The sequence below is a fragment of the Humulus lupulus genome, chromosome 1, assembly GCF_963169125.1.
Source record: "Humulus lupulus chromosome 1, drHumLupu1.1, whole genome shotgun sequence".
NCBI classification, from domain to species: domain Eukaryota; kingdom Viridiplantae; phylum Streptophyta; class Magnoliopsida; order Rosales; family Cannabaceae; genus Humulus; species Humulus lupulus.
This window is the reverse complement of record NC_084793.1, coordinates 180,165,432-180,237,520: the sequence shown is the minus strand read 5'-3', so window position 1 is coordinate 180,237,520 and position 72,089 is coordinate 180,165,432. Positions and strand designations below refer to the sequence as shown.

Here is a 72,089-nt window from a genome sequence, read left to right as displayed (position 1 = left end):
CAATATGATGTTAAATGCATGCATGTGGGTCCACATTTTAATTACAGGGGTGTGATGGTAATTTGGCCCGTTGAGGGTATAATTGTATATTTGTATGAATGTTGGTGATATATGTTGAGACCACATTATAATGTAGGTTTGTTCGAGCCATTCGGCATGAGATGATCTTGGAATATTGATTAGCAGTCTAGTCACAACAGGTTTAAGATCGTGGCTCGGGTTGAGTCTCGGGGTGATTTTAATGATTAAAGCGTTACCGGGTATTAAAGGGTAACGAGATGTGAATTATTGGTGTTTGAGATTATCGAGAATAGCGGGAATTGGAGAGCGTTAATTATGATTAACGAGATAGGTGAAAAATACCAGATATGCCCTTGGGAGCCAAATTGACCTAGGGGTAAAATGGTCATTTCACCCCTAGGATAGATATAAGTCATTTTTGGCTAAGGAAGAGGTAGAAAAAACAGAGCACGTTTAAGAGTTTTCCCATACCATCTTCCCTTCAGTTTTCTTTGTGATTTTTGAATCAATCTTGAGGATTCAAGCTTGGGAAGCAAGCCTTGGAAGTTTGGGAGTGTGTTCCTCCATTGAAGGGCTTCATAAGCTGAGCTTTGGGTAAGTTTCTAACCATAGAATTCCCTGGTTTCCTCTGTTTTAGCTTTGTTTTGCAATTGTGATTTCTAGGTTGAGACTTTGGTATTGTTGGGAGTTTTGGCTAGGGTTCCTATGGTTGGGATGTTTGGGGTATGTTAGGATGGTTTTTGGGTTCATTTGGCATCAAAAATGGGTTTTGGAAGCTTTGGAATCAGGTGGGAATCAAAGGAGATGAAGAAGGGCGTTTCAGGGGATTTCAGTGCTGGAGGTAGCGCTATAGCGCCCACCTTAGGGCGCTACAGCGCTACTCAGGAGGCAAATGGGCATGTTGGGGGTTCTGAGTATAGCGCTGAGGCACTAGGGGTTCAGCGCTGTAGCGCTACTCTGTTCCTTCAAAGTCCCATTTTGAGTGTTTTTAAGGGTTTTTGACTTGGGGTTTCAATCCTTAAGGCCCAGGATCGAATCTACTCACTATGTGGGCATGTTTCAAGGTCCCGAGAGTGGTGCTTAGGTTAAGACCCTATCATTGTGGATTCTCTTTAATTGAGGTTATAATTGGTTGTGATTAGGTGACTGCTAAGGTATCAAAGGTCAATCGTTCTCAGGAGTCGTTCTTATTATCATTTCTCGCTCGAACCAGAGGTAAGAGAACTGCACCATATGTGACATGCATGATGATTCTTGAGGCATGTTGACTGTATAAATGTGGACATGGATTGAGTGTTGAATACTTAGCAAATATTGCTCACTTTTGCATGGTACTGGCTAATTAGTCAGATTTGGCAAAGGTGCTAGTATCAACTGTGAAGATGTGACTTATTAGTCAGGTTCGACAGTGGTACTGGGCACTGGTCACATAGTGCTGACTCATTAGTCAGGACGGCCTTAGCGTGTTTAACGCAAGCCAATAAAGTTTAGTTCTAATCGACTTTCTGCATTGGATGACTCAAAAAGCATTAATGCCAGACCAACCTCAAGTTCGATGCATATTATAAGCGCTTGCGTGGCTTACCCATCAGTCACTCATCTGTTAAGTTAGAGACTTACCCATCTGTCTCTCATCTGTTTAAGGCTAATGGCTTACCTAGCAGCCACTCTTTTGCTTAAATTAGTGACTTGCTTGTCAGTCACTCAGTATGGTTTTCCAGAACCTCAAGTGATATTCACTCATCTGTTTAAGAGTTGTATACTCTGTGTGATTATAATGATAATCATTTGATAATGTTTATATACAATACTGTGTTTTCTTGCTGGGCTTTGGCTCATGGGTGCTATGTGGTGCAGGTAAAGGGAAAGAAAAACTCACCCAGTCTTGAGTGGAGAGCTTAGGTGGTGATGTGTACATATGCGACCGCTTGACCACCACGGCCAAGGAGTTCTTAGAGGAACCAGGGGGTTTATCCTATTTTTGCCGCTTAGGTCAGCGGGTTTGTAATTTTAAAACAGTAATGACCTTTTTGAGTTGTAAATGACTTGTAAATGTTCTTGTGGGCCCATGAACAATTTTATGCATATAATAAAACATATCCTTCCTTTTTGTTGGTTTTCACCTTAACCTGTTAATGACACTTAGAACACGTTTTTAACCAAAGGACTCGGGTAGCGAGTCGAATTTCTAGTTCACCGATCACCGTAACGGTTCTGGGGTAACCAGGGCGTTACAGCTGGTTACTCTCTCTCTCACTCTTAAGACAAACATAAGGAAACCCTTAGAAGAAGTGTAAATTGACCTTATTTTCTTTCCTCAGTTTAGTCTTCTCACTTAAGAAACACTCAAAGGGAAAACAGAGGGAAAATTCTTGAGGAATTGGAGCTGTAGATTGCTGGTAACTCAGAGGAATTCAGGGGTAATTTTGAGGCTTAGCTCAGTGAACAATCCAGGACTAAATCAAGACTAAGGTAAGGGTAATCCATGTGTTTTTCTGAAGTTTAACCTTGTATATCAACTGGTTATTAAGGTGCTGTCCAATTATTGATTAGGGTGGAATTGAGCTGGGAAACCTTGGGAATCAGCTGGACTTTGGATAGAGGGAAGGTTCTGTTATTAATGTAAGCTTTACTCCATAAATTAGAGGTTTGAATTTGAGTTCTTGACTGGTTAGTTTTGGGTGTTTATGTCCTTGGGTTTCAGAGATTTAAAAGAAGATTCTAGAGTGTGTTGGGCTGGATTTCTGTTGAAATGTGTAGCATAAATTGTGTAATAAGTTGTGGAAATGTTGGGTGTTGAAGTAGGGAGCTTAGGGGTGGTTTTGGCTGAGGTTTTGAGCCTTAAAATGATGGGTTTTCTGGGCATGAAGGGAAGGGTCGCGGCTCTGTTCTAAAGCGTTGCGGCCCTAGGTTGAAAATGAGCCAAGGAGGCTCAGCCAGGAGTGAGCGCCGCGGCGCCCATGCAAGGGCCGCGGCGCGTGTCTTTGCTAGGGTGACCTTAGTTCTGTTTTGAGGCTAGGGTCGCGACTAAGCTTCAAGGGCCACAGCCCTTGATTGCCCACTTGATCTTTTGAGGTTTTTAAGGACTTAGACCAAGCCTAGGAAGCTCGGGAACCATTCCATCACCGTGCTTGGTGGGATTTGTTCTCCTGGAAGTTAGTTTTGTGACCGGAAACCCTAACTTGAGTTTTAATGAGACCCTATACTTTGGTTGTGACTAGGTGATAAAGGCTTAGGCTTGGGATCGGATCGTGCTTGAGGGGCGTTGCTCATAATCCAAAACTAAAAAGATTTAAGGTAAGAAAACTACACCCGGTTGAATATTTGAGCGGGACTAAGGGCTCCCCTGATATAAATATGATTGAAAGAATGGTATTATGCCACGTAAATTGTAAACCGATGGCCTAAGCATGCCACGGTTAACTTGTGCAATTGGCACGGCTCGGACACTGGTATCCGAGGACAGCTTATTATGTACAGAGCTCGGTTTAAGCAGGCCGGAGTCAGTGGGTTAAACAGAGGGTGCGGCCTAAGGTGTCGGCTCTAGTATTTGTGTAAATTTAATATTGTATTTGGCTGTAGATGAGATTGTTGTATAATCTAAGTGTAGATGAGGTTGTGTGTACCCTGGAGTATGCTTATTTGCTAAGAATTGAATAATTGACATGCTTACTAGAATACCTGTTTGAGATTGCTATATATGTTGTGTATGTTGTTTTCTTGCTGGGCCCCGGCTCACGGGTGTTGCATGGTGCAGGTAAAGGCAAAGGCAGAATCGATCAGCCTTGATTGGAGAGCTCTGCAGGGTGAATGTACATGGCAGGCTGCTCAGCCGCCACGGTTGAGGAGGTTACAGAGACAAGAGGACCAGAACCTTGTGTTTTGCCTTAGTATGGCTAATGTATACTTTTAACTGTTGAGTTTTGCAAACCAGCTTTTAAACACTGATTTTTTTTTTGGGATCCCTTCTGTAAACTGATTATAATTTATTAAGTGTATCTTTTGAAGCCAAAATGTCTTTTAACCCTAGAACACTTAAACTAATGACACGTTTTTAAATTAATGACTTGATTAGAAAGTCTTGCACTTTACAAGTACACAGTGTAGCGGTCTTGGCTATCCAGGGCGTTACATATGACATAGTGGTCGTCGACTACTTCATGAGGTGGGTCAAAGCCGAGCCGCTCGCAACGATCACCTCCAAAAAGGCCTTGGATTTTGTCATTAAAAACATTGTTTGCCAATACGGGCTCCCAAGGAAGATAGTCTCCGACAATGGGTTGCAGTTTGATAGTGAAGTATCCACGGACTTCTGTCAACGACATGGAGTTATCAAGAGCTTCTCCTCCGTGGCCCATCCACAGGCAAATGGCCAAGTGGAAACAGTTAACAAGACACTCAAATCCACTTTGAAGAAAAGACTGAAGCAGACGGTATTGTGGAGCTATCGCACCACTGCCAGGACTTCCACTGGCCACTCGTTGTTCTTCATGGCCTATGGATATGAGGCTATGCTCCCAGTTGAGGCAAAAATCTCCACACAGTGATGGGATACGTATGACCCCACCACGAACCATGCTTTACTTCGAGAATCCTTGGACCCCGTGGAAGAGCTCTATGAAGCTTCTCAGCTTCGAGTAGCATCCTACCAGTAGAAGGTAGCCAGATATTTCAACTCTAAAGTGAAGGATAGAAAGTTTGGGGTCAGAGATCTGGTGTTGCGAAAAGTCTTCTTACCCACCCGAGACCCCGGTGCAGGAGTGTTGGGACCTAACTGGGAATGCCCTTATCAAGTCGAGAGCGTTGTATGTCCAGGGACATACAAATCGGCCCAACTAAGTATGGAATTGATTCCCCAAGCTTGGAATACTGAGCAACTTCGTCGATATTACCAGTAGTATGAGCAGTGAACTTTGTTAATTTATGTAGTATCCCTTGTAGCCTTTGGGCACATTTAATGAAAATCGTGTATATAAAACACAGTAAGAAAGAAATTTATTGTTTGCTTATATTTCTTAGTTTCCTTTATTCTGTTATTGCCATGTATTAGAGCACCCGCGAGCTGGCCTGAACAAGTGAACGCAGACTAGTCTTCCATCACTTGGGGGGCATGGAGTTAGGGCAGCGTCATGACTTGCAGGGAGCGACCAAGGAAACTAAGCTTGTCAAGCGGAGTAAGCCTAGTGTCTCCACCCCGAGTATAGAAAAACCTAGGAAACAAATCTAGTCTAGCCTAGAAGACTAAAATTGTTCCAAGTAGAATGGGGCTTAGCACTTAGAAGTTAGACAATCTCAGTAGCGCGAGAATAGACTTTTGTTACCTCTCGTGAACTTTGAGCTCAAGGAGTTCTGACCAAGTCTCTTGATCTTGAGATGCGAAAGGGAGGTTGAGTCCAGTATACTCGGTCTAGAGCACGTGGGTTATGTCACCTCCCGAGGTCTTTGAGCCTGAGGAGCTCTGATCAAGCCCATTATGTTCCAACAAGCACCAAGTCACTGAATTAAGTGCTAAGATAAATAAGTAGTGGGAGGTTAGGCCGAGGAACTAAAGTAGTCGACAAGTGTAGTACCCCTAAGGTCAAAACCCTAAACTTAAACCTGGAAAAAAACCCAGCATAAAAAGGCCAAGTAGCGCAAACTTAGAGATTCAGGTTACCTCTCGAGGACAATGCGTGCCCAAGGAGTAACAACCAAATCATAATCTTTGAGAGGTGAACGGATGCCCGAGTCTTTTGTACTCAGGCATAGACTGAAGTCACTAGACTTTCAAGTCAATACTTTGTGGGACCCTAACGCTAAGACCCTGGTCAACGCGAGTGGACTCAAGGTCACCTCTCGTGGACATCACGCCCAGGAAGCCCTGACCAATTCATGGTAACCCCTAGTAGCGCTAGTACAGATTAACATCACCTACCAGGGACTTTGAGCCCAGGGAGTTGTAAGATGATCTTGAAAGGCGAACGGAAGCCTCGAGATATACGCTCGGGGGGCAAAGTTAAAGCCCCTAACTGACCTTCCAGGTATTGCATACTGTTGGAAATTTATTTATTTTCATGTAGATCTAATATTAAACAAATTAATATGAGATAACCTAGAACATGTTTCTAAAAATGAATTCAAAAAGATCCAATGATAAGAATACTTACAGTATACGCATCGGAACGAATGAGTCATTCATTCTGTTTCTCTAACCCTTGTATCCTTTCTGTCACTGAGTATTACCAAGAAACTGAACCGATCTTCTATAATCTTCAATCTTCCAAAGTATCCTTAGAATCACCTAGACTAGAGTGGGCAATTCTCAACACATGAGATAGATACAGAGAGAAGAATAAAAAATAACTAAGAGGCTTAGAAAATGACTTGTGTTTAGAGAGAATCTAAAAACTATCAGAAAATCTGACTTGTGACTTGTGTTTTCTTCTCTCACTTAGCACTCATTTTTATAGACTTAATTAGGCCATTTAATTTAATTAAAAAATAAATAAAATAATAGCCAATTAACAGCCCTAGGTCGAAATTATCATGGGCTTTAGGCCCGTGAACTTTCTCATTTGATTATAAGCCCATTGGACTTAAAATCAAGGCATGTATTATATTCTATTGATTTAATTATTTAAATCCTTTATCAAATTAATTATTTATAATTTGAACTTTGATTTAAACTTATTTATTAATTCAGATACCAATTTATCTTAATTAATAAATCTACCATAATTTCTCTTCTCTTCTCAAAATTACATAACTCTGTACAACTATCCAAAATTGACCTGGTCAGCTTTGATAATTAAATCAATTGATTGAGACTATCTAAATGATTTTATCCAAGGTACAATGGGGACCATGGGCCTATGAAATAAAGCTCCAATAAGTTATCATAAATCTAACAAATAAATTTACTAACTTGTTAATTCCTCGTGACTCCACTCAAGACTCAGAATTGCACTCTTGAATTCATAGAACGCTCTATAACAAATATAGATATGCTATTAATTATCCATTGTTACAACCATAGTTGTCACTCAATCCTCTATAGATGGTCTACAATGAGATGGGACTAAAATACCGTTTTACCATTCATTGTATTTTATCCTTAAAACACTTAGTTCCTTGTAATTGATATTTCAGTAAACTAATATTAATTACTGAAATGAGATCTCTATCATTTAGCACCTTGAACCAAACTAAAAGGAAACCATCGTTTCACTTCTTCATCATAAGCTATAGATGTTCATATCTATGATTAACACTCCCACTCAATTATACTACCGAGTTCCCAAGATGTAATTATGGGCTAGTCCGTAGGGTAAGCTGGTAACGAACAAGTCAAAGAACTCAAATAACACAATCAGTTAGAATACTAACCACTCAGAATTGAGATTGAATTGACCTATGGTCAACTATATGATATGACTAGAATAGATAATAATAATGGTATATTTACTTATCTTATCAACTGTCAATATTGGTCCTGTCCGATGTAACAAATACATTCGATCTTATTTACTTTGCTAATGTTCTGGAAAGAATATAATTCTACAGTGTGTAAGTAGATTGTATCATAGATTGGCAAGTCAGTGTAAATCTTGTGCACTGACAAATCTTAAGACTAACTTATTTTGAACATATAATCATATTTATATTCCACTGTGATTACGTCACTATAAATACGATTAGCTATATGCTCGGGATTTAATAGAAGTTTATATTAAAAACAAATAATCATGAAAATAAAACATGTGAGCAAAGTGATTGACCAAGTCAAAAAATGATTAATATTCTTTTATTGATAATAAAATGAGATTGCAAAGAAATTGAGTTTTAATTAGGGCATAAAACCCCAACACATACTTGGGGGCAGGCAGTTAATGTGCAAGAACTTCTGAAAGCCTGAGTCTTTGGACTATGGAGACACAGGGGGACGACAAGTTAATTCGAGGACTCTGAGCCTAGGAAAACACTAAACGTCTAAAGGTTCGAGCACAACAGGTGTAACGACCCAAAAATGCTAATAGGGTTTAGTACTTGTATTAGCGTGTCAGGAGGGCATAATTGGACATATATGTGTGTGTAATTGATTAAATGTGTGACTATGTGGCATGCATGATTTATATGATTATGTGAATATATTATATGCATGTTTATGAGTATTAGATATGCATGTGGGTCCTTTACTGCTTATAAGGGCATATTTGTAATTTTGGCCCGTTAAGGGCATCAATGTGATTATATGTGATAAATGGTTGAGACCACATTATTATGTGGATATATTTGCAGTATATGGCTCGAGGTGATCCTAGTGAGCAGATTAGCAGAATAGTCACAACAGGGAATAATACCCGGCTCGGGGTGAGCTTAGGGGTATTTTGGGAACTTAGAATATAATTTGGGGTTTATTGAGTAACGAGTAAGTATTTGGTAATTATTTGGACATGTCGGGACTAATTGGGAATTGACATGATGACTTGAGGAATTAGCAGGAATTTGGGAAAAGACCATTTCACCCTTGGAACAATTAAAGAAGGCTGAGTTTTTAGAGGGGCATTTATGTCTTTTGGGATTAAGTTTATCCTTAGACACTTTAGGATTATACCATAACTAATAGGAAACTAGAGGAACCTCTCAGCCTTCTCACTCTCTCACTCACGTTCACTCTCACTCCCTCTCTCAGGCTTGGAGCTAAGGAAATTTGAAGGAAAGAACTGAAGGATTTAGGTTGGTTGGAGCTGGGGAAATCAAAGCTAAGGTCAGACAAGAGTTCTGGGGAGATTAGGCTATCAATTCAGGTAAAAAATTAACTTTAGGTTGTTGAATTCTGTTGAAATAATGTTAGAACTTAGAGCTTGCATGAGAATGGTTTCAAAGGCTGATTTTGGGTGTTTAAGGAGAGTACGAAATTGTTTATAGGCTAGATATGTTGTTTAGGCTATAAGGATGAATATTCTGGGCTTAAATCTGAGTTTGGCTGCTGACTTGGGTTATGAATTTGAGGTTAGGCTCGAGGAAAAACGCTGGAAAGGAAGGATTTTATGGGTTTAGGGGCTTAGGTCGCAACCCTATTCTTCAGGTGTTGCGGCCCGCGTGCCTGAAGAGGCTGGGGTGCCTCTGTTTTGCCAGGCGCGTCGTGACCCAGGGGGGTGCAGGTTGCGGCCCGTGTCCTCCAGCAGGGAGGGCCTGGCCTCTGTTTAAGGGGTAGATCACGACCCTTAAGGGTAATTCGCAGCCCTAAATGGGAAATTAAGGGAAACCCATGTCTTAGGCTCGGGGAGGCTCATGGATTCAAACCTAAGCGCTCGGAATGAATTCTACTACCCAGTTTAGTAGAATTCGAGGTCCTAGAGGCTAGTATTTGTTTTCAAAACATTTATTGGATTAGAAGCTGATCATTATTCATTATTGCCTGTGACTATGGCTCAGGACTGAGGGTCGTGCTCGGAACCGTTCTTTATCCATCGCTCAGGATTCGTGGTAAGAAAACTACACCCATATGGTTGTGAATGGGACTGAGTTTCCCTGTAATTGAACATATGTATTCTGTAACTATATGGTTGTTATGCGTTATATGAAAGTACGACCTAAGGGTGTCGGGGCTGATGATAAGTGTACTGAACGCAGCTCAGCCTAAGCGAGCCGGGATCAGCTAGATAAACAGAGGGTTCGACCTAAGGGCGCTGACACCTGAACATTTGTATTACTAATTGAGATGTATGCTTAAAAATACATGTTCACTGTTGTTTAGCTTAATGCTTGTACTCTGTCGAATAATTGAATTAATTGGATTAAAGTTGATTGAATGCTACTGCTGCTATATGTGTTTGCTGTTTATGGTTTTCTTGCTAGGCCTCGGCTTATGGGTGCTATGTGGTGCAGGTAAAGGCAAAGAGAAACTGGACCAACCATGAGTTGGAGAGCTCTGGGGGCGGAGTGTACATCGTCAGCTGCTCGATCGCCACGACCGAGGGAAAGTTCCAGGAATAGAGCTCTAAATTGTATTTTGCCGTTAGACTAGCTTTTGTTATATCAACTTTTGAGAGTTGTATTTACCACATAAACCTTGTTTTTGGGATCCCTTGTATCAAACATTTGTTTTAATGAAAATTAACCATTTATGATCAAAATCTTTTTGTAACGCCCTGGATAGCCAGGACCGCTACACTGTGTACTTATAAAGGTGCATGACTTGCTAATCAAGTCATTTAGTCAAAACGTGTCACTAAACCATAAATGTGCTACGGATAAAATGGTTTTGGCCTCAAAAGATACATTTCATATACTTAAACAAATTTACATATGGGATCCCAAAAAGGAACAGTGTTTAAAGGTTAGTTTACAAAATTTCCCAAAATATAGACTACCATCAGCCACTCTAAGGCAAAACAAACATTTATAGCTTTTCTGTTCCTGTTATCCTCCCAACTGTGGCAGTTAAGCAGTTGGTCATGTACATTCTGCTCACAGAGCTCTCCAAGTCAAGGCTGATCAAGTTTGCCCTTGCCTTTACCTGCACCACGTAGCACCCGTGAGCCAAGGCCCATCAAGAAAACATATTACACATATTACACATCTCAACAATCATATCAAGAGAATAATTCATCAAGCATAATCAACCACATAACATTCCACATTAATCACATAGCATGTAATCAGAATCAAAGATGCAACCAATCATTAATAACAGTCAAATCACATAATAACTAGGGCTGACAACTTAGGCTGCACCCTCTGTTTACCCCACTGACTCCGGCCTGCTTAAACCGAGCTCAGTGCATAATAAGCTGTCCTCGGCTACCAGTGGCCGAGCCACGCCCTGTGTGCAAGTGTAACCTTTGGCACTCTTAGGCCGTTGGTTTACTATTTACATGACATAATACCATCCTTTTCAATGCATACATATTAGGGAACCCTTAGTCCCATTACAAATACATAACTAGGTGCAGCTTTCTTACCTTTGGCTTCCAAGTGAACTAGTTACGAGCGATGCTCCTTGAGCGCGATCCGATCCTCGAGCCCTAGCTTAGCACCTAGTCACAACCAAGAAAAAGGATACCATCAACAATCTTAAATGAGCTTCTAAACAAAGTTCTAGTCTCCAGAACATTGAACTTCACCAAACATGGTAAAAGATTCAATCTCGAGCACCCTAGGTTAAATTCCCAACCCTGGAATCTCAAAATCCCAAAATCCCTTAAGGGTCGCGGCATGGCCCCAAGTAGAGACCTCCCAATGCCCAAAAACAGCTAAGGGCCGCGACCCTACTCAGACCATGCTGCGGCCCGCCCTCCTTCCTCAGCACCCATCAGCTTCGAAGGGCCGCGGCTCACCAAGAACTATGCCACGGCCTGACCCCTTCGAACCCAGAAAAACCTCCATTTTTAACTCTCAAACCTCATGCAAACTCACCCAAAACTACCCCAATTCCACAACTCAATGTAATGACCCAACTACTCTAGACTTTTGGACCATTAACGAAACTATACATACAAATCCTTAATAAAGCTTACATTGCGAAAATACCATAATTTTATTAGGAAACTTATAAAAATAAGAGTTACTTACAAAAATATCAAGAAGGATATGGGATCCCATTGTTTGAAAAACAAAACATAACATGATTTATAATAAAAAGGGATTACATAATAAGTGTGGAAAAATACATATAAAGACCATAAAACAAGACTACATCCTCGAAAATCGAACTCTCGACTCCTTGAATCCATTCACCACCGATACACAATCCCAAGCATCCACGAACCTTACCGCCACTAAAGCTATTTTCCTGCACATAAAACAAAAAGGAATGAGCCTAATGCCCAGCAAGGAAAATCTAACACATACATCATGTACATAAATTTCATAATAAACATAAAGACATAACATAACACTTATTACATACACATACTATAATGGCCATTATTACTTGGGGTCCCATAGACTAAACAAGTCATATGCCCATGAGATTAGTGGGGTCCTACTAACTAAGTAGGTCATATGCCCATAACCTATTTGGGGTCTTGTTAGTCATATGGGTCATATGCCCAAGCCTACAAACATACATATCATAACACTTATCATAACATAAGCAACATAAGATAACATATAGAACATATAACATATGCATTTCTATCCTATTTTCCTTACCAAAGTTACCGGGATAAGAGGACAGCGTTGGGACTTTTGGAACACTCCTAAAACCATATATAACAGGGTGAGTAGATTGAAGAAAAAGTAATGAAAAGAATGGAAGGAATGGAATGACTAAACCTTTGAGAAACATACTTACCAAAAACTTATGTGTAAGTTCTTAGATTTCCTAACCAAAATAAGAATAAGGTTAGAAGACTGAGTAGAAGACTATGAGAAAGAAAATAACATAATACCAATGAACTAGGGTATAGAAATACCTTGAAGACTTGTGGACCAATCTAAACCTCGAACCGAAATACTATGAAACCTTACTTCCCCAAGTGTTTGATAAGCTTATAATGATCAAGCTTATGATTCCCCAACCCAGGTGTTTACACTCTCACACTCACTTAGCACTTGCAGCCTCTGAACTTAGAGCAAAAGATGAATAATGGCTGGGTACTAGGTCCTATTTATAGAGTTTAGGAATGAAAGGATCTTAATTTTACTTGAATAAAAATAATAGCTTTTTAGGTGAAAATAATTTGAATAATCGTTCAGCAGAGGCTGAAGACTCGTTCAAAAGATGCTGGACTTATCAAGAGGTTGAATGGCTGAAAGGAAAAAGAATTCAAAAACTTTTGAAATATACTGAAGGAGGCGATATATCGCCCCCTGTAGGCGATATATTGCCTGGGCCAGTATGCCCGAGGCTGTCGTGCATCGTCTCGTGTTTTCCGTATCTACGTGCTGCGATATATCGCCCCCTATAGCTGCGATATATTGGCACACGCTGATTAATTAAACACGAAATTACACATTTTTAGCTAATTTTGAATGGAGTAAATAGCCTTGACTAAGCCCTCAACGTATTCAAAGCTGCTGACTGACCCTATAGCATTCAAACTTTACCCCTTATTAAATTTAATCCTCAAAATACTTAATCCTTAATCACCCATTCATAACATGTGCTTAAAATCCTATTGGTTCTTATCTAAACCTTATAGTATACTAAATATTATCCTTAATATCAGTCATATAATCAAACCTTAGGTTAAAATTAATATTCTTAAACTATAGGTTAAACTTAGAAAATCTACAAATACTACTATGAGTGTCCAAATAAATCCCGGTCTGAACCAAAAATCCACAGTTAAAAAGATAATACTATAAATACTATAATACTACTATCTAACTAGCTAAGTAAAGTTCTTGGACTCTACACTCAATTACCCAAAAACTTCCCACAAGATTCCAACAACACAACCCAGCTGAAACCTAGACTAGAAACCCATCAAAAACCCACTTCAATCACTGAAACTTTCTAACTCAAGAACTCAAAACCCAGCCATGGAAACACTATAACTCAACCTTTAAACCTTAAATTAGAGCTTACCTCAGCTGTAGAACCAATCCTCCAAGATTTTTCTGGCCTAACTTCCAAGGTTCTAGCCTCAATTTAATCTTCAAATCCAAAACCCAAAAACCACGTAGAACACACTCAAAATCACAGGATTTTCAACAACAGAAAGTTGAATTCAATGCTTACCTCAACCTTGATTAAGTTCCTTTGATAATTCTTGAGCTAATCCTCTAAACTCCAGCTTCAATTCTTAGAATTCCAGCCAAGACCTCTAAGTTTTTGTGTTTTTCTTTGGGAGAGAAAGAAAGAGAGGGTTGGTTTGCTATATTCCACAGTTTTCTAAAATCTTCTCTTTGTCTATCCTTAAGCAATTAAGCTAATCCCAAAGCTCGGGGTACCGAAAACGTCCCCGAGGGCAAAATAGTAAAATTCCCCAATATTCCCACCTAGACTTCCTAACCTCAAATATATCTCCAATTATTTATTTTCATAACCCGATAATCTAAATAACCACATGATACCTGAACTACCCCTTGACTTATCCAAAGTCAAACATTAGGCCCCGTTGTGACTTTCCCGTTATCTAGCTCCCTAGGATCGCCTCAAGTCGCCCGCTGTAGATTTACCCACATAATAATGTGGTTCTCACAAATATAGCATTTAACCACATTTATATTCATATAATCATACAAGCATGCTTATCATGTAATAATGCATTAAATCAATAAATTCACGCATAAACCTATTATGCCCTCCCGGCACACTAATCAAGGCCCTTAAGCCATATTAGTGCTTTTGGGACTTTACACTTTTAACCCTAACCTGTTAGATGACTTTAGAATCACATTTATGTTCAAACGACTTGATTAGCAAGTCTTGCACTATTTAAAAATACACAGTGTAACGGTCTTGGTTATCCAGGGCGTTACAACAGGCCGACTCCATCTTAGGTTGTAGGAACTTGAGGACGCTGAGCTGTGTTAAATTAATGCTAAATTTTGCGTTGAACTTACTTCTAGGACTACGAGCCTACAAGAGACACTAAATGTGCTAGAATCACCTATAAATGATTTTGAGTTCTTGTTCTCATGGCAGTCATGTTACATTGAATCTACAGAACCAAATCATATATTTAAAACATTTTTGAGTTCTTGTTCTCGTGGCAGTAGTGTTATGTTGAATTTACAAAACCAAATCAAATATTTGAAATAGGATGAGTTCTTGTTCTCGTGGCAGTCATGTTACATTGAATTTACAAAACCAAATCAAACATTTAAAACAATTTGCGTACTTATTCTCATGGCGGCTGGGTTACGTTGAATTTATAAAACCAAACCAAGTGAAACAATTCTTAGGGTTCTTGTTCTTGTGAATGCAATGTTACGACGAACTAAAAAGAATCAAAGTTTAAAAGTGGCGTAGGCTGTCATTACATTAAATATTTAATTAGTGCTCGGGGGCTCCAGCGTTACGAGTTTTTCCCCAACAAAACTATGGCACGCAGACCTACTTGGTTAAAAAGAAAAAATATAAACAAGACAAATACTGGGGCCCTTGGCCTGGGGGCACCTCTGACACCAGCTCGATCACCGGGTCAACTTCAGGGGGTGCGACCCACCGCCGAGGCTTCTTTCTCCTGGGCTGCCCGAGTAGTGTCCGCCTCGAGACGTGCCTCAAACTTGGTCTTCATATCAAGATCCTTTATGAACAGAGATCCATGTCTCTATTGCTTTACCAGGCAACTAAGAGCATATCCTCGACCATCACATCGAGGTCTCTTGCTAATACTTCAACATTTTTTTTGGCTTTCTCTAGCTCATCGACACGGGCTAGAGACTCCACCTGGCTCAACAAAAGCTCTTCACAGACTTAGGCCAGCTCCTCCTCTAAGGTCCGCATGCAGGCTGTAGGATCTTCTAGTAACTTGAAGGATGTTTCCTCCAAGACAGACAACTTCAATCACTCGGTGACCAGTAGGTCCTCCACTTCATGGACACGAGCCTTAGTGTCCTCCACTTCTTTCTAGAGACGCGAATGTTCCTCCAGGGGGACTGAAGTCTCCTGGAGCCGAGCAAGTTCCACCTGGGCCCGGGCCAGCCCCTCCCGAGTTTTTTTCAGCTCAAAAGATCGCATCAGCACGAGGTCCCCGAGTCATTGATTGAGGGTCGCAGTCTGTAAAATCAGAATATCAAGTCAGCCAAAAAGACATAAATATACACTGAACTTAGGAAGAAATTAGAAGACTCTGCCCTCATGGAAGAGTGACAACTAGTAGCCACCAACGCAACTTCATTGTCAACGGGCGAAGTTGCTGGCGAGCATCTCGAATAAGGACGCCCCTAGTCCCTCCATGAGCTTCGTGCCAAGCGGTAGGGCCCTATCTCCTATTCTCCCCGCGAGGAGAGGTTCCAGCTCTTCGCGGTGAGGAGGGACGACGGGTTCCTTTAGCTAGTCCTCACACAGATATTCGGCTAGGAGTCGGGAGTCCTCATTGCCCTCCCTGATGTTGGTGTTGAAGTACTCGACCACCTCCCTGTGAAGCTCTGAGTCATCCCCTTCATAGTGCTTTGGGAAGATAACCAGTCGAGGAACCCTGGCTTGGGGGGAGTTGAAAGGGATTTCCTTGCCCTTCCCGGAGAATCCCTCATCTCGGAGGGAGGAGGCCTCGAGGTCAATGACCTCATCGGCAGTCGTTGTGCTCGGGGCAGGGACCGGTGTAGCAGCGACAGAGGGTGCTTAGGCAGTTGATGTGGGTGTGGGCACTACTGTTGGAGCTGTTGGGGCGTCTATCTCAGAAGGCCCCAACACTCTCTGACCTTTCGACCGCACCAGATCAGAAAGGCCCATACTTTCTGCACAAAGGAAACACACTGGTTAGTCTCGATAAAAGAAAGAAAAATCACAACAGATAAAAGCGTGAGACCAAGTATAAAACTCCTCAATAGCCCCAACCGCGACTAGGCTGCTCAGAGTGGAGAACAAAATGAGCGAATTTGAGTATGAGTCGACCCATCTCCTGCGTTAGGTTGGTCTCATACTGACAAAACCAAGAGGCGTACGTGGTCTTCGTCTCGTTGAGAGGCACGAAGCCTTGAGGGTCCCTCTTCCTCCTCGGGTTGTAGAGAAACACGTCGATGAGGTCCTGGTAGTCTTGGTACTCCTCCTCAGACCAACGATGCCCCGAGACTTAGCTGCATTCAAGAAGAGAGGGGGAAAAGGACGAATGGTCGGGACTGGTTCCCTCCTCTACACGCCTAGCATAATGAAGTGTGATCGGAGATTTACCTTGAGGTATGGAAGATGACTTGATCCCCACCTCGAGCTCCCCCTTAAGCTCCTCTTCTTCCTTCACCTCGCGGCTGCCTTGATGGCGAGGATGCTCTCTGCATGTTCCTCGCGAAGGCGCTGTGTGTATTGATGCTGCGCCTTGGCTGCCATGTACTCCATGTGTAACCTTGCCACATTTTGAGATTTCTTCGAATCCCATAATTTGGTTAGGACCACCCAATTTATGCTCTATCCTACCTGAAGCAGCCCGTATTGTTGGAGGTGGGCATCGGTGACGAGGAAGGGGAGCTCTAGCTCCTCGTTGCGAATGGACTCCATCGCCCGAAGCATTTCGTCAAAAGAGTCAACGAAGGAAGTGCGACAAAATAGACCTGGTTAAGGCGACACAGACAGGGATGAGTCGCGAGCTAAATACTCATATTAACTTATGCGAGGACAGAAGTAGTTACCAACTATAGCGAAGTCCAGGAGTAGAGTAGGATTGGTTCTCTTCGGGAAGCCATCCTCCCAAAAGAACTGGTCCTTGTAGGGCCGAGCGTGATTCTCATTGCTGCTCTGGGCTTTGTAGCCTCTCCCTGGGACCGTGTGCTTCATTAGGGTATAATATCCCCTTTTTCCCCCTTCTTTGTGCATTGTCGGAAACTGTAGATGTACAGTATTTCGGCGGGGGACGCAGTAGACCAGTTTTGCCTTTTGTACGGAATGTAAAGCCCTACCAGTACTCGATATACGTTCGGGGACAACTAGAAGGGAGTTATGCTGATGAACTTAAGAAAGTCGACATAACTGGTGCAGTGGCAGGGCTGCACCCGCTTGGAGATGGGAGGCGCTCTAGGGCCGGAGCCCATGAATGCTCTCGTGCGCCCTCTCGTCCTCTCGAGCCAGGCGCACCAGTATTTCGCCATCATCTACCTTGTAGTTTTCGAGGATCCTCTGCAAGGTGCCTTTGTGTCATAGCTTGCTCGGGATGTCTCTTGCCTCGAACCCTATGGCAGGATAAGGGGAGTCTGACGGCGTTGGTCCCTTATTGGTCTCTTCCTTCGAGAGGCCAGCTTTGAGAGGTCTCGTCGCCACTGGCTCCAAGCTCTCCCGCACCGCAAGAGCTTGGCTGCTACCAGCCACTTGTTCCCCCTTATCGGGGTGTTGTCCCGCTTCTCGAGCCATCTGGAGGATCTCATTGTCAAAGGCGTAGAAACCTTGTTGATGGAGCTGATGAAGCTCCTCGGACATTCGAAATGAACACCAAATAGTTAGCGTCTTGACCCGAAGAAAGCTAGGCCAAAACGAGAACCCTAAGACTATTGCTCGGGGAAAAGGGAAGGAAAGAAAAACTAATGACATTGGAGTGTCCTCGGATCTTGACACAACCGGAAAAGATGAAAACCACCGGAGATGATGAACATCACCAGAATTTCCAGATTTCGGTCGAGGGCCCAAAATAACGAAAGACGCCTCAGGACACCCCAGAACGTCTAAATAGGCCATTTAGACCATTTTTGACGACAAATAAGGCCAAAACAACCTCTAGAAAGCTTAAAAACAACTCCTAAACATGCATCCTAAGTCATCAACACATACACAAAAATAGTTACAGTTCAGAGACACTTACTCGAGATGAAGCGTTAAATGGTCCTGAATCGAGTGCGAACTCTAAAGAATTGCTTACCGTTTACCTAGAAGTAAGAACATTCACGCCAATCGTCCATAGTGACGGAAGAATCAGAAAGGATGCAAAGCCGAAGAATGGTTTTGGGAGGTTGAGGCTCAGAGAGTTTGGAGAATAGAAAGCACAAGAAATTTGAAATGAACTAAAGTAACATTGGAGAGTCGATTCTCAACCTTTTATATATCGACGCTTGGGGGCAAAGTAAACTCACCCCAACCGACGGATTACCTAGGATATAGGTACTCGAGAGTGATCCAAGGGCCAGGATCCCAAAGGGTGTGGATTGTGATCATTAGCATGGGAAAAGGAAAACCTCGAGTACAAGCTGAAAGGACACCTAGGGTACGGAAAAGACATTTCGGTCTGCGAACCTGACCCATCATTAATTGCACGAATTGATGGGTCCAACAATAGGGGCTCAACACGTGGCAAGAAATCTCGTAGTGACGTCAGAAGAAGTTCAAATGTTTACATCTGAGGACTTTTCGGTTTCTCCCCAATTTTAAGTCCCCACTGTCCGACGACGAATAGAGACTTGGGGGGGGGGGGCAAATATTGTCTGTGTTTTCACCAAAGGACACGTGCCAATCTGAAACTGGTGTGGGTAGGGCACGTGCCCACACCTCGAGGATCAGTCCTCGAAAGGTGGATATTTCGACTAGAGGCCACATCCCTCAGATAAAGGTAGGGCATGTGTGTTTCTCTGAGGCTATGCCTCGAGGACTTGTTAATAGCCCTCGAACTCTTTACAGGTAGTTGCCTTTCAGGTCAAGGATCTTGTCCTTGAGACCTAGAAGTTTGGCCAGGTGTCAGCCAATGCAGGTTTGCAGCATCAGAGGATCGTCTGACAACCTTTTTGGTGATCCGTCCACAGTGTTGTCAATTGTACGACTCGACAATTCGCACTCCCACTACGTTGCCTGACAAGGAAATACGTACGACATGCCCTGACAGTGCCAGAGGCATGTTCCCCATAAAGTAAGTAACTTTCTGCAATGGGCTCCGCATTTATCGCCTGAGCCATGGTCTCTAGTTGATGCAACCCAATGCATTAAAGTGGTATTAATCCCCCAATAACGAAGAGAATGTGTATTAATTGTAGATAATTATCATTAATGACCTCAACTTTTATAAATAGGGCTGAGAGTCTCTTTGTAAATGGTTCAAAATTTTTAGAAAAAGACAACCTTGTTCTCAGAGCAATATAATCCTCATTAGAGATTGCCTTAGCAACCTTCTATTCTCCTTAATACCAGAGATTGAACTATGATTCTTTTATAGCTTGAACCACGTAAAAATTATTGTGATCTTGGTGTTTATTTCTTTAATTTTTAGGTTGAATGCGGAAAAGAAAGTCTTCACGTACTTTAGTTAAAGACAATCTGTTTACCGTTTAGAATTATTATACTTTTTATGAAAAATTAGGCAGTTTTGTAAATAAACAAAAAAGATATAAATGGAGAAATATTAGTTAAGTACTACAGTACAGAGTTTGCGCGATTTGGTGTATAATTTCTTAATTTTAGGCTTGTCTAAGCTCTGACACAACACGGTTCGGGGGACACTGATAGCGGAGAGTATTAAAAAAGTAATAGAAGAGAAGTTGCGGTGAATCCACATGTGCTACCATCTGCATCGCTATAAATACGAGAGGGCCCACTCTGTGGTCTAACTTTATGGAATTTTATCACTTTTCTATTTCTGAAGAGGGAAGCTCACTGATCCTTCTGAATATCCTAAAAACTACTTTTTCTCTCTCTGTTTATTTTCTTCTGCCGAATCACTTATTTCCATTCCCATGGCGGACGAGGCAGCACCAAGCGAAGTAACTGGTTCAATTCGTCGTGTCCTGCTCATATCTGCTGGTGCTAGTCACTCCGTCGCACTTCTCTGTAAGCTTCCATTTATCTTTCTTTTCCTGTTTGGATGCTGAGAAGACGAAAGAAAAGAAAACGTGGTTTTGATCGCGGTAATCTTAAGGGGAACCAGTAGTGATTCTCTTAGATTTCTATAAAACAAATGAGAAAATTCGCTATCTTCCAAAGATTTTGGAGATTCTGCGAGAATCAGATGTTGTAATTATATTATACTGTTTTTATTTTGTGTCATTCTCTCATTTGTCCTTTTTAGTTGGTAATTTGTGTCAAGAGTTTTTTAGTACTGGATTTGCTATCGTTACAATGCTTTCTATGAAATTTCTTGTCAGACGTTGCAATAGATTTTCGACTGTCTTGTCGATGTTGGTAAAATATTAGTCATAACTGGTGATCAGTGAAAGAGGATGTCTATGTTTGTTTGTCATTGTCCCGCGCGTCTCTATTTTATTTACGAAAACACTAGTAGCTTGGACTTATTGGTAGTCTAGCTAAGCATGAACTCAAAAATAAAATAAAAATTACATACTTGTTTGAGTATATTGTTGGTTCCTTTTTTTAAAGAAACCAAATTCTAATTGATGAAAATTGGAATATTGTACAAAATGGAAGAAGAAAAGTTAAAGAAGAAACGGGGGAGAAAACTTCCAATAAAAAGAACAAAAGAAAGAGAACAACAGAAAGGTTCCAAAAGGACTATTAAATTAAAGTATTTCCCATGTAGAGAAAAAATAACAAAAGTGGTGTCTTTATACTGTTCTAAATAAGTTGAAGAGACCTCAAAATTTTTGGTCTTTCCTGTAAGTTAGGGTTTTATTTGTATTTATCCTCAAAAGCAACCTTTTTTCTTCCTTTCCACCCAAATAATTTAAAATGTAGTCGTAGTAGATTATTTTACAAAGCCAGCTTTGTCTACTTGAACCAAGTTCAAAAAGGTTTCTAACGACAGAAGATCAAAATTATTCTTCAGGGATTGCATTTACTGTAATTTCTCTGCTGCATTCTGGTTAATAAATTATCAGTATTTTGATTCTTTTTCCTTAGTGCTCCCTTTTCAGTTGTTCTAGACACTATTGGTCGGGGTTTTTCTGGTTTGATTTCTTTGGATATGTGTACTCGGTCATATTTTTAGTATAACTGTATAAATTTGTAAATTGTATATGGTTTTTGCTTCTGCGGATGTTTCAGAAGAGCATTTAGTTTGTTTTTGTTTTTTTTTTCTTTGGAACAAAGCTGCCTTCTATTAATTTAAATACAAGGCAATTTTGTTTCCAAAAATAAAAAATATAATAATTAATGCATTTATTTTGTGTTCTTCAACGTATATACATATAAATGTTATTCTGCATTGTTAGAGAGAAATGCTCGCCCTTCTAAATACTATTTATTTAGGGTGGATCGTTTTATCTTTATTTGTACTAATATAAATGACTTTTTATTGATTATGTACAGCTGGCGATGTTGTTTGCTCTTGGGGAAGAGGAGAGGATGGACAACTAGGCCATGGGGATGCTGAAGATAGACTTACTCCTACGCACTTAAGTGCATTGGATGGCCTTGAAATTTCATCCGTTACTTGTGGTGCTGATCATACGACTGCTTATTCTGAGAGACATATGGAAGTTTATAGTTGGGGATGGTTTGTTCTATCCTTCTAATCTACACTCATGGATTTATATTACCTTTTACCATTTGGTAGTCTAAATATGTGGTCTCACAATTTCTTTTTCATCTCATTTTTTCTAATTAGTCAGTACTACATTATCTTAATTTTGAATCTTAATTAGGTTTGAAGTTTTTCTAGATAAAATAATACAAATTTACTGACTTATTATATCTTATCAGGAGAAGGATTTATTTGCATAGTTTATAGAAATGTTTGTATCAATTAAATGAAACAAATAACACAGCTTTGCGCAAGTTTTATTCTTTTCAGTTAGCATATAATCATCATACCTTCTATTATTTCCAGGGGTGACTTTGGAAGGTTAGGTCATGGTAATTCTAGTGACTTGTTCACTCCTCAGCCCATAAAAGCATTGCATGGTATGAGGATAACACAAATTGCTTGTGGGGACAGCCACTGTTTGGCAGTCACTATGGAAGGGGAGGTACAAAGGTTAGTTCTCTCTCTCTCTTGCACCGTGTAGAACTTTGGCGTTCGCATTTTTTAGCATTTTTGTTTTTGGTTTTGTAAAGTTGGTAGGGTGGTGGTGCAAACATGGTTTTTTTAAAATTTGAATGCGATTTTCTTTTCTCTTTCCCCCTTTTTCTCTTAAACAATTTTTCATTTATTTATTATCTTAAATAAAACTAAAAAGAAGAAAAAGTGACTAAAATCTGCCAAACATGTAATTTAATAATTTTGTCAGTTGCTAACATCAAATGGCAGGCGCACTTTACAATGTCTTTAAAATGCCAGTCTAATCTAGGTAGTTAAACATGACCACTAGAATATTTTTAATCCTCAAAAAGGTCTTCTGATGAGCCTGTTTGCAATTCCTTTGACCGTGCTACCCTTAGCAATACTCTAACACAACACTTTAATGAGTGGCTGGCTATCATTGTGATTGCTATTCACTTATTATTAATATATATATATATATATAATAGGTCCAAGCAACGTCCAAATGCACATTTACTTATTAAATTTTTATGATTGTCATATAAATTTTAAATAAATAAACAATATTATATATAAAAAAATGATATAAACATATTAAAAAAATTAATTAAAATATCGATTATGATTTAATATATATATATATGATAATCTTTTAGATCACAATCTACGTGCAAAACATTTATGATATTATTTAAATCACTCATTAATAATTAGAGAATAAGTTTGCTTATTCTTGATAAAAGATAAATATTATTCTAATTTCTTATATAGTTATACAGTCATACTATTTGTACAAGTACGGCAGTTACATATAATGTATTTATAATATTTGTTGTTATTTTATATGAATATATATTTATACAAGTTAGATCAATTAATAAACAAATAAAAGATAAAATTTGCTTACATATAATGTATTATAATATTTGTTGTTATTTAATACAAATATATTTATATAAGTTAGATTAAGTAATAAAAAAGTAAAGGATAAAATTTTTAATAAAAATTGAGATTATGTATTATATATTATTATAATAATAATATTTTATAATTTATATGTTTTTTCCCAGCACTGAATTTCTTGCTATGCAAATTAGCCAAACTTTCTTGGTTGTAGCAATTTTATAAAAATATTATATACGAAGAAGTTCTATTATTAATGAGAAAAGAATTGTACATTGAATCCATCAAAATATAATCACAGGAAAGACTTCCAATCTCTGCACAGATAAGAAAATAATATGCATGAAATTCTTAGTATTGCTAATTCGGCCAAACATTGTTGTAGCACTAACACTGCATTGCCTTATTTTTAATCTTTATTCTTTTTGCCAATTAATTTCAATTTCTTCTCTTTTGTTGAAGTTGGGGTCGAAACCAAAATGGTCAGCTTGGTCTTGGGACCACTGAGGACTCTCTTGTTCCACAGAAAATTCAAGCGTTTAAGGTACTGTAGTTGCATATATTACACATAAAACACAAAATTCTTATATCGGCATATGAAAATTGTTTAGTTTTCATCAATATGGAAGTGTGAGGCGGCAGCACATGATGTGTTCAAGAACCATGTACTTGGGGCTTTGTTTCTGTGTGATGATAAAATTTAGCTGCTTCTTTTTATTCCTTTTCAAAATCATTAGTTGTCACTTTTTATTTAAAATGAAATGTTTTTGTTTCTGTGTTGTTATTATTAATATTTTTTTATCCATTATACAATGTACGCTTTTCACTTTTTTTATTTGTTTATAAAAAAACGAATATAGGGCAGAGTCTTCCTGAAGTGGAATAAGTTTAGACCCAATTGATCAGCACATCGGAATTGTAAATATGCAATTACTAATAATGCAGCCAAAGTAATAGGATTTTTTATTTTTATTTTTATGTTTTTTATATTCAATAACTAAATGTTCGAGATTATATTGTATATTGGGAATTGTTTAGGGCTGTTGCTATTGAGTGATAAGAGTTTTCTTATATTATGAAATTTGAATTCCTAACTAGTTTCCTTTTGTTGTTTAGAGTTATTTCCTAGATGGGCTATGATTGATTCACTTGTCCATTGATATTTAGGCGTAGCTATGGTTAACATTAATTCTTCAGACTTGCTAATGAAATTTTAAGAATACATACAAATGCTCATCACTGCTCCTCTTTCTTTCTTATTCTACCTGTCCCTATCATGTATAAAACTTTCACCTTAAGGTGCAGATATAATATATCAACCTTTGCAGATTCTACATTTTCATGATTACTTTGTGGAAATGGTTTAACTAATTTATATTTCATGAATCTTTTGTAGGGCTAGATTGCTTAGTTTCTTTTTTCCCATTGGTTTGGATTTTTTTATAGGTTTTCCTTTCTTGCGGAAACTTTTTGTTCCATTCTTCTTTGTTTCTCATGGCCTCCCTACTTCCAAAAAATGATCTTTTGTAGGGAATTTCTATCAAAATGGTGGCGGCTGGTGCTGAACATACTGCAGCTATTACAGAAGATGGGTCACTGTATGGATGGGGATGGGGCCGCTATGGAAACTTGGGCTTAGGGGACAGAAATGACCGTTTGGTTCCTGAGAAAGTTTCAACTGTTGATGTATGTTCAAAATCTGGTATTGCTTGTTCCTTTTATGTGAAAAACAAATTGTGAGAAAGTTAATATGTGAATTGTTAATTTGTTCCTATACCTTAAGATGTTGATCTGGATTGTTAAAGTAGGTTTGGCTTTAATTGCCATAGGTTTATAGCTAGGAATCAATAACTGCTCTTAACAAATCAGTTTGTAACTAGAAATCAACAATTGCATTTTGTATGTTGATTCTGGATAGTTAGAGTAGCCTCTGGACTCTTCCTGAGCAAATTTTTCTTAACAAACCAGAAATCTCCTCCCAACAAACATATCTCTCCTCCTTTTACTCCCTCAATTTCCATAAATCAACCCCCATAACCTCTCCCAAGCTGAGTTAGCTAGAAAATCAAGAAGCCAGCTAGGAATGACAACTCAACAAAAACATCAATTATTATAATTTTTCTTTTATAATAGAGAAAAAAAATAGGAAAGGACATTGAAAACCAATCCAAATGCCTAAGATTCTAATCCAAGGTGGCACAATATATCAATATTTTATAAAAATAAGATCAAGAAAAATTCACTCGAGTATGACTTAAAAATCTTGTTCATCAAAGCTTGGAAGGTCACAGGAAGTGTCGATTAAGTCAAAAGGCATCACCAAAAGCTGAGTCCTTTGTGCATATAAAATGTCATCCTAGGAACGTCCTCCACTTGAATTTGGTGGTAATTCGAGGTAAGATCGAGTTTGAAACAAACCTCCACATCATGTAACTTGACCAAGAGCTCATCAATGACCAAAATGGTAAATTTTTCTGTTACCATTTATCTATTATCAACTTGATAGTCCACAAAGTTTCCAACTTCTATTCTTTTGGCAAATAACACGGGGCTCAGAAAGGTCTAATACTTGGCTGAATGATACCTGCAACCAACATCACATGGCCCAGCTTTTCGATTTCATCTTTTTGCACCTGAGGATATGGATAAGGTTGAGTTTAATGTCTTTTTCTACCGATCACTGAGTTTTAGAACTAAACATTAGATGTTTATGGTCACTGTTTTTGGAGATGGAGGGGCGGTGAGAATGTCTAAGAGAGCTAGTTGTTTATCACTATTGACTTTGCTCACCAGAGGGACTTTAGGAATAGTTATTTTTCTGTAATTTTTTTAAGTGTTTCAGAATAACAGGGAAACTTTTCTTAGAATCATGAAGGTTGGTAATGGTAGGACAAAGAACATCTATATCCCTGAAGGTGGCAGTTTCTAAGGTTGGAAGAAGTTAGTCCATTTACTTGGGTAGTATTGTGGGCTTTAAGAAATCATTCAGCCAGTAACAAGCTACTGGAATTCCAAATGGAAAAGGGTTGAACCAGGTGGGCTGAATGTATGGAGAAACCCATATCATGTCAAACGTTGAGGCCTCAAAGAAGAGAAAGAGGAAGCACAATAATCTCAGATTGTTGAGGGCCACAATAGACATTGGAGCAAAGTTGTACTTTTGTTTAGAGAAAAATGTTCTTATGCGTTGTTTACAATCCAATACAATCTGCAAGATTATTTAAACAAGATTGTGTGTGGGCATCAGCTACCACCAGTGTACGTGTAATTTCTAATTACTATTAGGTCATATTTGCAAAGTGAGATTATAGAATAATGAATGATTAGATAACTTGCTAACAATAAATTATGAAAAAACAAGTTGGATACAAAGTTATTTTTTTCCACTTACCACTAACTTACATGAAGATCGGAACTTGGATAGGATAAAATTATTCCAAGTTTTTAATGGGATTAAGTTATCCTATGCTAGGTGAATTAATTAAGTTGTTTGATTAATTTTTCAATATCTTCTCTAAATTGATAATAAAATCACAATAAAAATTATCCAATTCAATCTTACTTTCCAAACACGACCTTAGGATTAATGAAGAAAAGCAAACATGGACAAAACTTAAATATCTTAAAAGAACTTATTGATTCAATTGTCTAGATGATTCACTCAGAATATTACGGCACCCATTTCTGGATGCCATACTCTACTCTGACCTTGGACATTTTTTGGGCACCTCACAACATGAGGCACGTCTCAAGAATGCCTTTTTAAGCTTTGATTTGTTCTCATGAATTTCTTTTAAACTTAATTTGTACAAGTACTTCTCAACTAGCTCTGCTCCAATACCTGAACAAAAATAGTAAAGCAACAAAACTAGCCCTACAGAAACTCTATTATCTATAAATGACTGATTACAGTCTTTTATAGACTAGGATTATATTAATTTGAAATAAACCTTATTCTTTATTCTAGGGAAAGATATTAACTTTAAAGAGATAAAGATACAAATAAATTTGATAATACAAATCAGAATTAACATAAGAAATAAATACAAAATAATAATCTAAATAAATCTGATAATAAATTCAGATTCTAACACTACTTATTCAAGGGAGGCAGAGGTAGGCTCTCCCCATCCCATTTTAATGGGGGCGGGTTTGAATTTTTCTCCTTAACATTAGAGGTTGGTGTTGTTACTAACCAAGCTGTTTATTAATATTCTGTGAGATCAACTTCTCCTTTCCTTTGCACTGATTTATTTAGTAAAAGTAATGTTCTCAATTATATAATGGTAACATCCCCTTTCCCCACCCTTGTAATGTACCATAATGATTTAAAAAGAAGAATGTTATTCTATCTAAAAATGCTCAATATCTACACTCATTATGGGATGTGTATTTTTGTAACAACCTCATATTGCTATAATTTCACTGGATTGGATTCACTTTTATCATTTAAACCATATGCTCTTTGTAAAATTTCTTTTCATTATTGTTTTTTTTAACACTCTTAGCTTATTTATAAGTCTTAAGGTGTAGCAGTTATTGTTGTTTATTTTGTTAGAAACTGATATCACACATCAACAATTGCATATATTTGGTTATCATAAATCCATTTTGCTCATTGCATAATTTTAGTCGTCTTGTTTGCTTAAAATATCTATTTGTGATATTATCAAAACAGGATGAGAAGATGATCATGGTTGCTTGTGGTTGGCGACATACAATATCTGTTTCCTCTTCTGGTTGTTTATATACCTACGGATGGAGCAAATATGGTCAACTAGGTCATGGTGATTTTGAGGATCACCTTGCTCCTCGCAAGCTAGAAGCATTGAGTGGCAGTGTTGTTTCTCAGGTGAGACCTTTATCGTTTCAGTGGACCTCTCTTGAGCACAAGTTTAGTATGCCAGGTCTTTATGCATTTCTGTTTCTCTAGACTTGTATGCCTATGAGGGGGTTTTTGTTCTTGGATGGATAAACTTAGCACTCTTAATCTCTTTTCTTTCCTTGAGTTCACATTTTTGAGCACCTTGTCATTTTGTTGCCTCTTAGTTTGAGATTAAGAAAAGTGAGTATGTTTATAAAATCTCCCTAGGTGGAAATCGTGGACCATATTGATAATAGCAATCATTTTTTCACAGCCAAATTGTTGAGTGTTATCCCTAAAGCCCAAAATTTGTTCAGCAGTGCATTTTTGGGTTGACTTTCCTAAGTGCGATAAGAGGAATTCCTCTTCTGTTCTCATCAAGGAAATTGTTGAAGAGGAGAAAGATTCCATTCAATCCAAATAGAAAATTCCTAGTGTATGAACGTAAGAAAAAAAACTTTGATGAGTTTTCGCAAGACAAGGGTAACGCAGAGGTAGATCAGGATCCAAAATTTGTCTTCAATGATTTGGAGGAAAGTTTTTGGATAGAACAAGATGACAAGCAGGAGTTCGGAGGGTCTCTTTTTGAAGATGTAAGTTTAGATGGAAGTGGTTCTGAGAGTGATGAGGATGATATGCATGAAGCAGGAATTGAGAATAACCAAGAAATCATTGTTCATTTAAAGAAGCTGTGGGAGAATAAGGAAGAGTTGTCTACAAAGGAGGATAAATTTCCTGATTTTTTTGGAATGTGAGTATGGTGGGGAGGGGGTGGTTGAGGTGGGTTTTGGTGAAGTTCCTAAGGAAGCTGGTGAGGAGGATCATATTAAGAAAGGAAGTGTGCAAGAGGAAGGTAGAGATACTTTTGCTGATTGTTTAGAAGCAATGGGAGTGGAATTAGTCTCGCGAAAACATGCTGAAAGAGGTGATCTAAGACGGGTGGTGAATTCAGACAGGAAGAGTAGAGAGCTGAAGAAGTTAGCCTTTAATATTAATTATGATAAAGGTTCTCAAAAAGAGCGGGATGATGTTTCTCTTAGATGATGATTCTTTCTTGGAATGTTCGAGGTAGTGGTGCAATGGAGAAAAAGAAAGCAATTAAAGAGACTGTGCAAAATTAATCCAGATCTTATTGTTCTTCAAGAGGTGAAAAAGAGTCAAGTGAATAGGCGTTTTGTTGGAAGCATTTGGTGCTCTAGGTTTAAAGAGTGGGTTCTATTACCGTCTATTGGGAGGTCGGGTGGAATTTTAGTGTGAGATACTAGAAGCATCAAGGTTCTTGACACGTTAGTAGGAGATTTTTTAGTTTCCATTATGATTCAAGCAGAAGGTAAACTTCCTTGGTGGTTCTTGGTGGTTCATGGGCCAGTTTGGTATGGTAGACGAGACGAATCCTGGGACGATTTAGTAGGTTGAAGTACTATTTGTGGGGATTCTTGGTGTGTGGGGGGTGATTTCAACGTAGTTTGTAGTGTGGAAGAGAAGCTTAACAATACTTCTATCACTAGGAGTGAAATTTTTTGATGCATTAATTACGGAGCTCAAGTTGATTGATCCCAGACTTAACAATGGCAGATTTACATGGTATGATTTTAGGCATCATCCTATTCGTAGGAGGGTTCAAGGTTGGAGCAAAGTAGTCTGGCTCTAGGAAGGTGGTAAAACAGGCTCTCGAGCGTCGAGTGTCAGAATTAGATAGGTTGGAGGAACATGGAAACTGGGATGATGGCCTTTTTGCTGAAAGGAGTAAAGTTAAGAGGGAGTGGCATAATTTGATTTTAGAAGAGGATAGAGGGTTGTGGTTGAAGTTGAAGTGTGAGTGGGCAAAAGATGGAGATTCAAATTCTAGATTGTTTCATAGTGTTCTAAGTGCTCGAAAGGCTAAGAACTTTATCTCTCGTATTGAGAAATCAGATGGAACCTTGTTATATGATGAAGGGGTGATAGTTGATGAGATTGTCGGTTTCTATTCCTCCTTGTACTCTTCGGTGGTCAGACCGTGGATTGGTGTTCGGGGCATTGACTGGAGAAGGATACCTGTCTTTTTTTAGGTTCTATCGTTGAGAGGCCTTTGAGGTAGAGGAAATGAAGCAAGCAATTTTTGATTGTTCTGGAGACAAACGCCTTGTCCGGATGGGTTCTCGTTGGCTGTGTTCCAGTCTAACTGGGATGTTATTAAGGATGATTTTGTGAAAGTGTTTCAGGGGTTTCATGCAGATGGAGTCATTCCGGGTGCATCTAATGAGACTTTTATCTGTCTTATTCCTAAGAAGCTGTCTTATTCCTAAGAAGCTGTCTTATTCCTAAGAAGCTTAAGTTGTCGGGTTAACGACTTCAGGCCAATTAATCTTGTCAGTAGTTTGTATAAGATCATTTCGAAGGTCTTGGCAAACAGATTAAGGGGGTGCTTGCGGAGACTATATCAGATACACAAGGAGCTTTTGTAGAAGGAAGACAAATTTTAGATACTGTGCTTGTGGCCAATGAAGCAGTGATAGATTATCGCAGTAAAGGGAAAAGCGGGTGGGTGTTCAAAATTGATTTTGAGAAAGCTTATGATTGTGTGGATTGAGTTTTTTTGGATTTTGTTCTGGAGCATAAAGGATTTAGTCCTTTGAAAGTGGATGGAGGGGTGTCTTTCTTCTGTGTCATTCTTGGTGTTTGTTAATGGTAGGCCTAGGGGTAGATTCAAAGCCTCTCGTAGGCTTCGGCAATGTGATCCTTTATCTCCTTTTTTGTTTACTCTAGTGGCGGATGTGCTTGGTGGCTTAGTGGACAAAGCAAAGACTTCGTCTTTATTTAGAGGTTTTTCGGTGGGAAATGATAAAGTAGAAGTGAGCCATCTTCAATTTGCCGAGGATACTGTATTTTTTGTTAATGATGAGGACTCCCTCCAAGTCCTACTTGATATTCTTAAGGCTTTTTCTGTCATTTCTGGTTTAAAGAATAGTTTGCAGAAGTGTCAACTGTTGGAGCTTAATATGGCGGAGGAGGTTGTGAACTCTCGCGCCTCGGTGATTGTTTGGGAGGTAAGAAAGTGGCGTATGAAATATTTAGGTCTTCCGTTGGGAGATAATCTGAGGTTTAAGAACTTTTGGGAGCCAGTTTTGGCTAAGTGCGCCAAAAGGTTGGCTGGGTGGAAGTGTACTTTTCTTTCTAGAGGGGGCGATTTACTTTGATTCAATCAATGCTTTCGTCACTTTTGGTGTATTACTTGTTGCTATTTAGAGCTCAGAATAGTGTTCTGAAGGATTTGGAGAGGATGATGCATGATATTTTGTGGGAAGGAGCTGATCTTTCAGGCTCTGCATTTGGTAGCCTGGAATGTTGTTTGTAAACCTTTATGTCATAGAGGTCTTGGGATTGGAAATCTAGAAGAGAGGAATAAAGCTTTCCTTTTGAAGTGGCTATGGAGATTCCTGTTGGAGTGTAATTCTCTGTGGCACAAAGTGGTTTTGAGTCGTTATGGGCAGGCTGGAAATCTTTGGGATACAAAAGTGGTGGAGAGATTTTCTGCGAGGGGTCCGTGGAAGGATATTTCTTCCCTTATGGTGAGTATTTGGGATTGGTTCACTTTAAAATGGGTCGAGGTGATTCACTGAGGTTTTGGGAGGATGTTTGGATTGAAGGACAAGCCTTGAAGGACCAGTTTCCAGACTTAGCAGTTATTTTCCAAGCTAAAAACGCTTCGATAGATGAGTTGGGTGTTGCTAGGGAGGCGAGAGCAGGTATGGAATGGGATTTGCAACCCAAAAGATCTCTTTTTGATAGAGAGTTTCCTTATTTGGTTGAACGGTTAAGGATCCTAGAGTTAGTTAATTTGCCAGCAATTCTGGACAATAGAAGGGTTTGGGAGCCTGATTCTAGCGAGTTATTCTCATGTAAGTCTGCTTTTCAGAAGCTTAGATATGCTGATTAGCGGGTTGATGTGTTGTGGGCTAAGATTTTGTGGAAGAGTCGAGTTCCTTCTAAAGTTAAGGTGTTTGGCTGGTTGTTGTTTGTTGAGAAGCTTAGCGTTAATGATGTTCTTCAACGACGTCGTCCTTATCAGTGTTTTCTCCCAGCTGGTGTGTTCGTTGTAAAAGGGGGGCAGAATCTCTGCGTCATCTGTTTCTGTATTGTGACTTGGCTCAGTTGTTATGGTCAAGAGTTTGGGGTGAGTTTGGCTTGAGTTAGTATTTGTCGGGTTCCTGCTCTCAGCTGTTATGTTGTAGTTTAGTGGGGGATAAGCAGTTGAATAAGCTTTGGAGGTCTAAGATTTTGACTTGTTTTTGAGCAATTTGGTTAGAGCGGAATAGCAGAATTTTTTATGATGAGTCATCTTCGTGTGATCAAATTTGGGAGATGGTTAAGTTCTGGGTTGCCACTTGGGTGTATCGTACCAAAGGTTTTGAGGGGTTATCCTCTTTAGACCTGGAGTAGTTGTTGTTTGTGTATTTGGGATGTTAAGTTGTTGAGTTCTCTTGGTGTATGTATTTTTTTATGTTGTGTTTGTTTTTTATTGTTACCACAGTTTGCCTCCGCCAAAAGTGAGGGTTATCTATATATGTGAGAGGATGTCAGTCTAAGATAAAGGCTTCGGTCTCTTTTTTCAAAAAAAAAAAAAAGTGAGACTTGGTCAAATTGAAAGGATCAAGAGGTTTGAGGCATGAATATCCTTTTATCTCTTTTCCTCTTTGCTTTACTTTGGTGGCTGATGGGTTGGGGAAGATGATGGATAAAATTATTCAATATGGATTGATAAGAGGATTTGTGATAGGAAGGGAGAATATCAAAGCTTCACATCTCCAATTTGCCGACGATTTTCTGGACCCAACCTAGGTTTCTTTGTTGAACAACTTAGCTTTGCTTCTCAATACCTTTTCCTTGGTGTAGAGGCCTAAAGTTAGTATAGGGAAATTGTAATGTTGGGAATGAACGGAGGAAGAGCTCATGGCCTCTTTAGAAAACTCTGGGTTGTGAGGTAAGAGTCTGGCCTATTAAGTATTTGGGACTACCTCTGGGGGATAATTCTCTTCAATCAGGTTTAGGGGCCAAATATTAATCAAGATTACCAAGAGATTAGATGGATGGATGGAAGAAGGTCTAAGTTTTATGGGGAGGAATGTTAACATTAATTCAATCTGTTTTGGTTCTTCAAATTTTAAGGTTTTTGCAGTTTGTAGCTCTGAACAAGTTAAATACCTGCGAGAAAATCTACAGTGAAGGGGTCCATTTCATTAGGTATCCTCGAATTGGTGCATATGTACATACAAAAAATATAAGAATAGTGTTCCCTGTTCTTCATTGGTCCTTTACAGGGCCATTTAGGTCAAACTATTCAGCATATGGGAATTGATTGGGCATGGCCTTACTCATGTGGCAATATCTTGCAACATGTGGTAGGCTTAGGGGGCTATGAGGGAGCAAAGGGTCGAAGGAAGAAGATGTTGTGGAATGTTGTCGCTCTTGTTGTTCTTTGGGTGATTTGGTTGGAAAGAAATGTAGAATCTTCAATGACATAAAAGTAACTTGGAAGTTATTTAGGACAAGGTTAAATACTGGGTAGCAATTAGGATTTTTGATAAGGAATTCATAGATTTATCATTCTCCATGCTACTTTGTGACCGGCAGCTGTGGCTTTAAAGCCTAGGCCAAGTAGTGTATATGTTAATTTTGTACAATGTTGCTATATGTTTCTTAGGTCGCAGTTTGTAATACTGGCTTTTAGGATGTGACTAAGATGATTTTATTCATCTTTTATCAATACATCTCCGTTTCTTTTCCAAAAAAGAAAAAAAAAAGGAAAAAAAGGAAACTATTTATACAACCAAAAAAGAGTCCCTCCCTCTCCTCCCTCCCTTCCTCTCACTATCACCCAAAAAAGTATAAGGAAACAAAGGATTTACTGAAATTTGTAGTGTATAGTGACCATGTACACATATTCTCAAATATTATGTAGAGATTGACATTTTTTCTTGTAATGTGCTCTTTGAGATTCATAGGATTTTTTTAGGTTTTCTCCTAATCTGATTGTACTTTTACCTATATGAATAAAGTTGTGATTTTGTTTAAAAAATATATATATTCTCAAATATTATTTCAATTCTCTGATCTTATTTTTGATCTTTTTATCTCTAATGTCAGATATTTTGGTAAATTGTAATTAATTAATATGTGGAATGTTTAGAGTGAAGTTTGTTTATTATTCTAATTATGTGTATATATTCTCTTGAATCGTGTTAGATATCAGGTGGTTGGAGACATACAATGGCGCTAACATCTGATGGAAAACTTTATGGTTGGGGTTGGAATAAGGTGCATATATCATATTCTTAGTTTTATTTTGTTAATCGAAACAAATCTTTTCTTTTTTCCTTGTACGTTTTTTTTGGTGATCAAAATCTCTAACAAATCTTACACTAAACAGCTATGGGATATAAAATAGTGGATGATAAACGGCTAAGTCTATGTAACACTATCGTGTCCACTTTCTTTCTTTTCCATCACAATTCTCGATAGTATTTGAAATGTTTGCTTAGTTACTTACTTATCTTGCATGTACAGTTTGGACAGGTTGGAGCTGGCGATATTGAGGATCACTGCTCCCCCGTGCAAGTTAAATTTCCCCATGAGCAGGTGATATTGATATTTCTGATGATACAGATTACCATCTTAGTCTTTCTTACTTCCTCTTACCCCTTCTTAAAAGTGCACATTTATTTGTTTGGCAGAAAGTAGTAAAGATCTCCTGTGGATGGAGACACACACTTGCTGTCACTGAAAGACAGAATGTCTTTTCGTGGGGAAGAGGCACAAATGGGCAGCTTGGGCACGGTGAATCTGTTGATAGGTAATTGCATTTATCCCTTGACAATTATCTGAATGTGTTTAGTTCTTTGTTCTTATTTGTGCAGTTTGCTCATCCATCCACTTTTTTAGGTTTAAATGCATCCGACAAAATAGTTAAATTTAACAGATGTGTGTTTCACTTTATTGTAGTTTCTAAATCCTTTTTATTTTTAACTAACCAGTGTTTTTGGTAGAAGGAAATACCGAGTTCAAAGTGGTAGGATGAAGGAAGAGATTCATTTCTAATCAATAAAATTAAGAAATGTTGGTCTGGTATAAGGTTATTAAAGTAAATGTGGGCTGTCTATAAATTTTTTTAGAGTAAATATGGGCTGACTCTAAATGGATTGGGATATTTCCATGATCTCTAGAGTTACTTACAAGAGCCCTTGGAAGTTCATTTCATTAGGATGCTTTGAGTTCCTCCAAGTAGGTCACTTTTAAACTAGGTGGGGGGATAGAATTCAATTTTGTGATGATTTATGGGTGGGGACTGGGGAGTTTGAGTTTCTCTGATAGATTCCCATTATTGTATAAAGTTCCAAATTAAAAAAAATAACTCTATCACAAGGTTAAGAGAAAATGAGAATGTGAGTAAATCAGGAAGTTTCTCATGGAATTTATCATTCATGAGAAACATAAATGAGAGAGCTTTTACAACTTTCAGATTTGACTATGGTGTTGGATTCTTTTAGAAGTTGCACTTCTGGTCTGTAGTTGACTCGAGGATTTGGAACTTAGACAGCTCGAAGGTGTTTTCTTGTATATCTATGTTCAAGAAGTTAAACACATGGGGGATCTAACCATTTTAATTCATGTCCATTCATGTGGAAATCTTTGTTGCCTTCAAAAGTGAAGGTATTTGGGTGGTTAACTGCCTTGAATAAATGAAATACACATGAGAATTTACAGTGGCAAAATCCATTTCTCCTAACTGGTGTGTTTTATGCAAAAAGAGTAACAAATAGGAGTGGATTGGGTATGGAAAGCAAGTTGCCAAGTTATTTTGCAGCAAGTGATGTGGGTATAGAAAGATAGGGGACCTTCGGGAAGAGGAAGAACATTGCGGAATGTGGGTATTTTTGCTATTTTGGGCCATATGGTTAGAGAGAAATAATAGAGTATTCAACAATATGGAAGCAGATGCAATTTGGGATAGAGTAGGATTTTTAACACTTCTTTATAAGTTTTGCCTCTTCCCATGCTACTTGATGATTGATCATTATGGTTGTAATTCGATACTAAGCTATTTTTTCTTTATTAGATGTTAATAGCTTCTAGGTTATAATTCAGATGATATCTTATTGGTAATTACTAACTACCTGTGCTTCTTAAAAAAAAAAAAGAGAAAATATAAATAGGACATGGAGATACTAGGAAAAGTAAAACATGCATGCCTTGGAGTGTAATCTGGTCAAATTACTGTACTCATGTTCGATAGAAAACAGGATGAACTTGAACGCATCTAAAGGATAGCTTATGAAAGCAGAACTACAAAATCTTCTTCCAAGATAACACCTGTTAATTGATCTCGGACCCGCTACTTCTATAATTTGGAAGCTTTTGTTGTTGACATTTTTTAAATTATGAATGCTAAATTGTCAAGTCTTATTTTGAACTCTTTTAAGAAAATTGTATGGCAGCAGTTTTACCAGTCACATTGATTTTCTTGTGTAATCCCAATAGTAGAGAGACATCTGAATTTGTTTCTGCTCTGTTTACTGTGGAGTGGTTCCTTATAAAATAAGGCAGTCTGGAATTTTTTATAAGAGTGTTTTACGTGGGTTTTCAGTTGCAAATGGTATATCTATTCTCTTAATGGTAATCTTTCTTTCCTGCTGTTTGACCCTCACACCTATTCTAAGCCATTGCTAGCTTATTGGTAATTGGAAAGGTTATTTTAATCGTCATCTCCATCTTGATGTGTTGTCCAGTTAACTCAGCTCTTTGACACAGAATTGTGACTCCTATGAACTATTTAGGTCTTCCTGATTGGTAGAGAGCTTTGGATGGAGTAACAATGCCAGAACTGTAACTAAAAACAATCCTTAATTTTTGGTTGTCTGGTTAGAAAGGAACTAATTGAATCTTTGGTGATACTTCTCTAGATCAATTCTTCCTTGGTGCTTTTTAGGTTATTCCTTATTGTACTGGTAATGTTTTCTCTGTTCTCTTTGATAATGCAACTTTGTGTTGTATATTTTGAGTTTGTGCATGAGCCAACTTGAGCTTTGTAGGTCAACTCAACTGGTATTTAGGCTGTGTTGGAGGGCTTATAAATTTTTTGTCACGGCTCTAATTCTCAATCAACAGTGCTTCATCTTCTCACAATCCTAAAATCTTGAATTACCATTCCCTGTGATCACGCCCTGCGGTTATTATACAAAACACTTGAATCCGAAGTGCAAAAGCCGCTCTATCGCACAATTAATAGAAAGAGCTTTAGTTGATGCTACAGGGTGCCCTTTATTTCATTTAAAGAAAGAGTAACAATTTTACTCAAAGTTGAATTTTACAATATCTTTTAGAATACCAATACCCAACTCTGATATACTTGTAATGTATATAAATAGTTATCGTAGACTTTATAAGACCAAATACCAATTCAGAGTCTGCTTATATTTTGGTCACATTTCTAACTCTGGGTAATTTAAATTTTAGGAATACTCCAAAGATGGTAGAGGCTCTTAGTGTCGATGGATATAGTGGACAGCAGATAGAATCGTCAAAAGTTGATCCATCATCAGGTGTTCTACCTTGACATTGTCTTTAGAGTATTTTTAATGTCTATTTTCATGAGTGAATTTTTTTTTTTTTTGATATAAAGTGAATTTGGCATGCCTTTCATTTTTGACAGGGAAAATCTGGGTCTCACCTTCAGAAAGATATGCAGTTGTTCCAGATGAGAAAGTAAGTTTTCCTATTTTGTATTAGTAGAAAATATGAAAGATGGGTTAGAATGTGTTGTGAGAACATAGGCATTCTGCATAGATATGTTGTAGTAAGTAAGAGAGAAGAAAGGAGTTGACAGAGGGAGAAGATAAAGTAGAGAGTTGAATATTATTCAGTGTCCGTTCAATAAAATAAATGACGATTGTACATGCATCTCTTCTCCAGGGCCAAGGACAAACGTCTGCTTCAACCGGTGGGAAAGGAAATGATTTAAGTGTCCCTGAAAATGATGTCAAAAGGGTACGAATTTGAGGTACATACACAAATTTGTGAATTACCACGGCTGCTCTAGCTTTCAGTCATAATAAACCACCCAATGCTACTGATATGTTCGCTGGCACCGTCCGTCTGAGTGTGTAAATTCATATTTATATGGTAAAAGCACCGTCCTCTTTTACTTATTCGTGTTGTTCTACTATAAGTAAACACAGAACATGTAACTTAACTTTTTTATTAATGTTGGTACTGAATTTTGATTGATGGTGACTTTGCAAAAATGTAAACTTGACTTGTTAAAAAACTTTCTTAGGTCCTTTTTGCGAATCTCGTCATTAATTTTTAGTGTAATGATTAGCTATTGATGCTTCTGTTGACAGCACAAGGTGTTAAGTAGTTAGGGAAAGAGGAAACTAGCTGTGATTTTGGGGGCGGACAAGCGCTATCATTGCCGTCCTTGAGATATATAAAGCAAGCGACATTAAATGAAGAATGTTTTGTAAAATGAAATATCGATCCAAGCTATAGGGATAAAAAACACAGATCTAAAAGATCGGGATCACTTTCGGATATTGATGTTAAAAAAACTACTTGACACGCTTGGTACACACTTTGATGGTATTTATCTCTTCAATATAAAAAGTGCAGATAAAGAGTTTTTTTTGTTTTTTCAGGTTTTTTTTTTTAACTTTTTCGGAATATTATAAATATTTAATGAAATATTCTAAATATTTAGTAGAATATATATTTAAAATTAATTAAAAATAGATATTTATTAATTATATTAATATAAATATGAATATAAATTGAAATGTTATAAAATATTATTATTATAATAATATTTAATAACTTTTTTATATAAAAAGTGTACAGATAACAAAAATTATTAGTTTTAAAGGTTTATTTTGTTAATTTTAACATAATATTATATTGTGTGAAATATACTTTTAAAATTAATTAAAAATAAATATTTATTATTTATATTGATATAAATTCAAATTCAAATGTTATAATATATTATTATTATTATAATAATATTTCATATAAGACTATAAATATAATAATTATATTAATATATAATATGAGACTAGACATTTAAAACTTATATTAATATAAATTTAAATATTATAAAATATCATTATAATAATAATACATAATCTTAATTTATATTAAAAAAATTATCATTTATGTTTAAAAAGTTTATTATATTATATATATATTTTAAAAAATTATAAACAATGTTTTGGTTTAATTTTTTTTAATATGTTTATGTTATTTTTTTATATATAATATTAATTATTTATTTGAAATTTATATAACAATGATATAAATTTAATAAAAATATTTAATAAATTCTATAAATAAAACTAAACAAGCATACGTTGCATGTTTCTTGTATCTAGTGTATATAAAAGCATTCAAACTAGGAAGGAAATAATACACTGCTCATATATTGATTTCTTTTATTAATAATATATTTGAAGTATACATTACGCATGTATATATAGATATTTAAAATACATAAACAAAATAAATAACTACTACCTATATTGTAGGAACAAAATTCAAAGCTGTCTCTTTTATTCATTTGAATAATTCAACACTCCCCTCAATCTTGATGATATATATTATACAATCCAAGCTTGTCTATCAACCTTTCGAACAAAGGTACATGCAATGCCTTTGTAAAAATGTCAGCTACTTGTTGAGTAGTATGAATGTAGGAGACATTAAGAATCTCTTTATCAATCTTCTCCTTAATGAAATGTCGGTCAACTTCAACATGTTTTGTACGGTCATCATGAATCAGATTATGAGATATGGAGATGACAACTTTGTTATCACACCAAATAGTCATGGGAGTTTGCATAGGAACTCTTAGTTCAAATAGTAATTTTTTCAGCCATAATGCTTCATAAACCCCATGTGCAGTAGAATGTAGTTCAACTTCAGCATTACTTCGTGAGACAACTCCTTGTTTTTTACTATGCCAAGTAACCAAATTTCCAAATACATAGGAGCAATAGCAAGTAGTAGATCTCCTATCATTTGGATAGCCAACTCAATATGCATCAACAAACACTTCTACCCTTTGATTTTCTTGTTTCTTAAAAAAGTGTCCACGACTAGATGCACCTTTTAGATAACATAGAATCCTATTGGCAGCATCTAAATGACATTGAAATGGTGAGTGCATAAATTGACTGATGTAGCGTACACAAAATGAAATATTAGGCCTTGTGTGTGCAAGATAGATTAAACGACCAACAAGACGTTGAAATCTCCCCCTGTCGACTGGTACATCATCATCAGCTGGTTGGAGTATGATTAGGATCCATGGGTGTAGAGGCTAGTCGAGAACCTATCATACTTGTATCTTGTAGCGAATCTAAGACATTTTCTTTGAGAAACAAAAATGCCATCTTTACTTCGAGCAATTTCCATACCCAAAAAATATCGGAAGTTACCCAAGTCCTTCATCTCGAAACAAGCAGAAAGTTTAGTTTTGATTTGAGTAATGGCTGAAGTATGGTTTCCTGTAATAATAATATCGTCGACATAAACAATCAAAATAAAAAAAATTTCATGTTCTCGAAGAAAAAATGTGTAGTCAATGTGAGATTGCATATAACCAAGTTGTTTAATAGTGGTAGTAAATCTATCAAACCAAGCTTTTGGTGACTTAAGGCCATAAAGAACCTTTTTTAGTATGCAAACTTTACGATTACCATGAAAACCAGGAGGCAACTCCATATATACTTCTTCATTGACATTGCCATTGAGAAACACATTTTTCACATCTAACTGTTGAAGAGGCCAATCTAAGTTGGCAACAAGAGATAAAATAACCCGAATGATATTAATTTTTGCAACAGATGCAAATGTCTCTTGATAGTCGATGCCATATGTTTGTGTGTACTCCTTTGCCACCAACCTCGCCTTGTACCGTTCAATGGAGCCATCACTTTTATATTTGCTAGTAAAAATCCATTTACAACCAACCAGCTTTTTCACATCTAATCTGTCAACAATGTCCCATGTTCTATTTTTTTTTCCAAGGCATGTAGTTCTTCAAGGACTGCTTTCTTTCATTTAACATCTTGAAGTGCTGCATGAATAGTGGTTGGTTCTTTATGATCGCTAAGGTTGGAAACCAAAACTGTAACTGTAACGTCCTAAAATTCCCTAATATGGCTTAGTGCCTTGATTAGGGGGCCAGGAGGGCAATAACTGGTATATTGTATTATTATGTGTAAATATGCATGATTATGTGAGTTATATTAGTATATGACTGTATTTGTATGCATGTGGACCTGTTTCTTATTAGAAGGGAATTTTATAAATTTTGGCTCATTGAGGACATATTTGTATATTTTTGTGTTTATGGATTGAGACCACATTATTATGTGAATATATTTGAGCTATTCAACACGAGGCGATCCTAGGTAGCAAGTTAGCGGTTTAGTCATAACGGGGTCAAATACCCGACTCGGGGTGACCCTAGGGGTAATTTGATAATTTAGTACATTACCGAGATTGATCGGGTAGTGGGAAATTATTTGGTAACAATTCGAGGATATTGGAAGTAATGAGAATTATAAGGCGTTAATTATGATTAACAGGATATGTGGCAAATGACAAAATTTCCCTTAAGGGGCTTTGAGAGAGAGATTTGGCCTAGGTCCATTTAGGTCATTTTGGGCCAAAGTTAGTCACTTAGTCACACTTTCCTTTAGCTGAAGGGAACCAAAAAACAAAGTAAACCAAATGCAATTATCTCTCTCTCTCTCTCTCTCTCTCTCTCTCTAGTGTTGGCTTGGTTTTGGGGCAAAGCTAGTGAAATTCAAAGATTACAAGCTAAGGCTTGGGAATTGAAGGCTTGAGGTCTAAAGTTGGGTTAGCTGCATCTAGGAGGATTTAATCCACAGTTGAGGTAAGCTATGAACTCTGTTTTAATTGAATTATATTTAGGCTTTATGGTGTTCTTGAGCTTTGAGGCTCAAGGTTATGAATTTGAGTTTTGGTGGAGTTTTGAGTGAGTTTGAGCTAGGGTTTTGTTCCTGGTTTGATGTTGAGGTTGTACTAGGATTTAATTATGGCTTTGGGTATGATTTGGGGTGATTTTTGGTTAGGTTTGGCTGAAGAAAAAATTAGGGAAACCCCTGTGAACCCAGGGCCCAGGAGGGGTTTCTGTTTCGGAGGCGCGCCTAAACTCTTAGGGGCAAGTCGCCCGTGTTTTGAATTCCAGACAGGGGGCTTTCTATTCTGGGAGGCGCGCCGCGACCCTTAAAGTAAAGTCGCGGCCTGTCTGGGCAACTTTGGCCAGGATAGATTTTGAGTAACGGGAACTCAAACGTAAGGGCTCAGGATCAATTCTACTACCCGGTTTAGTAGAATTCGAGGTCTCGGAGGCTAGGACTCGGTCTAGAAGCTTTTATTTACTCGATATTGATGAATATCATTTATTTGGTTATGACTAGGGTATTGCTAGGGCTCGGGAAAGGATTGTGCCCGAGGGTTGTTCTTATTATTTTGCTGTACTCGGACCTGAGGTAAGAAAACTGCACCCAATACGTGATATATGTGGTTAGGGCTCGACCTAGTTGTTTAATATACCTAGGAATAGGGCTCGGGCCCCTAAGAATGAATGCAATTGAGTTATGTTTGTGCTCGTTGATTAAACATGCTTGAATGCTCCATTTCTGGCTAAGTGTTATATGATTATTAGCATGGTCTGTGTAGTTAGGGCTTGGCCCCTTTAAGGAACATGGTTATTACTATGTTTACATTTAATTGATTGTGTTATATAATTAATAATTATCCATACTTGTATTGTCTGAAGTATGCTTATCTGTATCTGAATACCTGGTTCAGGGCTTGACTTATTAGTCAAGGGCGACAATAGCGCGCTGCACGCTGGTTGAGAGGCTTAGGCCCAATTAGGGACGTACTATTACATTGACCGACCCTATGGTCATTGAAAAACAAAGCGCTTGGCTACCTCTATGGCTAGTTATTCAAAGGTAAGGGAAATGGCCCCAAGTGACTATGGTCACATGGCTAAGGCATAGGGCCCGGGTTGACTCTATGGTCATCTATTCAGGGCAGCGATCCCCAGAGTGATCCAATGATCATTTATTTGTAATTGTTTGTATGCATGAGTAGGTTATTATTGCTGGGTATGCTAGATATGTATTTGGAATCTGTATTTACTGTTCATGCACATGTTCAAGTTTACTTGCTGAGCCTTGGCTCACGGGTTCTATGTTGTGCAGGTAAGGGGAAAAGAAAGCTAGACCAGCCATGAGTTGAGGATCTTCGGTGGCGGCGTGTACATATGTGACTGCTCATCCACCACGGCTGAGGATATCTCAGAGGAACTAGGGTTGTATCCCTTATTTTGCCGCTTAGGCTGGCTGTGTAACGACCCGGATTTTCAAGACTCGATAATGCGGAAATATAAATGTTTTCATTTAACAAAATGTCTCAAAAACCCGTATAAAAAAAACTTTTTAAAAAGTCGTATGGCCATACTTAACATTTAGTTACAAACATATTTTATAAAGAGTAGAGTGAGCCTTGTTTAGGAAAATTACACAACATTTCCAAAAATAAAACGGCTTCCCAAAATGTCGGTCCACATGTACATTTGCAAGGAAGACTCGAGCGCTCACTGCTCTGCCTTGCCCTTGCACTTACCTACAACATGAAACAACTAGGTAAGCGAAAACGCTTAGTAAGATCAACTTTCAAACAAAGCATATAGAGAATTAGGGTTCCGGACCCTACAGAATCAATTTCAAAACGCTAAAGCGTCCTGGCAAACTTATGGTCATGCCTGATAACCAAGGATAAATTAATTCATAACTAGATAAAAAATCATGCACTCAGAAAAATCCAAGAACAAATAGATATATTATATCACAGCTAATTCTTATCAACAATTATATCCCTGCACTCAGAAAATCCCAGAGCAAGCAGATATATTATATCACAATTATATCTTATCAACAATTATATCCCTGCACTCAGAAAATCCCAGAGCAAGCAGATATATTATATCACCATATAATTCGTGACCAACGCTCGACAATTTCCAACAATTCAGGCGTAACGCGCCCTCCAACATAATTGCTAATCTGTAAAAGAGAACCGAGTCTCCACACTAAGATCTAGCCAATAAATATTCTCATCAAGGGTAACTATCGTGTTACCTAGGGCATCGCTACTTATCCAAGAGTGTAATCCAATTTATACGGTTTTACGGAGACATCTATGTTAATCAGTGGTGCTGGTGAGCAGTTTCCCCTAGGGTGTTCAGCCTCACTCTATCTTGGCAACCCCGAGTATCTCTAGGCACTCTCACTGAATGGCCAATATTCACAGCTGCTATCCGGGAATAACTTATTAGAGCACTTGCTCGGATTCTAACCGTCCAATGATTAAGTAAGCATGAGGGCCCCTAGGTCCCATTTATCTTGGCGCCCCTAGGTTTAACCAGGTTATCCTCATCTCATGGCCACCCATCGCGGTAATGAACCGGACATAAATAAAATCAAGCAGTGTGACGGGGATCAACCGTCTAGGATATGACGGACTTCTACCGTTCATATTTTCTAAATCAGCACTCACTAGACTAACGTCTCTAAGCAACTTTCTATGACAGCCTATATATATGCATGTATCCCTATACTAACATACAAGACAATAATCATTTCATGTTGCAGCCATACAATATAAGTTGACTTACTTGGAGTCCTTAGCGCTCAGCAGGTTTTCACCCTCCAACGTTCAGTCCAGTTACGCTTAGCCAATACTGTAGTTATCCATACAGTATACTCGGATTAATTATGACACTCATAATTCATTATTATTATTTTGGGCAGTTTGGTCATTTTAATAAAAGTCATTTGTAAGGATTTATAATCCTTATTTGGTTTTAAACCTATTAAGGAAAGTCATACAAATTATTCGAGACTAAACCCTAAGTCTCGGGGAGACCTATCCTAAGGTCTCGATACCTAGGCTCGGGTATCACAATGGTATTTCCCCACAACCCGCTAAAATCTTATTCTTTCAAGGTATCGCTATTAACCAGCACTTTCGACTAGTCGGTTAAAATATGTAAGATTTTAGCCGGTATTATATCCAGAAAATACAAATAAATTCCTTAATTATTTTTAAAGAAAATAAACTCTTTAAATTTTCCTTTTATTTTTCTTAAGGTTTTAATATCTAAAAACCGATTTAAGAAAATTGCCTAATTTGTCTTAATTAGAAAAACCGTTATAAATTTCTCATCTTGTCTAATTAACTTTCCAAAATCAATTAATCAATTTTACTTACTAGAAAAATAATTCATTTAATTATTTTATCAAAATATAAGGTTTTAAACCCTCTTTTAATTTATTAACTAATAATAAATTAAATCTCTTATTTTTAAAAAGAATTAAAAGCTCCTTAATAAAAATAATTCATTTAAACTCAAATGGGTAATTTTAGTGAAAATATGATTTCAAGACTTACCATTTTATATCTTGAAATAAACAAAATTTTACTTTTTACCTTATGTTCCAAAATCTCATTTTTACACTAAGTGTGAAAAGCCTATTTTTCACATTTTTAACTACATACTTCGTTAGTTCATAACTTGAAATTTACTTACCCAATTGTTACCAAAATTTCCCAATTCCATTTTTGTTATGCCATTTAGGTCTTTGTAAAATCTTAGGTCAAAATGAGCATTTTTGATTGGTGAAATCATTTTCCAACAATGAGGTAAAAATGACCTTATTTTCAAGTCTTTATTTTTTCCAAACTTTGACAGTTAATAACTTTCAAACCGTTCAATATTTTCTTACCAAATTTTACAGTGGAATAATAGGTTATGCCAGAAATATGTCCACAAAATTTTAGAAAAAACTGGGTTCATTTGCCCTATACAGTGACTGTCCAAACTTGGTTCCGAAAATAAGAATACGAAAAAACAGTTTTTTACCTAAACTTTGAAATAGCATAACTTACTCATTTCTAAACATTTTTTAGTGTTTCAAAAGCTCAATTTTATGTACTCAATCTCAAAAACATCACAGTCTAATTTAATTTTACAAAACCAATATACAGTGGCTGCTTGACCCCTTGGAAGTCACAGCTTAAAACATGTTTTGTTTTAGGGTATCCTACAAAACCCTTGGGGGTTTTGGTTCCCATTTTCAAAAATCAATACACATGCATCATAAAAATTATTAAACAACTACCATAACCTTATTACATCACCAACAAGAAACTTTAAGCATTAGATATACAAAATAATGCTTAAAACTAAAAACCCTACAACAAAATCATCAAAAGTAAACTTTTTACCTCTTTGGTGTTCTTGCTTAAGGTTTGGACCTTCCTATAAGCATTGACTCCTCCAAAACCTTTCAGAAACCCTAACCAACTTCCCCCAAAAACATAGTTAATTAGCTATTTGAAACTCTAAGCTTAAAACTTTACAAAAGCCTAGATTAGTGAAGCTTTACCTTAGGGAAAATACTTCCTACACCAAGACTTAGCCTCCAAGTTTTCCCTTGGTGTTCTTGAGGTTGAATATTGAGATAACACTTTGAGAGGTCTTCAAAAATCAGATGAGTGAATGAGAGAGAGTGGTGTGGTCGGTTGGGGAGGGTTGGAAGAGTTATATACTATCTAATTTACCCTAAAAACACTCAAGTGTTTTACCCACTTGCTTTTATCCCTAACATTTAATTAAATGGGATTTAAACTCAATTGTTTTTTTTTTGTTCACACCATTAAAAAGAGTCACATGGCCGGCCACCATTTCACTCTTTCTATGTTTTATATATATATATATATATATATTTTAATGGTGAACAATTATTTCATAAGAAGAAAAACCAAATTTGACTTTCTACACCTTTTTCACTCTCATTAAGTTTTAATCACCAAACTTACTATTAATTAATTAAATTAAATGTCTCTCATATTTAATTTAATTAACCACAAAATAAAATTTAACCTAAGGTCCATTCATGGAATAAAATTCCCCATTTCGGCAAAATTAGGCATTTAACACAAAATGCCTTAAAATTTCCATTTTCTTTTAGGTTTATTATTTTTTGACCAAACTTTAACTTTTATGAATGTATTTTATGCCCAAAATATAATTGCCATGATTTTTCGTTTTATTTTCCGAGATTTTTATCCGATCAGGGTCTTTGTGTCGGTCCAGGACCGAAAGTCTTATCTTGACTTTTAAAATCACAAAATTCATATTTTGGCTAGCAATAACTCATGGAATACTTACAAACAAAATATAATATTATTTTTATAATATTCTTAACCCGGGGGAAAAAAATCCTGACCCGAGTCGTTTAAAGGTACCCAAAACGTAGGACGTTACAGGCTGGTTGTAACTTTTGATTGTATACACATTTTCAAACATCTGTTTGTAACCTTTTGGGATCTCATGTATGTATTAAACTTTTAAATAAAAAGTCAATGATTATTTTGACCAAAATTTTTAACCCTAACCCTTGACATTAACTTTATTTACACGTTTATAACCAAATGACTTGATTAGCAAGTCTCACACTATTTAAAGTACACAGTTTAATGGTCTTGGATTAGGAGGATGTTACAACTTGGTATCAGAGCTAACAAGGTTTAAGGGTTCCTGGAGACTGGCCAGGCATGTACACTCGCCATCAAAGACAAGCTCGACTAAGGGTTTGGTAACTACTTATGTGAATAATTGTTTAACTGTTTAAAATAAATGTTTACGCCTTATTTGCATCCCTTATTAGGGAGCATGAGATATTCTGATAGGACTTGGCCCTTGATTGTTGCATGAACGATAAAGAATATGCTTATTAGCATTGTTATTGCATGTGAATACAAATGAACTGTTTATTAGCATTATTATATGGAAATGTAGGTTAGGACATGCTTATTAGCATTGTTATTTTCATATAGGCCAGAAAACGCTTATTAGCACTGTTAATACTGGCATGGATTAAAGAACATGCTTATTAGCATTGCTATACATGTATAAATGCTTGAACATGCTTATTTGCGTCGTTAGTTGCTTATGAATGACAGAAATGTTTATTAGCATTGTTATTTGCTGATGAATATCAAGAAGTGCTTATTAACACCATGATTGAATGTATTATGTGTTGACATGCTTATTAGCATTGCATTTGTTTGTTCAGTCTTGGACCGTCAAGCGGCAAGAGGTATAGTTATTACTTACCTAACGAAAAATTTGATCACTATAGAGTGGGATAGTTATGAGTATGCTTCCTCGAAGGTCAGAGAGGTTGGTTGGCCAAGAGATACATGCCAGGGAAGAGAATGACCAGGGCCAGGCCCCACCGCCAACTCCAAAGAACTGGCAGCAGATGCTTGCTGATATGCAAGCCAGGTTACAGAGGCAAGAAGATGATATTCACCTCTTGAGACAGCAGCAGGTTCTAGCAGGGAACCTACAGCCTGTAGTATCGGCAGTGTTACTACCAGAGGTACCAACAGTAGTTCAGCCCTAGGTAGGGGGAGATAGATGGGAACCCCTATATGACAGGTTCAGAAAACAACACCCTCAAGTTTTTTAGGGCATCTCAGACCCACTGAAGGCTGAACAATGGATGACTATGATGACCACCATCCTAGATTTCATGAGGGTAGGTGGTAATGAGAGAGTGGCCTACACCACTTACATGTTTCAGGAGGATGCCCGAATATGGTGGGAGGTGGTATCCCACACCAGGGCAGTGAACACTATGGAATGGGAGAAATTTAGAACTATATTCAATGAGAAATACTACAATGACGCAGTTGAAGCTGTGTAGCCTGAAGAGTTCAGTAAGTTACTTTAGGGAAATATGTCAATGACCGATTACACCTTGAAGTTTGACAAATTGGTAAAGTTTGCCAGGGATCTGGTGCCCACTGATGAGACCAGAAGAGAGAGGTTTCTCCAAGGGCTACAACCTATGATAGCCCAGGATATTTGTATTACTACTGTGCTAGGAGTGACTACCTATGCACAGACTATGGAGAAGGCGCTTACAGCTGAGAGCGCAGAGAACAAGATCTGGCGCGAGAATGCAGCCAGAAGAGATTCTAGGGGGCTGGTGTTGGGAATAATGCCCTTAAAGTAATTGTAGTTGAAAAATGTTTTAAATGAAATAAATAATTGAATTGAATTATTATATATATAGACTATGTCCGATATTATATGATAATATTAAGTAAATATCAGAAAATTCTAAAATTTATCTATATGGTCTTAATCTCATACAGTTGTGAGAGGATCATGATTAAGATAATAAACTTGAAACAGTTCGCAGTTGAATAAAGTTATGGAATTTTTAGATTAAATACTGCTAGTGCGGTTCATTAGTATTATGAATACATGTGACCTAGATCCGGGTTACTAGTGTAGTAGGACACTTTAGTGGAGATACTTTATATATAGTGATATATAGAACTAGACCAGATGTGATTTGTTAATACTCGTTTAAACACCATTTTGTAGTATTAATCAAACACATCAAATGATGATCATATACACGATGATCTTAATCTTGAGGTTTCTATGAACTCCTATATATGTCATCTGATCCTTTGATTCATGTGTTAAGGTTTGTCAGAATGATCAGGTTAAGAACAATTGTTTTGGGGACTCAATGATATATATGGTTGGGGACATAGTTTAACATATATGGAATCTATACCTTCTTATAGATTGAATAATGGTTCCCTATTGGGTTGGCTTTTGGAACTGAAAAGGCCATGAGCGTTTACGTCGCAAACCTGTTGTGACACAACCTTCACTAGTAAAGTCAATGGTACACTAGGAACAAGATATAGCTAAAATGGTAAAACGATAATTTTATTCCCTTTTAATTATGAACCATTAATAGAGGATTAATGCTGTATGTAATGATTATATAAATGGATACTTTATTCTTTAATAAAATACTTTATAAATATATGTCTGTAATTATCAAGAGTTCAATCTCATATTTATAGTGGAGTAATCATGAGATTAATACATATAATTATTTAATAAAAGAGCTTTGATTAATAATGTAATATTTATTAGAGCTTGACATTATAGGTCCATAGGTCTCTAGGGTGGCTCTATCAACACCATATCAAGGTAAGAGTTGATATAAGGGTATAACTGTAATTTGAGAATTTGAGAATAATTTTTTTCTTCGGGTTAAGTATGCAATTATATGATAGTTGAGGTTTAATAATTAATTTGGAATTAATTATTAATTTTTGGAAATATATTTATTGATTTAAATATATAAATTTCGAATTATATATATAAATAAATAAAATTTTGAAATTAATTATTTTATTTGAGTGGGAGAAAATAAAATTGGAAAATAAAAAAAATAGTGTTTGATTTATTTAATTTTAAAAGATAATGATAATGATAATGATGATCATCAATTTGAATTTTGAATTAAAATTTAAAATTTGAAATATGGTTGTCATTTTTTCCCTTAAAAAGATAAATACCTTATTTTGTTGGAGATTGATTCTAATTAAATAATTACATAAAAGAAAAATGAAAAATCCCTGAAAAGGGAATAGTGGGTCACGCATGACACAGTCCAGAGACTGTGCCATACGTGTACCACATATACTGATATCATATCAGTGTAGTTTTTATTTATTTAATTATTTGATAATTTGAAAATGGTTTTTCAAATTTGGTAAGTTAGATATTTACCTAAAATCAAATCATATCATCATTATTATAATATATTTATATTACTATTATTATTCAAATAATAAGGTAATATAAATCTCTATATATATGATATGGAATAAAGAGAAGAAAACACACAAAAATACACAACAATACAGATACAATTTAGAATAGTTCTCAGAGTTTTTGTCAGACAAAACTCTTTCTTTCTTCTTCTTTATTATAGCCATTCTCAGACCATAATCAAAGTTCTCATGTGTTGAGAAATAACTGTGATTCCTAAAAATTGCAAACCCATGTTCTCTATGTGCCCACACACATCTTGAGGTGTAGAGAACACTTTGGAAGATCGTGGTTTGAGTGCTCAAAGCTTTGGATAGGAAGATCGATAAAAATGCGAAAAGACTTAAGGTCACATGATAGGCTTCAAGAGGTAATAGTTTATAATCTTGAATTTTTGTGTTTATATGTTATATATAAATATATTGTATATTTATATATATATGTTGCATGATTAGTAACATAGTACAATAATGTTTCTGGATTGTTTTCTTGATCATATAAACTGTTTATATGATTAATGAATTTTTTTTTATTGTTTTTGTTCCTTTAATATTAACAATGGGCCCACCATGCCAATTCCGTTGCGTGCTCTGAATGTTTTTCCAATAGCTGGGACCTCCATTTGCAGGCCTTGGTAAGGGTGGAGGCCCTAGTGACCAAACGAGAAAGACTCCAGATACAGTTTCAGTTTCAGGGCCAAATAGGAGGCCACGGGGCATACAGATAGACTGCTAGGGTGGCATAGGCCGCCAGGGTGGCGGTGAGACCTGGAAAGCATTCCCAGAATGTACTCGGTGCAGGGGGTGCCATATTGGGGAATGTCGGGCGAGGGCTTGCTTCGTCTGCGGGAGTGTGGGACATCTAAAGAAGGATTGTCTGAAAGCCAGAAAGGAAGAGCCCAAGAAGGTGGACAACCTGACGCCATCTCGGGTGTTCACCTTGACCCAGGTAGAGGCCAAGGCTAGTCCTTCGGTGGCTACAGGTCAGCTTTCTAGTGTTGGGACCCTTTATACTGTTTTGATTGATTCGGGTGCTGCACACTCTTTTGTTGCTAGTAGAGTTATAGATGGACTGTGTAGACCATGTGACTTTTATCCTATGAGGTTTGGTACTATGCTACCTACTGGGGAGTTAGTGGTTTCCAGGAGATGGGTCAGATCATTACCAGTGTCAGTGGATGGCAGGGAGTTGTCAGTTTATTTGATAGAGTTGGTTATGACCGACTTTGACATAATTTTGGGTATGGACTGGTTAGAGAAGTATGGGGCAATGATAGATTGTAAGAAGAAGATGGTAGCCTTTGAGCCTAAGGGTGAGGACCCTTTTGTATTTGTTGGCACTGTGCTTGGACCCCGTATACCTATGATATCTGTACTTAGAGCTAGAGACCTATTGCATGAGGGATGTATAGGATTCTTAGCTAGCGTGGTGGATACCACTCAGGTTGTGCCAGTGGGACCAAGACAGACCAGATTAGTCTGTGAGTTTCTGGATGTGTTTCCAGAGGATCTGCCAGGGTTACCTCCACATAGGGAGATATAGTTTGTGATTGAATTGGCGCTAGGGACAGAGCCAGTGTCTAGGGAACCTTATAGGATGGCTCCGACAGAGTTGAAGGAACTAAAGGTTCAATTATAGGAGTTACTAGACTTGGGTTTTGTCAGGCCAAATTTTTCTCCATGGGGCGCACCAGTCCTCTTCGTGAAGAAGAACGTTGGTTCTCTAAGGATGTGAACAAGTTGGCTATTAAGAACATGTATCCTCAGCCAATGATTGATGATCTGTTTGATTAATTATAGGGCAGGATGTATTCTCCAAGATAGATCTTCAATCTGGTTATCACCAGCTGAGGATAAGGGAGGAGGATATACCGAAGAAAACTTTTCGCACCAGGTATAGGCATTATGAGTTTTTGGTGATGCCATTTGGATTGAATAATGCCCTAGTAGCATTTATGGATCTGATGAATAGGTTGTTCAAAGATTACCTGGATCGGTTTGTGATCGTCTTTATCGACGATATATTGGTATACTCTCAGTCAAAGATAAGGCATGAGCAACATCTCAGATTAGTACTACAAAGGCTGAGAGAGCACAAGCTATATGCGAAATTCAAGAAGTGTGAGTTCTAGTTGCCACAGGTGGCTTTCTTAGGTCACATAGTCAGTAAGGCTGGATTTATGGTGGATACAGTGAAGATTGTGGCGGTCAGAGATTGGCCAAGGACAAAGAATGCTTCAGAGATCAGAAGTTTCTTGGGATTTGTAGGTTATTATAGATGCTTTGTGGAGGGGTTTTCCAAGATTACATCACCACTGACAGAGTTGACACGCAAGAGTCAGAGGTTCATGTGGTAAGACAGGTGTGAGGAAAGCTTCCAGAGACTGAAGAAGAGTCTGATCACCACTCCGATTTTGAGTCTTCCTACAAATCATGACAAGTTTGTGGTTTATTGTGACGCCTTGAGGCAGGGCCTAGGTTGTGTCCTTATGCATACAGGGAAGGTGATTGCCTATGCATCACGTCAGATGAAGGAGTATGAGCAGAGGTACCCCACACATGATGTGGAACTTGCAGCAATAGTTTTTGCACAAAAGGTGTGGCGAAACTACGTATATGGTGAAAAGTTGGAGATATACACAAATCACAATATTTTGAAATACTTCTTCACCTAGAAGGATTTGAACATGAGGCTGAGACGTTGGTTGGAGCTAGTAAAGGATTATGATTGTGAGATCCTCTATCACCCAAGGAAAGCCAACGTGGTAACAGATGCCTTAAGCCGGAAGGGTCCGGGACAATTGTATAGTGCTAGGCATATATCCAGGGAGTTGGCAGAGGGTATGTCTAGAGTAGGTATTGAGCTAGTGGTGGGCCAATTAGCCAACATCACCCTGCAGTCTACTCTTCTGGAGAGGATCAAGGAGAAGCAGTTGAGTGATCCACAATTGGGGAAAATTAGAGGGGACATCCTAGCAGGAGTAGCTAAGGACTACACAGTGTCAGGCTTGGACTTATTGAGATACAAGGATCGAATTTGCGTTCCGACGGACATTGGGATCAGACGAGAGATTCTGGATGAATCTCATACTACCCCTTATTCTCTATATCCAGGCGCTATGAAGATGTATCACGAAGTGAGATCACTATATTGGTGGCCTGGGATGAAGAGGGATGTGACATAATATGTGGCTAAGTGCTTGACATGCCAACAGGTCAAAGCTCAGCACCAAAGACCAGCAGAGCTATTACAGCCTCTGGATATCCCAAAGTGGAAATGAGAGGATATCCGATGCATTTCGTGGTAGGATTGCCCAGGACAGTGGGCCAGCAAGATTCAATTTGGGTCATTGTAGACCGGCATATGAAATCAACTCACTTTCTACTAGTGGGAATGAATTACACAGTTAACCAGTATGCAGATCTCTATGTGAGAGACATAGTTCGCCTTCGTGGGACTCCGAGGTTTATCGTGTTTGATAGAGACCCTATCTTTACTTCCAAGTTTTGGGGAAGTTTACAGAAGGCGATGGATACACAACTGAAGTTTAGTACAACTTATCATCCTTAGACTGATGGTCAGTCTGAGAGGACTATCAAGATACTGGAGGACATGCTGAGATTATGTGTATTGGACTTTGAAGGGTCTTGGAGTAAATATTTGCCTCTAATAGAGTTTTCCTATAATAACAGCTACCAGTCGACTATTAGGGTGACTCCTTATGAGATGTTGTACGGTAGGAAATGTAGATCACCAATTCATTGGGATGAGACAGGAGAAAGGAAATACTTGGGTCCTGAGGCAATTCAGAGGACCAATGAGGCTATTGAGAAGATTAAAGCTCGGATGCTCGCTTCTCAAAGTAGGCAGAAAAGTTATGCTGATCCGAAACGTAGGAACGTAGAGTTCCAAGTGGGAGACTATGTCTTCCTTAGGGTCTCACCATGGAAAGAGGTGAGGAGATTTGGGAAGAAGGGCAAGCTGAGCCCTAGATTTTTATGACCGTTTGAGATCCTGGAGAGGATCGGTCAGGTGGCCTATAGGTTGGCCCTACCTTCGGCACTGTTGGCCGTACACAATGTATTCCGTATTTTGACACTTCAAAAGTATGTGTCAGACGTGACTCATGTGTTGAGTTACGAGGATCTGGAGCTTTAGGCAGATCTCTCCTATGGGGAACAACCAGTCCAGATACTAGACAGGAAGGACAAGGTCCTGAGGAACAAGACTATACCTTTGGTTAAGGTATAATGGAGGAACAACAAGGTCAAGGAAGTGACCTGGGAGCTGGAGTCAGATATGAAGAATTAGTATCCCGAGTTGTTCAGGTAAAATTTTGAGGACGAAATTCCTATAAGGAGGAGATAGTTGTAACGTCCCAAATTCTCTAATATGGCTTAGTACCTTGATTAGGGGGCCATGAGGGAAATAACTAGTTTATTGTATTATTATGTGTAAATATGCATGATTATGTGAGTTATATTATTATATGATTTTATTTGCATGCATGTGGACCCATTTCTTATTAGAAGGATATTTTAGTAATTTTGGCCAGTTGAGGGCATATTTGTATATTTATGTGTTTATGGATTGAGACAACATTATTATGTGGATATATTTGAGCTATTTGGCACGAGGCGATCCCAGGGAGCAAGTTAGCGGTTTAGTCATAATGGGGTCAAATACCTGGCTCGGGCTGAGCCTAGGGGTAATTTGATAATTTAGTACATTACCGGGATTGATCGGGTAATGGAAAATTATTTGGTAACAATTAGAGGATATTAGATATGTGGCAAATGACAAAATGTTGGGCATAATGCCCTTAAAGCAATGAAAGTAGTTCATTATTTATGAAATTTATAAAAGAAATATTTTTATATATAATTAATGTTTATTATTATTGAATAATATTTAGATAAATATCAGAAAAAATTTCTACTTCATTAATGTAGCTATAATCTTGTGATGGTACGAGATGATTAAGATTATAGATAATGAATTAAATAGTCCGTAGTTTATATTAAAATTTTGGAATCTTTAATTAAACACTGCTAGTACGGTCCACTAGTATTATGAATACATGTGATCTAGATCAGGATTTGGTGTAGTAAGGCATCTTAGTGAAGGTGCTTTATACAATAAGATTGTATAGGACTGGACCAGATATGTACTTAACTCTTTATTTAAATACTGTTTACCATAAAGAGTTATAATCATATTACTTGATGATCATTTGCAAATCGAAATAAATCCTGAAGTTATCATGAACTCCTGTTTATGTTATTTGGGTCCTTTGATTCACTCGTTAGGGTCTCTCAGAATGATCGTGCTAAACACTTTTGTTTTGGGGGCTCATTAACGTAGATGGCTGGAGACATGATTTACAGATATGGAATCCAATCCTTCTTCATATGAAGATTGAATAATGGTTCCCTAGTGTTAATTATGGAATTGAAGTGTTTGAGGCCTCTAATTTATAAAAGATTTATAAATTAACTATTCGCTAGTGAATTAATAATACTTAAGGATAAAGAGGTAGTTACAGGGGTAAACCAGTAATTTCACCTAACTCTAATTATGAACCAATTATTGGAGGATTGAATTGCATGAAGTGATTAAATCAATGGACACTTAATAAAGTACTCAGTAAATATAAGTCTACAATTACAAGAGTGCAATCCCATATTTTTAGTGAAATAATATTTAGATTAATAAATAAGATTATTATATTAAAGAGCTTTAATTAATAATATAAATTTATTGGAGCTTGGAATTATAGGTCCATAGGTCCCCGGATCGACTCTATAAACACTGTACAGGGTAAGAGCATCAATAGAACAAGTATGGGTATATTTGTCAAGAAAATAAGTTTTTGGGCAAATACGTAATTATGAGATAATTATGGAAATATATTTATTATTTAATTAATTATAATTTTCGTAATTATTAATTATTTAAATAAAATAATTAGTTTTGAATTAATTATGTCATCTTATTTTGAATTAATTAAATATTTAAATTTTGGAAATTTAAATTTAGATAACTGATTTGAAATAAATAAGATATCTTATCTGGGTTGTTAGATTGATTTTGAATCAATTTAAATTCAATTAAAAATATTTTGAATATAATAATAGATAATATCTATTTTAATTGAATTAATTAAAAAAAATTTATTAATAAAACCCTAGATGATTAATATAAATATATATTATATTTCTCTCAAGAGAAGATACAGAACGTAATATTCTATCTGACTGAAAGAGAGAGTTTTCTCAGGGAGAATAATAAAGAGAGAAAATAAATTGTTTCAACCATTCTCTTTACCCAAACTTCATTGATCTCATGTGTTGAGAATATCAATGGAGTTCTAAATTGTCCTATTGTATCTCTACGTGCCCACACACATCCTGTTATGTTGAGATTACGGTTTGGAAAACTTTGGTGTGAGTCTTGCGTGCTTGGATAGGATGATTGTTTATTAAACAAGAAGATATCAATAACACTTGATAGGTTTCAAGAGGTAAATCTTCTTCTATTAGATTAATATATATATATATATATAAATCATAAGATCGCATATATAAAATAATTTTATATATAAAATTTTTGTAATCTACTGGGGCCATAAATCGCATTCTGCTGCGCACTCGAAAAATCTTGTGATGCCCCGAATTCTCCGATGTGGTTTAATGGCGGGATTAGTAGGCCGGGAGGGCCATATTTGCTTAATTATGCCATCAAATGATATTATGCATGTATATGTGAATTATATTATAATATGATGTTAAATACATGCGTGTGGGTCCACATTTTAATTACAGGGGTGTGATGGTAATTTGGCCCGTTGAGGGTATAATTGTATGCATGTCGATGATATGTGTTGAGACCACATTATAATGTGGGTTTGTTCGAGCTATTCGGCATGAGACGATCTTAGAATATTGATTAGCGGTTTAGTCACAACAGGTTTAAGTACCGGGGCTTGGGTTGAATCTCGGGGTGATTTTAATGATTAGAGCGTTGCCGGGTATTAAAGGGTAACATGATGGGAATTATTGGTATTTGAGATTATTGAGAATAGCGGGAATTGGAGAGCGTTAATTATGATTAACGAGATAGGAGGAGAGTACCAAATATGCCCTTGGGAGCCTTTAGAAACTATTAATTGACCTAGGTGTAAAATGGACATTTCACCCCTAGGATAGATATGGCTGGTGTTGGCTTAAAGAAGATAGTGAAAAAAAAGAGCATGTTTAAGAGTTCTCCCGTACCTTCTTCTCTTCACCTCTCTTTGTGATTTTTGAACCAATCTTGAGGATTCTAGCTTGGGAAGCAAGCCTTGGGAGCTTAGGGGTGTGTTCCACCGTTGAAGTGCATCATAAGCTGAGCTTTGGGTAAGTTTCTAACCATAGATATCTCTGGTTTGCCCTGTTTTGGTTTGGTTTTGCAGCTGAGATTTCTAGGGTGAATTCTTGGTTTTGTTGGGAGTTTTGGCTAGAGTTCCTATGCTTGTGATGTGTTAGGATGGTTTTTGGGTTCATTTGGCATTAAGAATGAGATTTGGAAGCTTGGGAATCAGGTTGGAATCGAAGGAAATGAAGAAGGTTGGTTCAGGGGAGTTTGGGTCTGGAGGTAGCGCTATAGCGCCCACCCTAGGGCGCTTCAGCGCTCCTCAGGAGGCTTTTTGGCATATTGGTGGTTCTGAGTTTAGCGCTGGGGCGCTAGGGGTTGAGCGCTATAGCACTACCCTGTTCCTTCTAAGTCCCGTTTTGAGTGTTTTTAAGGGTTTTTGACTTGGGGTTTCAATCCTTAAGGTCCGGGATTGAATCTACTCATCGTGTGGGCGTGTTTCGAGGTCCCGAGAGTGGTGCTTAGGTTAAGACCCTATTATTGTGGATTCTCATTAATGGAGGTTATAATTGGTTGTGATTAGGTAACTGCTAAGGAACTAAAATATCGATCGTTCTCAGGGGTCATCCTTGTTATATTTCTCGCTCGAACCTGAGGTAAGGAAACTGCACCCTGTGTATATATGACATGCGTGTTGGCTATTGAGGCATGCTGATCGATGTATGTGGACATGGATTGCATATTAAATGCTGGTGAATGTTAATTACCTGTATATGGCACTGACTAGTCAGGGACACTGACCTAAGAGTCAGAACGGCATGAGCGTCCTGAACGCAGGGCCGAATGAAGATTAGATCTAATCGATATCAGTGTTGAATGGCTCTAAGGCATTAACACTGGACCGACCCTAAGGTCGATGAACTTATAAGCGCTTGGCTAGTCTGAGACTAGTTATACAGAGCCAGGGCATATGGCCTGGTGACTGCTTGTCACATGGCTAGGGAACGCTGTTCCATAGTTATGACTCTAGGGTCATGAGGGAGGTTATGTTGGTGACTAATCACCATGCACCTATCCTGTTAAAGCTAGTGAGATACTCACTTATCTGTTAAGCTCTGGTGATACTATCGTCACATGGTTAAAGGGTGCTGTTCCCTTATTAGTGCTGTCACCTATCTGTTTGGACTATTGGTCCTGGATGATTATTACGATCATTGTTGATACTATATCATGCTTTATTATGCTTTTCTTGCTGGGCCTTGGCTCATGGGTGCTATGTGGTGCAGGTAAAGGGAAAGAAAAGCTCACCTAGCCTTGAGTGGAGAGCTTAGGTGGTGATGTGTACATATGCGGCCGCTTGACCACCACGGCCAAGGCGTTCTCAGAGGAACTAGGGGGCTTACTTATTTTTGCCGCTTAAGTCGGCGGAGTTGTAAATTTGAAACAGTAATGACTATTTTGTACTGAGAACAATTTATAAATGTTTTGATTAGCTCTGCAGAGCAGTTTGTAATGAAAAATACCATTTCCTTTTTATTAGTTTTCCACCTTAACCTGTTAATCGTACTTAGAGCACGTTTTTAACCAAAGGACTCGGGTAGCGGGTTAAATTTCCGGTTCACCGTAACTGTTCTGGGGTAACCAGGGCGTTACAAATCTGTTCCCAACAATTAGTACCAGAGCAGTTTATATATGTTGATATATATGTTGATGATGAATGAGATTGGTCGTTAACTATATGATTATCTTTGTTTTTTGTTTTGTTCTTATTTCTGAATTAGATTCGAAGTACACTCATTTTGTTTTGTTTGGTATATGTTCTTTATAATTCTTTAAATTTATAGTTTCTAGAATTTAATTATGTGTTGTGGAATGAGATGATATTCAATAAGATTGAATGATGAAAACTAATAAAATTGTTTTATTGTTTTTTTTATAACCCAGCCGTGAGTGTTGAAAGTTGGTGATCATGAAAATTAAAGAACCTCCAGGCGTGTATTATATTGGCCACTTTGATCAATTGTTGATTAAATGATCAAAATAATTGAAGCCGTGGGTTAGTGCACAATAACGTGCATAAAGTGATCAATTGATTAATTGATTAATCGATCAACCATGAGGTGCATATTTGATATCGCATGTTGATCAAGTTATGCATGTAAATGTATATAAATGCATAATTGCATATGGCCACCATATGCGTGAATGCGCATTTGTGTAACTGATTTTTTTATCAATGATCAATTAAGGAGAAGGTCAACAAGGAGAAAACTTCTGTTTGGTTTTCCTAGAGAGTTCAGCCAGCTCAAGCAATGGAAGTAACACAATTCCTGGGAGTGACTCGATTGAGAGGAGATGCTACCCATCTTGGATTTCCAATTGTCTACTCCAAAAGAAAATCCGAAAATATGGCTTACTAGTTGACAGAGTAAAAGAAAGAATACAAGAATGGAAGGCCAAATTGTTGTTTAAAGCGGGAAGGACAACTGTAGGCTCGTCCTTAGTAACCTATGCGGCTGCCTCAGGACCATTGCCAAAATCTACAATGGAAAAAATAGACAAATTTTTAAGATCATTTTGGTGGGGAGATAGTGAAGAAAAGAAAACAATTCACACAGTGGCATGGTCGAAACTATGCAAACCCAAAAGGATAGGTGACTTGGGATTCCGAATGACATAGGCCATTAATGACGCATTCATGACAAAGAGATGTTGGGAATTGATTACTGGTATGGAAGGTCTATGACACAAGTAGATGAAGGCTAAATACATCAAAGGAGAGAAATTCCTCAACTGAAATGCCAAAAACTCAGATTCCCATTTATGGAAGGCGGTCCTGAAAGGATGAGAGACTTTAGCCAAAGGCCTTTGCAAGCACATTGGGAATGGTAAAACAACTTCCATTTGGTTTGACAATTGGGTTCCAGCTCTATTCGCAACCCTCAACCTCTTAAAGATGCCACAGAAGGGGTTAGCTGGGTGTCGGAGTTCATTTCAAATGGGACTTGGATTATACCAAAACTGACGGAATGGTTTGAAGCGGATGTAGTAAGGAGAATCATCAATATAGACCTCCCAAGAACTGAAAAAGAAGACTCCTGGTAATGGAATGTGGAGGCCTCAGGGAAATTTAGCATTAACCATTGTCAATCATCACATAAGGCTGTGTGGTCATGGTTATGGAAAAGCAAAATACACACAAAACTAAAGATGCTATGCTGACAAATTGTCAGTGAGGCCCTACCGACGAGAGCGAAGCTATCCTCAATTATGGAGATAACAGAAACTGAATGCTTACCCTGCTCAAGGTCCGTGGAATCATCATTACATTTATTTTGGTCGTGTCTCGTGGCAGCTAGATTATAATTCATAAATGTATGGGGCTTGAAAACAGAAGCAGTGAGGATAAAGAACAGGGAAGATTGGTTCCAGTAATTCAAAGAAGAATCCAATAGACCGTATGGTCTATCTTTCAATGATTTTATACTAAATGCGTCAGTGATGATGGACATTCTATGGAAAGAAAGGAATGGAGTTCTTAATGGAAAACCTCCTCAACAGTTTCAGGAGCTATGCAGAGGTTTTAAAAGGAACCTAATTGAATGGTCATCTCTCCAAGATAAGGAAAACACCACCCATGACAGGTGGTACCCTTCTCCACCAGGTTGGTCCTGCTACTCAATGGATGTTGCTATAAGTAGTACGAGTTCGACTTTAGCGGTAGTAGGGAGGGCCTATGAAGGGAGGATAATACCAGTGGCAGCCAAACAAGTAAAACAAACAAATCTGAATCTAGTGGAGGCAAAAGCATTGGTGTTGGCTACCAAAAAGGCGGAAGAGCTGAAGACGCGCTTCAATATATTCCAAAGTGATAGTAGCTAAGCAGTGGACTCAATTAATGCCACGAGTCCTTGACAGGCGGTAGCATTGGAAAACTACAGAGTGGAGTTCCATGCAATCAACAAACTATTCAAGAAATGGGAAGTTCAAAAAATCCCAAGGGAGATCAATTTTATGGCTCACAATGTGGCTAAATTTGCACACAGAAGAAATCTTAAAGGAGACTTAGATTGGAGTAAGTGGACTGCTGAGATCTTGAATGACTACAAGGAAAGCCACCCACCTTGAGTAAACAAGAACAAAGGACTAGTGTTTGTATTCTATTTCATCTTTTTTGTGGGGTTAAAGTTTATGTTTAGATTAATTAATTTACTTAGTTCTTGCAAGCTGGTTTTGTTGTTTTGTTTTAGCCTATCTTGTTGGCTCTGTAATTCAGTCCTGAGGTTTCTAAAATTTTATTTTAATATCATTGAGTTTGGTCCGTGCTTTGGAAGGGGCTATTTCCAGCAATTTTTTTTTGTTGAAAAAAGGTTGTTGCCGTGAGCAATAGTTAATGGATTTTGTTTTATTTATATTATTTATTTAATGTGATTAGTTACTTAATTTAAATAAACATATATATTTTAATGCTTGATGTTAAGATATTTATGAGAACCCACGGTTGTTAGTTGAATGCCCAATCTTTATGTTTAAGAAACAAGAAGAGAATATTCTCCTCCTTAAGATGTGAGAAGTTGGTGATGGTTGTCAAATTAAAATTTAAATTGAATAATTATTTTATTAATTAATTAATTTTAAAATTTTAACTATATTAATTAAATTATTTGATTAATTATTTTATTTTCAATTAAATTGTTAATTGTTAATTTTGGGTAACTAGACATTTATGTCTTAATTCAAAATTAAGAAAGTGAATTGTTCATTTTTCTTAATTTTATTATTAGGAATATTTGACTATTAAATTAGTCAAATACATTGTTTATGAAACAAGATTATTAGTTTTCATGTCTTAATAAAAATATATGATTTATGGAAATCAAATATTGGTTTAAGAAATCACTAATAAGATTAATAATTTATTTTCATTTAGATAAATGAAATTTTTTGAACACTTTAATTTGAGTCAAAATTTAGTTTATAGAAACTAATTAATTATTAATTAAATATACTTTGAGTAATTATAATCCCAATAATTGTAATTATAATAGTAGTTTAAGAAACTATTAATTATAAATAAAAATAATTATGAATTAGTTTTTCCCAAAATTTGAAAATAGTTTTGGAAACTATTAGTTATTAATTAATAATTTATGAAATTATCATTTAATAAATTGTAACCACTTTCTATTATTTATTAATTAATAATTTATGAAATTATTATTTTAATAACAAAAGTTTACAAACTTTTGATAAAATCCTAATTTTGGAAATTATGTCATCTCATTTAGAACCTAGGGTTAGGGTTTGAGTGTGCAATTTCCAAGGCCCACAACAAAGAATGAAGCCCATGGAGATTAAAAGAAGCTTTGAAGCCCAAAGGAATGCCTTGGTGTATTTTTGTAATTTCGTTTAAGAAAGAGAACCCGATCAATACCCTAATATTTAATTATATTGATATGATTGATAACATGTTCATGCATATAACATGTCATACATGAATCCCATACAATTTATGTTTAAAACATGCATCTTATTTTATTATAAACATGTTTTAAATAGGATTGACATAATTGATTATTTGTCCATGCTTAATGTGATTAAAATGAAACTCATAATTAATTAAGTTTAATAGTTAAACTTGGTAAGTTACACCTAATGGGCATTTGCTTTATGTTAGATCCATAAAACAAAATTAATAAATGTGATTTATTAATTATGTAAAAGGCATCAATTATAATCTAGGTTCACCTAATAGTTTTAGGATCAATTTAAAAATTGATTTAAAATATTTAATGAACATAGGCCCAATGTTATTGGTAATTAAAGCCATTTACATACATAAAATTAATTGGAATAATTTTATTTAATTTTATCCAAATTAAAAAACATAGGATGTTTCGAGAAAACGCATATTTTGAAATAGTGAGTGGGTGAGGTAATTATGACAATAAGTCTCATGGTCTCCATTTTTAGTTGAACACCGAGAGGCATAGGAAGGGCCTCGTGTCGCCTCCATTTGCGGCCTCCCTAAGGAAAGACTTCCGAATATGTTTATTTTATCTAAAGGTTGACTTCTCCTACGAGAATAAGATCAGTGATGTATTTCAAGTTTGACTGACCCTAAGACACACTCTTAAGTTAAGTCATTGATCTAAAATCATGTGTTACACTCACAAAGATGAAATTAGGCTTTCGAGTGGACTAGTTCATCTTGGTCAAATTAACGATTGTTCGTAAGTCGAACGAGAAAATAGTTGATTTTAAGTTTCTACTTATGAATTTGAGATTGTCTCAAAATTAATTTGAAATTAGTCTGATCTACCTTAAGCTGGTCCATTAATTGTCAAATTAATTTATTGTGGTTTAGTAATAGTTTTTTTTTATGTGTCATTTTGAAATTGTTGCATTCATGCATCACGTTTACTATACCGAAACTCGATATTTATATATGATTATATTAAAGATATTTAGTTTATTATTTCAACAGTCAATATCTTCAATTAATAACCTATTTAATTATTTTTGTTTTACTCAACAAACACAAATTAAAATGGTGATAATTTCATGTTAATATTGTATTAATGTGAAAAGCATAAGTTTGTCCTGAAAGAGGAATTTCCTCAAGTGCCAGCTACCATAGAAACTAAATAACAAAAAAGAAGTAACTTAATTGGATACGATCTGATGAAAAGACTCGTGATTACTTACTGTCAGGCATGCATAATGTTTCTTATGAAGAAACATGAGAAATGAGAATTGCATATTTTGATATGTGATTCTATACATGCTATATTGGAGATGTATGGCAAAGTAATATTGATTACATCAAGCCAAGAATTTTTATTCAATCACCAATCTTGCAAAAGAAACGAAAAGTAAATTTGATTTACTTACTTTAAAGCCTTTTAGTTGGAGATGTTTTGTCATCTTGGATAGTTGATCCGAGAGCCACTAATCATGCTTATTATTCTTTAGAGGAAACTTAGTTTTTTAAAGAAGTTTGATGAAGGAAATGTGACCATGAGAGTTTGCAATGATGTCATTGTTTCTGAAAACCTAACGGACGATTGATAAATAATTTGGAATTATTTAAGTAGATAATCATGGATTTAAATGACATAAAGTTTCTCAAAGTGATGATACTTATATTTGGCGTCTTAGGTTAGTACATATCAATCTTGATAAGATATACTGGTTAGTAAATGATATTCCTTTAAGAGTGCTAACAGTTAACACTCTTCCAGTTTTTATATCCTGTCTGGAAAGATAAATGACTAAGAGACCTTTCTTTGTAAAGGACCAAAGAGCCAAATAACAACTTCACCTAGTACATAGTGACGTCTGCAGTCCTTTTATTGTACAAGCAAGAGAAGGTTATGAATACTCATCACCTTTGTTGACGATTATTCAAGATAGGTATATTTTTACCTAAAGCAAAGGAAATCTAAAACTTTTGAGAAGTTCAAAGAATTCCAAACGGAAACTGAAAAGCTATTAGGGAAATCACTTATAACACTTCGATCAGATCGAGGAGGTGGATACCTTGATTTGAGTTCAAGAATTATCTGCTAGAGAATGGAATTCTATCCTAACTCACAGTAACTGGAACACCACTATAGAATGGTGTTGCAGAGAGGAGAAATAGAACATTATTAAATATCGTTAGGTCATTGTTAAGCTACTGATTCCTGCCACTCACTTTTTGTGGAAATGCACTTCAAAGAGCGATATATATTTTTAATGTATTTCTGTTCAAGTCCATGGAAATACACCTTTAGAGTTGTGAAATAACACTAAAACTAGTTTATGCCATGTTCGCATATGGGGGTGTACCACTCACATTTTCTTTGAAAACAAAGACTGGGAAGTTGGACTAATAGTCTAAAGTTTTCATATTTTTTTACTATGCTCCCTAAACAAAAGAAGGTTACTTTTATAGTCTTAGTAAGGAAAAAGTCTTTGCAACCTTTCTCGAACATGACCAGATTGACAAACTTTAAACATCAAATTAAAGTTATACTTGATGAAATTGAATCCTAATAAGATTAGTTAATATGTGTTACCATGTGATGTACAACATCAAGAAACCACTAATTCTGGTCAGAATACCTGAGTGCCTTGTTGTAGTGCGAGGATTGTAAGACAACCTGTTCACGTTGAACACAAGACATAAGTTTTAGTGTTAAACACGAACTATGACAATCTATCTACTTTAGATAAGGTTATGGATGATTCTGACAAGATTCCATGAACCAAGAAATGGAATCAATGTATTCCAATTCTATCTGGAAACTTGTAAGATCCACATGAATAAGTAGACCCATTGGATGTAAATGGATCTTCTAGAAGAAAATAATATGTATACTTGAAAGTACAAACTTTATGAGGCAGACTTGTAGCCTTGCTCAAGTATATACACACTCTTTCATCTATTGCCACTAGTATTGGACTATTAGATTTAGCAAATGACTGTCAAGATAGCATTTCTAAATGACTATTGTGACAAGACCATGCATATGGTAAACCAGAAGGGTTCAAGGAAAAAGACCAAGAACAAAGGGTTTGTATGTTGATAAGGTCCATCTAATGAACTAAAGCAAGCATCTAGGTCTTGGAGTCTTTGATTTGATGAAACGGTGAAAATGTATAGTTTTGAACAAAACGTTGACCAATCATGAGTTTATGGACACATCAAAGATAAGAAGGAGGTTTCTATACTGATCATATTTTACTCATTACGAATGATGTTGAAATATTATTAAGTGTTAAAGAAATGGCTAGCTGAGAAATTCCAAATGAAAGATTAGGAAGGACTAAGCTATGTTCTGGTCATTTAGATCCTAAGGGATCATTAGAACAAAACTCTGGCTTTGTCTCATGCATTTTGTATTGATAAGGTGCATATGCATTTTAATACACTGAACTCCAAGGAGTAGTGTCCTAAGACACCTCGTGAGGAAGAGGATATGAGACAGATTCCCTATGCCTTGGTTGTAGGCAGTCTAATGTATGCCATGTTGTATACGAGACCTAACATTTGTTATGCAAAACGGATGGTTAGTCATTATCAATCCAATTCAGGATTGGAATAAAGCACATTCTCAAGTATCCTAGGAGAATTAGAAACAATATATTGGTATACTCAAGAGTGAACCTGAACCTCAATGGATTCAATGATTTTGATTTTTAATCAGACAAAGATGGTCGAAGGTCGACATCAAGGTTAGTGCACCAAGTGACGTGACTTTTATGAAAATAATGAAAAAACAAAACATTATGGATATGTTAACCAAGACTTTATTAGCCAAGTCTTTTCAGGGTCTTGTACTGAGTATCGGGTTGAAGAAGATGCCTCATTTGCTTTAGGAAAAGTGGGAGATTGTTGGGCATAGTGCCCTTAAAGCAATGAAAGTAGTTCATTATTTATGAAATTTATAAAAGAAATATTTTCATATATAATTAATGTTATTATTATTGAATAATATTTAGATAAATATCAGAAAATTCCTAATTCATTAATGTAGCTATAATCTTGTATTGGTACGAGAGAATTAAGATTATAGATAATGAATTAAATAGTCCGCATTTTATATTAAAGTTTTGGAATCTTTAATTAAACACTGCTAGTACGGTCCACTAGTATTATGAATACATGTGATCTAGATCCGGATCACTGGTGTAGTAGGGCATTGTAATGCCCTGGATAGCCAAGACCGTTACACTGTGTATTTATAAAGGTGTGAGACTTGTTAATCAAGTCGTTTAATCAAAACGTGTCATTAGTTAAAGTGTTCTAGGGCTAAAAGACATTTTGGCCTCAAAAGATACATTTTATAAGTTATAAACAATTTACAGAAGGGATCCCCAGAAGTACAAAGTTTAAAAGCCAGTTTACAAAATTCAATAGTTAAAGGTAAACAATAGCCATACTAAGGCAAAATACAAGGTTGTGGTCCTCTCGTCCCTGTAATCTCCTCAACCGTGGCGGCTGAGCGGCCTGACATGTACATTCACCCTGCAGAGCTCTCCAGTCAGGGTTGATCAATCTTGCCCTTGCCTTTACCTGCACCACGCAGCACCCATGAGCCGAGGCCCAGCAAGAAAACAACATACACAACATATACAATATTATCAAGCAAATATTCTATTAAGCATGTTCAGATGTTCAATCCATAGCATATAAGCATACTTCAAGGCGCAAACAAACCTCATCTATACTTTGACTATTCAACAATCTCACTAATTCACATTTATAGCCAATACAATATTCAATTCACACAATAACTAGGGCCGACACCTTAGGCCGCACCCTCTGTTTAACCCACTGACTCGGGCTCGCTTAAACCGAGCTCAGTGCATAATAAACTGTCCTCGGATACCAGTGTCCGAGCCGCGCCATTTGCGCAAGTTAACCATGGCACGCTTAGACCGTTGGTTTACAATTTACATGGCATAATACCATTCTTTCAATCATATATATCAGAGAGCCCTTAGTCCCGTTCAAATATTCAACCGAGTGTAGTTTTCTTACCTTTGGCTTCTAGATGAATTAGTTACGGGCGATACTCCTTGAGCGCGATCCGATCCCCGAGCCCTAGCTTAGCACCTAGTCACAACCATGATGAAGGATACCGTTAACAATCTTAAATGAGTTTCTAAACCAAGTTCTAGTCCTCGGAACATTGAACTTCACCAAATATGGTAAAAGATTCAATCCCGAGCACCCTAGGTTAAATTCCCAAGCCTAAAATCTCAAAATCCCAAAATCCCTTAAGCGCCCCGGCATAGGCCATCCATGCCGCGGCATGGCCCCAAACAGAGCCCACCTAAGGCACAAAAACAGGTAAGGGTCGCGGCATTGCTTGGACCATGCCGCGGCCCGCCCTCCTTCCTCAGCATGCATCAGCTTCAAAGGGCCGCGGCTCACCAAGAACTATGCCGCGGCTCGACCCTTCGAACCCAGAAAAAACCACCATTTTCAACCTCTAAACCTCACTTTTGGCCATCCCAAAGCTCCCAACTCAAAAACAATTAATAACAAAATCATTAGAATGATTTAAACAACACAATTCCACCAAAAATCCAGCCCAACACTCACCAAAATCTCAATTCCACTTTCTGAGATTTCAAACTTAAAAACTCAAAACCAGCCATGGAAATACTAAAATTCAATCATCAAACTTTGAATTGAAACTTACCTCAGCTGTAGAATCGTTCCTCCAAGAATCCCCTGACCTATCTTCAAAGTTTCAAGCCTCAAACTCCACCTTGAATATCAAAATCACAACTATTAAAAACTCAGCCATTTTTCTTAAAGTTCCTAACCACAGAATGAAAATCAATGCTTACCTTGGCTCTAAATAAACCCTTGATTAATTCCTTGAGCTAATCCTCTAACTCAGCCCTTCAATTCCACCAAGTTTCAGTTAATTCCCCTTGAAAATCAGGGTTCTTCCTTTGCTAAGAGAGAGAAGAGAGAGAAGGAGAGAAAGGTCGGTTTAAACTTGTGTCTACTATTTTCTAACATATTCCTTAAGTCTATCCTTAAGTTATCAGACTAATCCCAAAGTTCGGGGTACCGAAAACATCCCCGAGGGAAAAACGGTAAAATCCCCCAATAATCCTGCCTAGACATCCTAACCTCAAATATATCTCCAATTATTTATTTTCATAACCCGATAGTCCAAATCACTATCCGATACCTAAAATACCTTTGACTTGTCCAAAGTCAATTATAATGCCCCGTTGTGACTTTTCCCGCTATCCAGTCCTAGGATCGCCTCGAGTCGCCGACTGCAGATTTATCCACATAATAATGTGGTTCTCACATATATCACATACATATATTTCACATCATCATATAATATCATCAATTATCATATGCTCACTATTAATCATGTAATTACGCATTTAAATCAACAAAATTCATCCTAATCCCAATTATGCCCTCCTGGCACACTAATCAAGGCCCTTAAGCCCTATTAGTGATTTTGGGTCGTTACAACTATCCCCTCCTACTGAGAATTTCTTCCTCGAAATTTACTTGAATAGCTCGGGATACTGATCCCGCATCGCTGTCTCTAACTCCCAGGTCGCTTCCTCGACCTTGCTATTCCTCTACAACACCTTCACTAACGGAATTGTCTTATTCCGTAAGACTTTGTCCTTCCGGTCCAAAATCTGAACTGGTCGCTCCTCATAGGACAAATTTGTCTGTAACTCTAAGTCCTCGTACTTCAGTACATGTGTTGTATCAGATACATATTTCCGCAACATGGAGACATGGAACACATCATGAACTCCTGATAGCGACGGTGGCAAGGCCAGCCTATAAGCCACCTGCCCAATCCTCTCCAGGATCTCAAAAGTTCCATCAAACCGAGGGCTCAACTTGCCCTTCACCCCAAACCTCCGCACTCCTCTCAGTGGTGAAACTCGCAGAAACACGTGGTCCCCAACCTTGAACTCCACATTCCTACGCTTAGGATCAGCGTAGCTTTTCTGTCTACTTTGCGAAGCAAGCATTCTGGCTCGAATCTTCTTGATAGCCTCATTAGTTCTCTGAACCATATCTGGTCCTAAGTACCTCCTCTCACCCATCTCATCCCAATGTATGGGTGACCTACATCTCCTCCCATATAACATCTCATAAGGGGCCACTCCAATCGTGGACTGATAACTGTTGTTATATGAAAATTCAATCAATGGTAAATACTTACTCCAAGACCCCTTGAAATCAATCACACACGCTCTAAGCATGTCCTCTAACACCTGAATCGTCCTCTCAGACAGTCCATCAATTTGAGGATGAAAAGCTGTGCTAAACTTCAACCGAGTCCCCATAGCTCTCTGCAGAGCTCCCCAAAACTTGGAGGTAAAGATAGGGTCTCGATCAGATACAATAGACTTTGGAACCCCATGGAGATGAACTATCTCCCTCACATACAGTTCTGCATACTGCTCTACTGTATAGGTCGACCTCACTGGTAGAAAATGGGCTGACTTGGTGTATCTGTCCACTATCACCCACACCGAGTCATGAAGTCCAACTGTCCTGGGTAATCCTCCAACGAAATCCATCGTAATGTCCTCCCACTTCCACTCTGGGATACCCAAAGGCTGAAGCAATCCCGCTGGTCGCTGATGCTCAGCCTTAACCTGCTGACATGTCAAACATCTAGCCACATACTCTACCACATCCTTCTTCATCCCGGGCCACCAATATAATGTCTGTAGATCCTGATACATCTTCATGGTACCCGGATGAAGTGAGTATGGCGTAGTGTGAGACTCATCCAATATCTCCCGTCTAATCCCCTCATTTGCTGGAACACATATCCATTCCTGATACCGAAGCAAACCTGTCTCAGAAACAGAATAATCCTTTGCTGTCCCCACTAAGACCTGCTGCCTAGCTTCCTGTAACTGCACATCTTCTAACTGACCCTCCTTGACCCGCTCTAACAGGGTCGACTGCAAAGTAATATTGGCTAACTTGCCTACCACCAGTTCTATCTTTGCCCTGACCATCTCATCGGCTAACTCCCTCGAGATTTGAGTGGAACTATACAACTGTCCTGGGCCCCTCCTACTCAACGCATCTGCCACCACATTGACCTTCCCAGGGTGATAAAGAATATCATAGTCATAATCCTTAACCAGCTCCAACCAACGCCTCTGCCTCATGTTCAGATCCTTCTGAGTAAATAAATAT

At 37.4% G+C, this 72,089-nt stretch overlaps 1 protein-coding gene across 2 annotated transcripts; it reads left to right on the top strand.

Annotated features, from left to right (window-relative positions):
• The first annotated feature begins 20,127 nt into the window (after nt 1-20,127).
• On the top strand, nt 20,128-38,543 carry LOC133800999 (ultraviolet-B receptor UVR8). Of its 2 annotated transcripts, XM_062239130.1 has the most exons (12): nt 20,132-20,353; nt 21,788-21,974; nt 22,308-22,454; nt 23,826-23,907; nt 24,894-25,049; nt 28,042-28,215; nt 34,453-34,524; nt 34,774-34,845; nt 34,941-35,059; nt 37,720-37,805; nt 37,916-37,968; nt 38,176-38,543. In XM_062239130.1, the coding sequence occupies exons 1-12, from the start codon at nt 20,260-20,262 to the stop codon at nt 38,260-38,262; spliced, it is 1,329 nt and encodes a 442-aa protein (XP_062095114.1). In that variant the 5' UTR covers nt 20,132-20,259; the 3' UTR covers nt 38,263-38,543. The 2 variants fall into 2 exon arrangements, with proteins under 2 accessions (XP_062095121.1, XP_062095114.1); XM_062239137.1 differs by lacking the exon at nt 28,042-28,215 and having other exon boundaries at nt 20,128-20,353.
• The last annotated feature ends 33,546 nt before the right edge of the window (nt 38,544-72,089 follow it).

Coding starts and splice junctions, on each gene's coding strand:
- LOC133800999 (XM_062239130.1), top strand. CDS start 20,260: ATGGCGGACGAGGCAGCACCAAGCGAAGTAACTGGTTCAATTCGTCGT. Junction 28,216..34,452: donor GTGGCAGTGTTGTTTCTCAG/GTGAGACCTTTA, acceptor GAATCGTGTTAG/ATATCAGGTGGTTGGAGACA. Junction 35,060..37,719: donor CACGGTGAATCTGTTGATAG/GTAATTGCATTT, acceptor TTTAAATTTTAG/GAATACTCCAAAGATGGTAG.